Here is a 72,089-nt window from a genome sequence, read left to right on the forward strand (position 1 = left end):
CAGCCAAACTAGTGAGGAAGGTGCAGGAGCCCAGGAAGAAGTGGAGGACGAACTGATGGAAGACTCATCAGATGAGGGAGACCTTGATCACATTTCTGTTGTGCGAGGTTGGGGGGAGAGGACAGAGGAAGGAAGCATGATTGTTACCTCGCCACCAACACAACAGGGACTTGGTGCTCCTGGATGCGCAACACACATGAGTGCCTTCTTGCTGCACTACCTGCAACATGACCCTCGAATTGTGAGAATTAGAAATAATCCTGACTACTGGGTTGCCACACTGTTAGATCCCCGGTACAAAAGTAAATTTGCAGAAATTATTCCTGCCATAGAAAGGGATGCACGCATGCAGGAGTATCAGCAGAGACTGTTGCAGAATCTTACATGTGCTTTTCCACAAAATACCAGTGGTGCACGTAGTGAATCTCACAGTTCCAACTTGCCAACCGTGGGACCGTCAAGTGTTCAGCACTCAAACCGTAACAGAACCACAGTATCTGCTGGTAACATCAATTTTGCGGAATCATTTCACCACTTTTTTAGCCCATCCTTTGCAAGGCCACAGGAGACAAGAAGTCTGACACATAGTCAACGCCTAGAGACGATGGTACAGGAGTATCTCCAAGTAAACATTGAAGCCACGACTGTGTCACTGGACCCTTGCTCTTTTTGGGCTTCCAATCTGGATAAATGGCCGGAGCTAGCCACTTACGCCTTGGAGATCTTGTCATGCCCCGCAGCCAGCGTTCTGTCTGAACGTGTGTTCAGCGCTGCTGGTGGTGTGCTGACAGATAAGCGCACGCGGCTCTCCACTGATAATGTAGACAGACTCACGTTCATAAAGATGAACAAATCATGGATCCAAAACGACTTTTCTACCCCTGTGTCATCCTGGGGAGAGTAAAAGCTTGATGATTGGTTAAAATCACCCTACCAACCGTTTTAAGCTTTCAAATTACTAATCATGTTTATCTGTATCTTGACTGGAAAATAATTTGGGCTTTGTAGCAGTGTGCAGCACTGATCCTATTAGGCCATCTATAATAAGCTTCACCAGATTTAAAATTAAAAATAATTTTTAGCTGCATCTAGCCCGGAAAATAATTTTGGGGCTCCGAGATGCACAAGACACATAAGTGCCTTCTTGCTGCACTACCTGCAGCATGACCCTCATATTGTCAGAATTCGAAGTAATCATGACTACTGGGTTGCCACACTCTTAGATCCCCCAAACTTTTCGATCAACCTTTTCATTTTAATAAAGACCAAAAAAATGGTCATTTTTGAAATTATAAGCATTAGCAGGTTGTTAGAAACTGAAATCAAACAGTTTTCAACTCAAAACTTTATTCTAGGTGATGTTACATTTTCACATAGGACCCCTTGTTCGAAAGGAGCTTCTGAACTCTCTCGTCCATTGAATTTGTCAGGTTTTGGATGGTTTCTGCTTCAATTGTTTTGCATGAGGACAGAATACCCTCCCAGAGCTGTTGCTTAGATGTGAACTGCCTCCCGCCATCATAGACACTCCTTTTAATGATGATCCAAAGGTTCTGAATGGGGTAGAGGTCAGGGGAGCATGGGGGTCACACCATAAGTTTGTCCCCTTTTATGCCCATATCAGCCAGAGATGCAGATGTTTTATGTGCAGCATGAGATGGTGCATTATCATGCAGAAAAATGATCTTGCTGTGAAATACACGGTTCTTCTTCTTGAACCATGGCAGGAAGTGCTGTTTGAGAAAATCCACATACATTATGGAGTTCATCTTTAGCGCCTTCAGGGATCCTAAAGGGGCCGACAATCTCTCTCCCCATGATTCCAGCCCAAAACATTACTCCACCTCCTCCTTGTTGGCGCTGTAGCCGTGTTTGCGTGGGGTGTCCATCAACCAGCCATCCTCCACTCCATTCATCTGGACCATCGAGCGCTGCACGGCACTCATCCGTGAACAAAACAGTTTTGAAATCAGTCTTCATGTAATGTTTGGCCCACTGGAGCCGTTTCTGCTTGTGTGAAGTGGATAGAGGAGGTCGACAGGATGGCGTATGCACAGCTGCAAACCTCTGAAGGACCCTGCATCTTGTTGTTCGGGGGACGTTGGAGGCACAAGCAGCTTCAAAAACTTGTCTGCTGCTATGACAAGGCTTTTTTGCCGCTGCTCTTTCAACCTGACGTAATTGCCTGTAGGAAAGAGTCCTCAATTTGCCCTTATCAGCACGCACACGTGTGTACTGTGAATCAGCTACATACTTCTTGATTGCCAAGACACTTCATCCTGATCATCGCACAATGTTGATTGTAGTCATGCCTTGACCTAAACACTCCACAATTTGTTGCTTCTCAGCAGCCGACACATCCTTTTTCTTTCCCATTTTGGCAGAAAATGTAGGCTGCTTAATAATGTGAGAGAGCCTTCTTAAGTAGTCTTGCCTTTCATTGGACACACCTGCCAAACTAATTAGCACAGGTGTCTGCAATTGCTTACAGTGATATAAAGAGCCCTGACACACATCACCATCAATGAGTTTAACTGACAAACAAACAAATTCTTCCCTTATCACTCCTAAACACTTTTTGCATAATAATTTGGAACGCGGTGTACATGTGCTTTTCCACAAAACACCAGTGGTTCACGTAGTGAATCTTACAGTTCTAACTTGCCAACCGTGGTCTGTATGGAATTGTTCAATAAAGGGCCCAAAATTAAGATAACATAGATGGGAGAGGTCTCTATGAATAGGAATTCCTAAGTATTTGATACCCTGTGAGGGCCAGGCAAAGGGAAAGTTGGACTGGATGGAATCCTATATGGATTTAGGGAGGGAGACATCGAGGGCCTCAGACTTCGCTGCATTGATTTTAAAATTTTACCATGTAACAAAGTGATCTATTTCAGCCATAACAGCAGGGATGGATATATGTGATTGAGTGATATATACTAGGACATCATCAGCAAATAGAGAGCACTTGTACTCGGTGCCTCCCACCTCAATCCACCTAATATTGGGGTTATGGCGAATTGATGAGAGCAGGTGCTCCGTCACTAGGATGTATAAGAGAGGGGACAGAGGACATCCCTGCCTTGTCCCATTGGTGATTGTGAAAGGTGATGAAAATGTTCTGACGCACCCCCTGGGCCTTGGGACACCCGGAGCCGGACTCTTTTTGGTGGATGCTGGTGGTTGTAGTCTTCGTGGCGGCGATCCGGTTCCGTGGCTCAGGGCGGTCAAACCAGTGGCGGAACTATTTATGTGGTTTTGATGTTTAAATGTCCGACTACGCCACCCGTGGATTGCGGTCAGAGTGAACCGCCGCTACAGGGCAGACCGCTAAGGCTGGTGTTGTGGGTGCAGCAGAGCGTAGCATAACTCCCCACGGGAGGAGTATAGCCTCAGGGCAGTGTATGCGGAGGATGGGGGTGATGGTGCAGGGCAGCAGCAGTAACGACACGGAGTCAGTGATGCAGTTCAGGGCCTTTACTCACAGTTCTTATTATCCAGACCACGTCTGCAGGTAACGGCTGCCCACGTCGTACTGTGCTCACCAGGTGAGGGGCTCAGACAACTCCCAGATAACTTTGGAGCGCTTCACAGGACCCCCTTTGTGTGTCCTTTGTCTGGCCTTTCTTACCAACACTTCTGTCCGGCTGCCTCGGGCCTCCTCTTGGTAAACTTGGCGCCAGTTTCCCTGACCCTATGTGGTGCCTTCCTAGCGGGTGGAGCAAGGGGCTGCGCCACATAAAATGTCAGAGCCTCCGGTTTCTAGCTGAGGGTCGTTTCCTGCCTCCACTAGTTCGGGGACCGGTCTCCCCCTTTGGCCTGACCCCTCCACGCAGGTGGATTCGGGCGTGCGGTGGCGACTCGCCCGTCCGCACCCCTGGGATCCCTTCATTCCTCGTTCCTGGAGCCTTCTCCGCTCCTCTTCCTTCCTTCTCCCTCTTGCAGGCCTGGGCCTCTGTTACTAGGCCCGCCTCCGGAGCAGAGCTCATGCAGAGCCCCTGCTCCCTGCCACTTCTGCTCAGACTTCTCTGCACTGAACTAAGATGGTGCCCACCTTTTATACTCCCTTCTCAATGCACCCAGGAACTGCTTCCTCCCTGCTCCTGCACTGCAGGGTTCCCCTTCCTCAGTGTTCCCTCCCCCCACTCCAGCCAGGGACAGGGACTGTCGTGCCCATCTCAGGGGCATATTGGTCGCCCTGCCCCACGGCAATGTGGTGTAATGCATGCAGGTGTCGGGTCCTGATCCACACTCCATCCTTATCTGAGAGTGAGATATCACACCTCTGGGTGAGGTGCAATACGTCTGTAGCAACCGAGCCCTCGGTGCTACAGTTCCATTTATCTTCAGCCTAGGTGACGTATTGTGATACAGGGCCGTGATTTTGGCTATAAAAGGGTCCCCTAGACCCCTACCCCAAGCTTTTTAAGAGAATCATATATGGCGTGCCAGGAGACTCTATGGAATGCTTTCTCAGCATCCAACGAGAGTATCTACTTACAAATTTTTAACTGCATCTAGCCCAGGAAATACTTTGTGCCTAGTAGCAGTGTCTGCTAGTCAGCGGATTATCCCGGCTGTTAAGCAAGCTACACCACCTGTAGTTTGGACACTTAATTTTTTCAAAGGAAATGCTTCGGGACCACGGGATACTTAGTGAAGAGCATCAGGAGGCACCCCAAGGCATAGGGGCTGGGACTGGCACTAGGATGCCTTGCGGTGGACAGCCGAGCTCGATCCTTATAAAAGCTTTTTAACTGCAGCAGCTTTAGTGGACGCTACTGGAGCTGGAATTACGCGGCTGCTGGCATGAGACTTGCCCTCCAATAGATCCTTGTAAATGGATTTAAAGTGTATTCATTCAAATTAGAGGGACAATTTAAATTAAAAAGCTTAGAGCTGCCTCCACCACAGGGGGGCTCTCTCGACCCACCAGCGGACAGGCACCAGTATTGGGAGAGGGGGGCTGGCCGTCAGGGTTCACCGCGGCTCTGGCACAAACCCGGCGACACGGAGGTGGCACGGGCAGGAGCGGACTGGCCGTGTCGGCTTCTCACTTTTTGGATTTTAGAAGGGCATGACATGCCTATATCTGTGTCTCCCCCTCCTTTTACTCCTCCACCTCTTTTCTTTTCGCATGACTATATGTACTTGTCACTTTTCCATGTGTTAGTTGTGTCTTCTGAGCAGTTTGTCAGCTTTTGGACACCTTTGAAGGTGTTTTCTATGTGTTTCTATGTGTTTTTGTTTGCCTGCCATTAGTTTTAACGGTGTTCGAAGGTGTTCGACGAACAGTTCGACGAACAGTTCGGCGAACACACGGGTGTTCGACGAACCGAACCGAACTCGAACACTACGGGGGTGGCTCAACACTAATTGTGACATCACTTTGTTTATTTTCTCTGTAATGTGACATAGCTGTGTATATTATCGCTGTACTGTGACATCACTGTGTTTATTATCTCTGTACTGTGACATCACTGTGTATTATCCCTGTACTTTGACATCACTGTGTTTATTATCTCTGTACTGTCACATCACTGTGTTTTTTATCCCTGTACTATGACATCACTGTGTTTATTATCCCTGTACTGTGAAATCACTGTGTTTATTATCCATGTACTGTGACATCACTGTGTTTATTATCCCAGTACTGTGACATCATGGTGTTTATTATCCCTATACTCTGACATCACTGTGTTTATTATCCCTGTACTGTGACACCATTGAGTTTATTATCTATGTACTGTGACATCACTGTGTATATTATCCCAGTACTGTAACATCACTGTGTTTATTATTCATGTACTGTGACATCACTGTGTTTATTATCCCAGTGCTGTGACATCATTGTGTTTATTATCCCTGTACTGTGACATCACTGTGTTCATTATCCCTGTACTGTCACATCATTTTTTTTATTATTCCTGTACTTTGACATCACTGTGTATATATTCCCTGTACTGTGACTTCACTGTGTTTATTATCTCTGTTCTGTGACATCACTGTTTTAATTATCCCTGTACTATGACATCACTGTATTTATTATCCCAGTACTGTGACATTAGTGTGTTTATAATCCCTGTACTGTGACATCACTGTGTTTAATATCTCTGTAGTGTGACATCACTGTGTGTATTATACCTGTACTGTGACATTACTGTGTTTATCATCTCTGTACTGTGACATCACTGTGTTTATTATCCCTGTACTGTGACATCACTGTGGTTATTATACCAGTACTGTGACATTACTGTGTTTATTATCTCTGTACTGTGACATCACTGTTTTTATTGTCTCTGTACTGTGACATCACTGTGTTTATTATCTCTGTACTGTGATATTACTGTGTTTATTATCCCTGTACTGTGACAACATTGTGTATATTATTCCTGTACTATGACATCACTGTGTTTATTATCTCTGTACTGTGACATCACTGTGTTTATTATACCTGTACTGTGCCATCACTGTGTATATTTTCCCAGTACTGTATCATCACTGTGTTTATTATCCATGTACTGTGACATCACTGTGTTTATTATCCCAGTGCTGTGACATCATTGTGTTTATTATCCCTGTACCGTGACATCACTGTGTTTATTATCCCTGTAATCTCACATCATTTTGTTTATTATCCCTGTACTTTGACATCACTGTGTATATATTCCCTGTACTGTGACTTCACTGTGTTTATTATCTCTGTTCTGTGACATCACTGTTTTAATTATCCCTGTACTATGACATCACTGTATTTATTATTCCAGTACTGTGACATTAGTGTGTTTATAATCCCTGTACTGTGACATCACTGTGTTTACTATCTCTGTACTGTGACATCACTGTGTGTATTATACCTGTACTGCGACATCACTGTGTTTATCATCTCTGTACTGTGACATCACTATGTTTATTATCCCTGTACTGTGACATCACTGTGGTTATTATACCAGTACTGTGACATTACTGTGTTTATTATCCCTGTACTGTGACATCACTGTTTTTATTGTCTCTGTACTGTGACATCACTGTGTTTATTATCTCTGTACTGTGATATTACTGTGTTTATTATCCCTGTACTGTGACAACATTGTGTTTATTATCCCTGTACTATGACATCACTGTGTTTATTATCTCTGTACTGTGACATCACTGTGTTTAATATACCTGTACTGTGACATCACTGTGTATATTATCCCAGTACTGTAACATCACTGTGTTTATTATCTCTGTACTTTGACATCACTGTGTGTATATTCCCTGTACTGTGACTTCACTGTGTTTATTATCTCTGTTCTGTGACATCACTGTTTTAATTATCCCTGTACTATGACATCACTGTATTTATTATCCCAGTACTGTGACAGTAGTGTGTTTATAATCCCTGTACTGTGACATCACTGTGTTTATTATCTCTGTACTGTGACATCACTGTGTGTATTATACCTGTACTGTGACCTCACTGTGTTTATCATCTCTGTACTGTGACATCACTGTGTTTATTATCCCTGTACTGTGACATCACTGTTTTTATTGTCTCTGTACTGTGACATCACTGTGTTTATTATCGCTGTACTGTGATATTACTGTGTTTATTATCCCTGTACTGTGACAACATTGTGTTTATTATTCCTGTACTATGACATCACTGTGTTTATTATCTCTGTACTGTGACATCACTGTGTTTATTATAACTGTACTGTGACATCGCTGTGTTTATTATCTCTGTACTGTGACATCACTGTGTTTAATGCCCTGTACTGTGACAACATTATGTTTATTATCCCTGTACTATGACATCACTGTGTTTATTGTCCCTGTACTCTGACAACATTGCGTTTATTATCCCTGTACTATGACATCACTGTTAATTATCTTTATACTGTGACATCACTGTGTTTATTATCACTGTAATGTGACATCACTGTGTATACTATCGCTGTACTGTGACATCACTGTGTTTATTATCTCTGCACTGTGACATCACTGTGATTATTATCTCTGTACTGTGACATCACTGTGATTATTATCTCTGTACTGTGACATCACTGTGTATATTATCCCAGTACTGTGACATTACTGGGTTTATTATCCCTGTACTGTGACATCATTGTGTTTACTATTCCTGTATTGTGACATCACTGTGTTTATTATCCCTGTACTGTGACATCACTGTGTTTATTTTCCATGTGCTGTGACATCACTGTGTTTATTATCCCTGTACTGTGACATCACTGTGTTCATTACACCTGTACTGTGACATCACTGTGTTTTTTAATCTCTGTACTGTGACATCACTGTGTTTATTATCCCTGTACTGTGACATCACTGTGTTTATAATCACTGTACTGTGTCATCACTGTATTTATTATCCCAGTATTGTGATATCACTGTGTTTATTATACCAGTACTGTGACATCACTGTGTTTATTATCCCTGTACTGTGACATCACTGTGTTTATTATCTCTGTACTGTGTCATCTCTGTGTTTATTATCTCTGTACTGTGATATCACTTTGTTTTTTTCCCTGTACTGTGACAATATTGTGTTTATTATCCCTGCACTATGGCATCACTGTGTTAATTATCTCTGTATTGTGACATCACTTTGTTTATTATCTCTGTAATGTGACATAACTGTGTATATTATCGCTGTACTGTGAAATCACTATGTTTATTATCTCTATACTGTGACATCACTGTGTATTATCCCTGTACTGTGACATCACTGTTTATTATCTCTGTACTGTCACATCACTGTGTTTATTATCCCTGTACTGTGACATCACTGTGTTTATTATCCCTGTACTGTGAAATCACTGTGTTTATTATCCATGTACTGTGACATCATTTTGTTTATTATCCCAGTACTGTGACATCATTGTGTTTATTATCCCTAAGTGTGACATCACTGTGTTTATTATCCCTGCACTCTGGCACCATTGTGTTTATTATCCATGTACTGTGACATCACTGTGTATATTATCCCAGTACTGTAACATCGCTGTGTTTATTATCCATGTACTGTGACATCACTTTGTTTATTATCCCAGTACTGTGACATCATTGTGTTTATTATCCCTGTACTGTGACATCACTGTGTTTATTATTCCTGTACTGTCACATCATTTTGTTTATTATCCCTGTACTTTGATATCACTGTGTATATATTCCCTGAACTGTGACTTCACTGTGTTTATTATCTCTGTTCTGTGACATCACTGTTTTAATTATCCCTGTACTATGACATCACTGTATTTATTATCCCAGTACTGTGACATTACTCTGTTTATAATCCCTGCACTGTGACATCACTGTGTTTATTATCTCTGTACTGTGACATCACTGTGTGTATTATACCTGTACTGTGACATCACTGTGTTTATTATCTCTGTACTGTGACATCACTGCGTTTATTATCCCTGTACTGTGACATCACTGTCGTTATTATACCAGTACTGTGACATCACTGTGTTTATTATCCCTGTTCTGTGACATCACTGTTTTTAATGTCTCTGTACTGTGACATCACTGAGTTTATTATCCCTGTACTGTGACATCACTGTGTTTATTATCTCTGTACTGTGACATCACTGTGTTTATTATCCCAGTACTGTGACATCATTGTGTTTTTTATCCCTGTACTGTGACATCACTGTGTGTATTATCCCTGTACTGTGACATCACTGTGTTTATTATCCCTGTACTGTGACATCACTGTGTTTATTATCTCTGTTGTGTGACACCACTGTGTTAATTATCTCTGTACTGAGACATCACTGTGTTTATTATCCCTGTACTGTGACATCATTGTGTTTAATATCCCTCTACTGTGACATCACTGTGTTTATTGTTACTGTACTGTGATATCACTGTATATTCTCCCTGTACTGTGACATCACTGTGTTTATTATCTCTGTACTGTGATACCATTGTGTTTATTATCTCTACTGTGACATCACTGTGAATATTATCCAAGCACTGTGACATCATAGTGTTTATTATCCCTGTACTATGACATCACTGTGTTAAATATCCCTGTACTGTGACATCACTGTGTTTATTATCTCTGTACTGTGACATCACTGTCTTTATTATCTCTGCACTGTGACATCACTGTGTATATTATCCAAGTACTGTGACATCATTGTGTTTATTGTCTCTGTAGTGTGATATCAATGTGTTTATTATCCCTGTACAGAGACATCATTGTGTTTATTATCTCTGTACTGTGACACCACTGTGTTTATTATCTCTGTACTGTGACATCACTGTGTATTATCCCTGTACTGTGACATAACTGTCTTTATTATCTCTGTACTGTGACACCACTGTGTTTATTATCCCTGTACTGTGACATCACTGTGTTTATCATCCCTCTTTTGTGACATCACTAGTTTATTATCCCTTTACTGTGACATCACTGTGTTTATTATCCCTGTACTGTGAGATCACTGAGTTTATTATCCCTGTACTGCAAAATCGCTGTCTTTATTATCCCTGCACTGTGACATCACTGTGTTTATTATTCCAGTAATCTGCTCAATTGTGTTTATTATCTCTGTACAGTGACATCACTGTGTTTATTATCCCGGTACTCTAATTTCATTGTGTTTATTATCCCCGTACTGTGACATCACTGTGTGTATTATCCCTGTACTGTGACATCACTGTGTATTTAATCCCTATACTGTGGCATCATTGTGTTTATTATCCATGTAACATGACATCACTTTGTTTATCATCTCTGTACTGTGACAACAATGTGTTTATTATCCCTGTACTATGACATCACTGTGTTTATTATCTCTGTACTGTGACATCACTGTGTTTATTATCCCTGTACTGTGACGTCACTGTGTATATTATCGCTGTACTGTGACATCATTGTTTTTATTATCCCTGTACTGTGACATCACTGTGTTTATTATCCCTCTATTGTGACATCATTGTGTTTATTATCCCTGTACTGTGACATCACTGTGTTTAATATTACTTTACTGAGACATCATTGTGTTTATTTTCCCTGTACTGTGAGATCACTGGGGTTATTATCCCTGTACTGTGAGATCACTGTCATTATTATCCCAGTACTGTGACATCATTGTGTATATTATCCCTGTACTGTGACATCACTGTGTTTAAATATCCCTGTACTGTGATATCACTGTGTTTATGATCCCTGTACTGTGACAAAACTGAGTTTATTATCCCTGCATTGTGACATCACTGTGTTTATTATCCCAGTGCTTTGATATCATTGTGTTTATTATCCCTGAACACTGACATCAATGTGTTTATTATCCCTGTACAGTGACATCACTGTGTTTCTTATCCCGGTACTGTGACATCATTGTGTGTATTATCCCTGTACTATGACATCACTATGTGTATTATCCCTGTACTGTGACATCATTGTGTATGTAATCCCTGTACTGTGACATCACTGTCTTTATTATCTCTGTACTGTGATATCACTGTGTATATAATCCTTGTACTGTGACATCACTATGTTTATTATCCCTACACTGTGACTTCACTGTGTTTATTATCCCTGTACTGTGACATCATTGTGGTTATTATCCCTGCACTGTGATATCATCTTGTATATTATCCCTGTACTGTGACAACATTGTGTTTATTATCCCTGTACGGTGACATCACTTTGTTTATTATCTCTGTACTATGACATCACTGTGTTTATTATCCCTGCACTGTGACATCACTGTGTTTATTTTCCCTGTGCTGTGACATCACTGTGTTTCTTATCCCTGTACTGTGACATCACTGTGCTTATTATCCCTGTACTGTGAAAACACTGTATGTATTATCCCTGTACTGTGACATCACTGTGTATATAATCCCTGTACTGTGACATCACTGTCTTTATTATCTCTGTACTGTGACATCACTGTGTATGTTATCCCTGTGCTGTGATAGCATTGTGTTTATTATCCCTGTATTGTGACATCACTGTGTTTATTATCCCTGTACTGTGACATCACTGTGTAAATTATCCATGTACTGTGACATCACTGTGTTTATTATCCCTGTACTGTGACATCACTGTATTTATTATCTCTGTACTGTGATCTCACTGTGTACATAATCCCAGCAATGTGACATCACTGTGTTTATTATCACAGTACTGAGACCTCATTGTGTTTATTTTCACTCCACTGTGACATCACTGTGTTTATTATCCCTGTACTGTGACATCGCTATTTTTATTTTCCCTGTACTGTGACATCACTGTGTTTATTATCCTAGTACTGTGACATCACTGTGATTATTTTCCCTGTACTGTGAGATCACTGTGTTTATTATCCCTGTACTGTGACCTCACTGTATTTATTATCTCTGTACCATGAAATCACTGTGTATATAATCCCTGCACTGTGACATCACTGTGTTTATTATCCCGGTACTGTGACTTCATTGAGATAATTATCGCTGTACTGTGACAATCCCGGGGTGTTTATTATCCCAGTACTGTGACATCACAGTATTTATTATCTCTGTACTATGATGTCACTGTTTATATATTCCCTGCACTGTGACATCACTGTGTTTATTATCCCGGTACTGTGACATCATTGTGTTAATTATCTCTGTACTGTGACATCACTGTGTTTATTATCCCTGCAATGTGACATCACTGTGTTTATTATCCCAGTACTGTGACATCACTGTGTTTATTTTCCCTGTGCTGTGACAACAATGTGTTTATTATCCCTGGACTGTGACATCTCTGTGTTTACTATCCCTGTACAATGACATCACTGTGTTTATTATCATTGTACTGTGACATCACTGTGTATATAATCCTTGTACTGTGACATCACTGTGTTTATTATCTCTGCACTGTGATATCACTGTGAATATTATCCCTGTTCTGTGATATCTCTGTGTTTATTATCCCTGCACTGTGATGTCATTCTGTTTATTATACCTGTACTGTGACATCATTATGTTTACTATCATTGTACTGTGACATCACTATGTTTATTAATTCTGTACTGTGACATCTCTGTGTTTATTATCCCTTTACTGTGACATCACTGTGTTTAGTTTCCCTGTACTGTGACATCACTGTCTTTTTTATCCCAGTACTGTGACATCATTGTGTTTATTATCCCTGTATGGTGACATCACTCTGTTTATTATCCCTGTACTGTGATATCATATTTTTTATTATCCCTGTACTGTGACATCACTGTGGTAATTATCCCTGTACTGTGACATCACTCTGTTTATTATCCCTGTACTGTGACATCACTGTGTTTATTATCTCTGTACTGTGACATCACAGTGTTTATTATCCCAGTACTATGATATCATTGTGTTTATTATCCCTGTACTGTGACATCACTGTGCTTATTATAAGTGTTGAGTCACCCCCGTAGTGTTCGAGTTCGGTTCGGTTCGTCGAACACCATCGAATACCGTTAAAACCAATGGCAGGCAAATAAAAACACATAGAAAAGACCTTCAAAGGTGTGCAAAAGCTGACAAACTGCTCAGAAGACATAACTAACACATGGAAAAGTGACAAGTACATATAGTCATGCGAAAAGAAATGAGGTGGAGCAGTAAAAGGAGGGGGAGACACAGATATAGGCATGTCATGCCCTTCTAAAATCCAAAAAGTGAGAAGCCGACACGGCCAGTCCGTTCCGTCCCGTGCCACCTCCGTTTGTGCCAGAGCCACGATGGACCCTCACGGCCAGCCCCCCTCTCCCAATACTGGTGCCTGTCCGCTGGTGGGTCGAGCGAACCCCCCTGTGGTGGAGGCAGCTCTAAGCTTTTTAATCTAAATTGTCTCTCTAATTTGAATGAATACACTTTAAATCCTTTTACAAGGATCTATTGAAGGGCAAGTCTCATGCCAGCAGCCGCGTAATTCCAGCTCCAGTAGCGTCCACTAAAGCTGCTGCAGTTAAAAAGCTTTTATAAGGATCGAGCTCGGCTGTCCACCGCAAGGCGTCCTACTGCCAGTCCCAGCCCCTATGCCTTGGGGTGCCTCCTGATGCTCTTCACTGAGTATCCCGTGGTCCCGAAGCATTTCTTTTGAAAAAATTAAGTGTCCAAACTACAGGTGGTGTAGCTTGCTTAACAGCCGGGATAATCCGCTGACTAGCAGACACTGCTACTAGGCACAAAGTATTTCCTGGGCTAGATGCAGTTAAAAATTTGTAATTAGATACTCTCGTTGGATGCTGAGAAAGCATTCCATAGAGTCTCCTGGCACGCCATATATTATTCTCTTAAAAAGCTTGGGGTAGGGGTCTAGGGGACCCTTTTATAGCCCAAATCACGGCCCTGTATCGCAATGCGTCACCTAGGCTGAAGATAAATGGAACTGTAGCACCCCGAGGGCTCGGTTGCTGCAGAGGCATTGCACCTCACCCAGAGGTGTGATATCTCACTCTCAGGTAAGGATGGAGTGTGGATCAGGACCCCGGCACCTGCATGCATTACACCACATTGCCGTGGGTCAGTGCGACCAATATGCCCCTGAGATGGGCACGACAGTGTATAAGGTGGGCAACATCTTAGTTCAGTGCAGAGAAGTCTGAGCATAAGTGACAGGGAGCAGGGGCTCTGCATGAGCTCTGCTCCAGAGGCGGGCCTAGTAACAGAGGCCCAGGCTTGGAAGAGGGAGACGGAAGGAAGAGGAGCGGAGAAGGCTCCAGGAACGAGGAACGAAGGGATCCCAGGGGTGTGGACGGGCGAGTCGCCACCGCACGCCCGAATCCACCTGCGTGGAGGGGTCAGGCCAAGGGGGGAGACCGATCCCCGAAACTAGTGGAGGCAGGAAATGACCCTCAGCTAGAAACCGGAGGCTGTGACATTTTATGTGGCGCAGCCCCTTGCTACACCCGCTAGGAGGGCAGCACAAAGGGTCAGGGAAACTGGTGCCAAGTTTACAAAGAGGAGGCCCGAGGCTGCCGGACAGAAGGGTTGGTAAGAAAGGCCAGACAAAGGACACACAAAGGGGGTCCTGAGAAGCGCTCCAAAGTTATCTGGGAGTTGTCTGAGCCACTCACCTGGTGAGCACAGTACGACGTGGGCAGCCGTTACCTGCAGAAGTGGTCTGGATAATAAGAACTGTGAGTAAAGGCCCTGGACTGCATCACTGACTCCGTGTCATTACTGCTGCTGCCCTGCACCATCACCCCCATCCTCCGCATACACTGCCCTGAGGCTAAACCCCTCCCGTCGGGAGTTATGCTATGCTCTGCTGCACCCACAACACCAGCCTCAGCGGTCTGCCCTGCAGCGGTGGTTCACTCTGACCGCAATCCACGGGTGGCATAGTCGGACATTTAAACATCAAAACCACAGAAATAGATCCGCCACTGGTTTGACCGCCCTGAGCCACGGAACCGGGTCGCCGCCACAGAGACTACAACCACCAGCATCCACCAAAAAGGGTCCGGCTCCGGATGTCCCAAGGCCCAGGGGGCGCGTCAGAACATTTTCATCACCTTTCATAATCACCAATGGGACAGGGCAGGGATGTCCTCTGTCCCCTCTCTTATACATCCTAGTGACGGAGCACCTGCTCTCATCAATTCGCCATAACCCCAATATTAGGTGGATTGAGGTGGGAGGCACCGAGTACAAGTGCTCTGCATTTGCTGATGATGTCAATCACATATATCCATCAGCAGACTGTTATGGCTGAAATAGATCACTTTGTTACATGGTCAAATTTTAAAATCAATACAGCGAAATCTGAGGCCCTCGATGTCTCCCTCCCCAAATCCATACAGGATTCCATCCAGTCCAACTTTCCCTTTTCCTGGCCCTCACAGGGTATCAAATTCTTAGGAATTCCTATTCATAGAGACCTCTCCCGTCTATGTTATCTTAATTTTGGGCCCTTTATTGAACAACTCCATACAGACCACGGTTGGCAAGTTAGAACTGTAAGATTCACTACGTGAACCACTGGTGTTTTGTGGAAAAGCACATGTACACTGTGTTCCAAATTATTATGCAAAAAGTGTTTAGGAGTGATAAGGGAAGAATTTGTTTGTTTGTCAGTTAAACTCATTGATGGTGATGTGTGTCAGGGCTCTTTATATCACTGTAAGCAATTGCAGACACCTGTGCTAATTAGTTTGGCAGGTGTGTCCAATGAGCGGCAAGACTACTTAAGAAGGCTGTCCCACATTATTAAGCAGCCTACATTTTCTGCCAAAATGGGAAAGAAAAAGGATGTGTCGGCTGCTGAGAAGCAACAAATTGTGGAGTGTTTAGGTCAAGGCATGACTACAATCAACATTGTGCGATGATCAGGATGAAGTGTCTTGGCAATCAAGAAGTATGTAGCTGGTTCACAGTACACACGTGTGCGTGCTGATAAGGGCAAATTGAGGACTCTTTACTACAGGCAATTACGTCAGGTTAAAAGAGCAGCGGCAAAAAAGCCTTGTCATAGCAGCAAACAAGTTTTTGAAGCTGCTGGTGCCTCCAACGTCCCCCGAACAACAAGATGCAGGGTCCTTCAGAGGTTTGCAGCTGTGCGTACGCCATCCTGTCGACCTCCTCTATCCACTGCACACAAGCAGAAACGGCTCCAGTGGGCCAAACATTACATGAAGACTGATTTCAAAACTGTTTTGTTCACGGATGAGTGTCGTGCAACGCTCGATGGTCCAGATGGATGGAGTGGAGGATGGCTGGTTGATGGACACCCCACGCAAACACGGCTACAGCGCCAACAAGGAGGAGGTGGAGCAATGTTTTGGGCTGGAATCATGGGGAGAGAGATTGTCAGCCCCTTTAGGATCCCTGAAGGGGTAAAGATGAACTCCATAATGAATGTGCAGTTTCTCAAACAGCACTTCCTGCCCTGGTTCAAGAAGAAGAACCGTGTATTCCACAGCAAGATCATTTTCATGTATGATAATGCACCGTCTCATGCTGCACATAACACATCTGCATCTCTGGCTGATATGGGCATAAAAGAGGACAAACTTATGGTGTAACCCCCATGCTCCCCTGACCTCTACCCCATTTAGAACCTCTGGAGCATCACCAAAAGGAGTGTCTATGATGGCGGGAGGCAGTTCACATCTAAGCAACAGCTCTGGGAGGGTATTCTGTCCTCATGCAAAACAATTGAAGCAGAAACCATCCAAAACCTGACAAATTCAATGGACGAGAGAGTTCAGAAGCTCCTTTCGAACAAGGGGTCCTATGTGAAAATGTAACATCACCTAGAATAAAGTTTTGAGTTGAAAACTGTTTGATTTCAGTTTCTAATAACCTGCTAATGCTTATAATTTCAAAAATGACCATTTTTTTGGTCTTTATTAAAATGAAAAGGTTGATTGAAGAGTGTGGGGGATCTAAGAGTGTGGCAACCCAGTAGTCAGGATTACTTCGAATTCTGACAATCTGAGGGTCATGTTGCAGGTAGTGCAGCAAGAAGGCACTTATGTGTCTTGCGCATCTCGGAGCCCCAAAATTATTTTCCGGGCTAGATGCAGCTAAACATTATTATTAATTTTAAATCTGGTGGAGCTTAGTATTGATGGCCTAATAGAATCAGTACTGCACACTGCTACAAAGCCCAAATTATTTTCCAGCCAAGATACAGATAAACATGATTAGTAATTTTAAATCTGATGGAGCTTAGTATAGATGGCCTAATAGAATCATTACTGCACACTGCTACAAAGCCCAAATAATTTTCCAGCCAAGAAACAGATAAACATGATTAGTAATTTTAAATCTGGTGGAGCTTAGTATAGATGGCCTAATAGAATCAGTACTGCACACTGCTACAAAGCCCAAATTATTTTCCAGCCAAGATACAGATAAACATGATTAGTAATTTGAAAGCTTAAAACTGTTGGTGAGGTGATTTTAACCAGTCATCAAGCTTTTACTCTCCCCAGGATGACACAGGGGTAGAAAAGTCATTTCGGATCCATGATTTGTTCATCTTTATGAACGTGAGTCTGTCTACATTATCAGTGGAGAGCCGCGTGCTCTTATCTGTTAGCACACCACCAGAAGCGCTGAACACACGTTCAGACAGAACGCTGGCTGCGGGTCATGACAAGATCTCCAAGGCGTAAGTGGCGAGCTCCGGCCATTTATCCAGATTGGAAGCCCAAAAAGAGCAAGGGTCCAGTGACACAGTCATGGCTTCAATGTTTACTTGGAGATACTCCTGTACCATCGTCTCTAGGCGTTGACTATGTGTCAGACTTCTTGTCTCCTGTGGCCTTGCAAAGGATGAGCTAAAAAAGTGGTGAAATGATTCCTCAAAATTGATGTTACCTGCAGATACTGTGTTTCTGTTACGGTTTGAGTGCTGAACACTCGATGGTCCCAGGGTTGGCAAGTTGGAACTATGAGATTCACTACGTGCACCACTGGTGTTTTGTGGAAAAGCACATGTAAGATTCTGCAACAGTCTCTGTTGATACTCCTGCATGCGTGCATCCTTTTCTATGGCAGGAATTATTTCTGCAAATTTACTTTTGTACCGGGGATCTAACAGTGTGGCAACCCAGTAGTCAGGATTATTTCTAATTCTCCCAATTCGAGGGTCATGTTGCAGGTAGTGCAGCAAGAAGGCACTCATGTGTCTTGCGCATCCAGGAGCACCAAGTCCCTGTTGTGTTGGTGGCGAGGTAACAATGATGCTTCCTTCCTCTGTCCTCTCCCCCCAACCTCGCACAACAGAAATGTGATCAAGTTCTCCCTCATCTGATGAGTCTTCCATCAGTTCGTCCTCCACGTCTTCCTGGGCTCCTGCACCTTCCTCACTAGTTTGGCTGCTATCATGCGCCCTGGTAAAACCATCTCCCCCACCCTCACATGCCTGCCGCCTTGGTGCTGCCGACCGTCTGGACCTTGCAAATGTTAGCCCTTCTGCATACAACTCCTCCTCCTCTACTTCCTCCACCTCCTCTTGTGCCACCACCTGACTCCGAATTCTGTTTAACATGTGCTCCAGCATGTAATTCACCGGAATAGTCATGCTGATAATGGCATCGTCAGCACTAAACATCTTCGTCGCCATTTCAAAACTGTGCAAAACTGTGATCTGAGACCACCGTTGGCCCAGGCTATACGTCAGAACGTATTGCACCAGGGCTTGTCGGTGCTGCCACAGTCGCTGCAACATGTGCAGAGTTGAATTCCACCGGGTAGGCACATCGCATTTTAGCCGGTGAAGAGGCAGGCCCAACGACTTCTGTAGAGATGTAAGTCGCTGAGCTGCGGGATGCGAATGGCGGAAATGAGCACACAGCGACCGTGCCCTTTGCAGAAGGCCATCTAGTCCGGGATAGTGGGCTAAAAATTGCTGGACAACCAGGTTCAACACGTGAGCCATACAAGGCACGTGTGTGACATTGCCCCGGCGAAGGGCCGCACCCAGGTTTGCAGCATTGTCGCACACGGCCTTCCCTGGTTTCAGGTCCAGTGGAGACAACCATTTATGAAATTGGTTCTCCAGAGCTGACCAAAACTCCTCAGCTGTGTGACTCACATTTCCCAGGCATTTCAAAGTAAAAACCACCTAATGACGTTGAGCCCTACTGCCAGCATAGTAAGGAGATGTGCAGGATCCCTTCTGCGCAGTTAGAAAGCTTGTGGCATGACCAGACAGGCTTTGGGTGCAGGTGGAGGACCGAGAGGAGGTTGAGGAGGCAGAAGCAGTGGAGGAACTTTGACATAAAGAGGATTGACGCACAACTCGTGGGGACGGCAAGACTTGGACAGCAGCCCCTTGTCCTGCTGTCACCATAGTTACCCAGTGCCCAGTCAGCGACATGTAACGTCCCTGTCCATGCCTACTCGTCCAAGTGTCTGTGGTGAAATGCACCCTGTCACACACAGAGTTTCTCAAAGAAGCGGTGATGTTGTGTGCGACATGCTGGTGGAGCGCAGGCACACCTTTCTTTGAGAAGTAGTGCCGACTGGGCATCTGGTACTGGGGCACTGCGACGGACATAAGGTCTCGAAAATCCTCTGTGTCCACCAGGCGGAAAGGCAGCATTTCTGTAGCCAAGAGCTTGCAGATAGTGAAATTCAACCTCTTAGCTTTCTCATGGCTAGGAGGAAATGGTTTTTTACTTGTCCACATCTGAGGGACTGAGGGCTGGCTGTTGTGCTTAGACGGGGTTGATAAGGGTGTCCCCGGCAAACTACCGGTCTGTGAGATGGATGCAGGCGGACATGTTAGGTTGCCTTGATCCAAAGGTGGTGCCTGGCCGGCTAGGCCGCATTGTAGCACAGTGAGCTTCCCACTGCAACTTATGCTTCATGTCCATGTGCCGGTTTATGCATGAAGTACTCAAACTATGTATTTTTTGGCCTCTACTTAGCTTTTATTGACAAACACGAGTTGGGTCATCTTTACCGATCTGAAAAAATGCCCAGGCTATGCAAGGCTTAGCACCCATGCGACCTGAAGAGCCAACACGACTTGTGGTCAGAGGCAGAGTTGTGTTTGAGGATGCAGTTGTTGACGTGCTTCCAATACTACGTCTCTGTCCAGGAAGGCGCAACCTGACCTCGTCATCACAAGCATCCTCCTCCACCTCCTCTGCTGATCTCATCTCTTGGCTGACTGTGGGTTGACAGTAAGTGGGATCTCTAACCTCATCATCATCACCCTGTGTGTTATCACACCCGTCGTCCTCAGAGCCAACCTGTTCCTGCCCTGACAAAAAACTAAAATTGTCGCTCCAATCAGGTATTTGAGTCTCATCATCATCTTCCTCATTGTCTCCACCAACAGGAGTTACAGTTTGGGAATGCGGGTCTACATTATGGTCAGAACCTTCTGCGTCTGGTCCTGGATCCGACTCATAAAGATTCTGGGCATCAGTGGAGATCATTTCCTCGTCTGGATTCACAGAAGGGCTGGAGCCGACCTCTGATTCCCAGGCTATAGTATGAGTAAACAGCTCTGCAGACTCAACCATCTGTTCTACCTCATACTCAGACGGGCAGCTGGAGATTTGAGAGCTGTGAGGAAGCAAGTGCGATTGGGGTGACACCTCTGAGGACTGGAGTATTTGTGATGCTAAAGTTGATGTGGAGGAGAGCCCACTTAAAGGAGCACTTGATATCCGTTGAAGCACCTGCTGTTTTTGTGCCTCATCTGGAATTTGTAGTGATAGGCGTGGCCGTAAGAAAGGGATCGTATCACATTGACCGCTAAAAGAAGTAGACATTTTAGATTTGCTGGAAGATGGTCTTTCTTCTGCAGATGTTACTGTTGCTTTAACACCTACTCCATGGACACAACCTTTTTTCCCCTTCCCAACATGCGTATTCCCCTTTCCACCAGCAGCAGGCCTTTTTCCACTCATTTTGGTGGTTAACTAATTCTCAACTCTGGAGTTGTTTGCACGAAAAAACAATGGATGGGAACCGAGCAGAGCTGAGTGGCCAAACTGTGGTATTAGGCCAAAACTATTGTCTGGGTTAGATGTAGAATAAAATTATATTCAGTTTGCAACCTGATGGAGGTCAGTATAGATGGACTAATAGACCAAGTCCCACACACAACTAGAAGGCCAAATATTTTTTCAGAGCTACATGCAGAAAAAAATTATATTCATTTTGCGACCTGATGGAGGTCAGTATAGATGGACTAATAGAACAAGTCCCACACACTGCTAGAAGGCCAAATATTTTTTCAGAGCTAGATGCAGAAAAAGATTATATTCAATTTGCAAGCTGATGGAGGTCAGTATAGATGGACTAATAGAACAAGTCCCACACACTGCTAGAAGGCCAAATATTTTTTCAGAGCTAGATGCAGAAAAAAATTATATTCAATTTGCAACCTGACGGAGGTCAGTATAGATGGACTAATAGAACAAGTCCCACACACTGCTAGAAGCCCAAATATTTTTTCAGAGGTAGATGCAGAAAAAAATTATATTCAGTTTGCAACCTGATGGAGGTCAGTATAGATGGACTATTAGAACAAGTCTCACACACAGCTAGAAGCCCAAATATTTTTTCAGAGCTAGATGCAGAAAAAAATTATATTCAGTTTGCAACCTGATGGAGGTCAGTATAGATGAACTAATAGAACAAGTCCCACACACTGCTAGAAGGCCAAATATTTTTTCAGAGCTAGATGCAGAAAAAAATTATATTCAATTTGCAACCTGATGGAGGTCAGTATAGATGGACTAATAGAACAAGTCCCACACACTGCTAGAAGCCCAAATATTTTTTCAGAGGTAGATGCAGAAAAACATTATATTCAGTTTGCAACCTTATGGAGGTCAGTATAGATGGACTAATAGAACAAGTCCCACACACACTGCTAGAAGCCCAAATATTTTTTCAGAGGTAGATGCAGAAAAAAATTATATTCAGTTTGCAACCTGGTGGAGGTCAGTATAGATGGACTAATAGACCAAGTCCCACACACAACTAGAAGGCCAAATATTTTTTCAGAGCTACATGCAGAAAAAAATTATATTCAATTTGCGACCTGATGGAGGTCAGTATAGATGGACTAATAGAACAAGTCCCACACACTGCTAGAAGGCCAAATATTTTTTCAGAGCTAGATGCAGAAAAAGATTATATTCAATTTGCAAGCTGATGGAGGTCAGTATAGATGGACTAATAGAACAAGTCCCACACACTGCTAGAAGGACAAATATTTTTTCAGAGCTAGATGCAGAAAAAAATTATATTCAATTTGCAACCTGACGGAGGTCAGTATAGATGGACTAATAGAACAAGTCCCACACACTGCTAGAAGCCCAAATATTTTTTCAGAGGTAGATGCAGAAAAAAATTATATTCAGTTTGCAACCTGATGGAGGTCAGTATAGATGGACTATTAGAACAAGTCCCACACACAGCTAGAAGCCCAAATATTTTTTCAGAGCTAGATGCAGAAAAAAATTATATTCAGTTTGCAACCTGATGGAGGTCAGTATAGATGAACTAATAGAACAAGTCCCACACACTGCTAGAAGGCCAAATATTTTTTCAGAGCTAGATGCAGAAAAAAATTATATTCAATTTGCAACCTGATGGAGGTCAGTGTAGATGGACTAATAGAACAAGTCCCACACACTGCTAGAAGCCCAAATATTTTTTCAGAGGTAGATGCAGAAAAAAATTATATTCAGTTTGCAACCTGATGGAGGTCAGTATAGATGGACTAATAGAACGAGTCCCACACACTGCTTGAAGGCCAAATATTTTTTCAGAGCTAGTTGCAGAAAAATATTATATTCAATTTGCAACCTGATGGAGGTCAGTATAGATGGACTAATAGAACAAGTCCCACACACAGCTAGAAGCCCAAATATTTTTTCAGAGGTAGATGCAGAAAAACATTATATTCAGTTTGCAACCTGATGGAGGTCAGTATAGATGGACTAATAGAACAAGTCCCACACACACTGCTAGAAGCCCAAATATTTTTTCAGAGGTAGATGCAGAAAAAAATTATATTCAGTTTGCAACCTGATGGAGGTCAGTATAGATGGACTAATAGAACAAGTCCCACACACACTGCTAGAAGGCCACATATTTTTTCAGAGCTAGATGCAGAAAAAAATTATTTTCAATTTGCAACCTGATGGAGGTCAGTATAGATGGACTAGTAGAACAAGTCCCACACACTGCTAGAAGGCCAAATATATTTTCAGAGCTAGATGCAGAAAAAAATGATATTCAGTTTGCAACCTGATGGACGTCAGTATAGATGGACTAATAGAACAAGTCCCACACACTGCTAGAAGCCCAAATATTTTTACAGAGGTAGATGCAGAAAAAAAATTATATTCAGTTTGCAACCTGATGGAGGTCAGTATAGATGGACAAATAGAACAAGTTCCACACACTGCTAGAAGGCCAAATATTTTTTCAGAGCTAGATGCAGAAAAATATTATATTCAGTTTGCAACCTGATGGAGGTGAGTATAGATGGACTAATAGAACAAGTCCCACACACAGCTAGAAGCCCAAATATTTTTTCAGAGGTAGATGCAGAAAAAAATTATATTCAATTTGCAACCTGATGGAGGTCAGTATAGATGGACTAATAGAACAAGTCCCACACACTGCTAGAAGTCCAAATATTTTTTAAGAGCTAGATGCAGAAAAAAATTATATTCAATTTGCAACCTGATGGAGGTCAGTATAGATGGACTAATAGACCAAGTCCCACACACTGCTAGAAGGCCAAATATTTTTTCAGAACTAGATGGAGAAAAAAATTATATTCAATTTGCAACGTAATGGAGGTCAGTATAGATGGACTAAAAGAACAAGTCCCACACACAGCTAGAAGCCCAAATATTTTTTCAGAGGTAGATGCAGAAAAAAATGATATTCAGATTGCAGCCTGATGGAGGTCAGTATAGATGGACTAATAGAACAAGTCCCACACACAGCTAGAAGCCCAAATATTTTTTCAGAGCTAGATGCAGAAAAAAATTAGATTCAATTTGCAACCTTATGGAGGTCAGTATAGATGGACTAATAGAATGATGCTATGCCCAAAAGGTTTTACTTCACTAGGTGCAGTAAAAAAATTGATATTCTATACACAGGTGGTGTAGCTTGCAACACAGATAGGCTACTCCACTGACTAACACACTCTGCAATAGGCCAAAAAGGATTAGCTTTGCTAGATTTAGCCAAATGCTGTGAAAAAAACTTGCACAGCACTGGCACAGACCTGCCTGGCAAAAACTGATAGGAACTGATGTAACTTAGTCCTGAAAAGGACTGCAATTACAATTAGTCTTTACTCCCACAATCTATCTATTTAAGAGCACAGATCTCCCTGATAAAAGTCGTAGGAAATGCTGTAACCTAGTCCTTAAAAGGACTGCGATCACAACTATTCCCTACTCCCAAGCTATCTGTAGATTTGTGCTAAAATTGGCTTGAAATTAACAAGGTATAGCGCACACAGCAACAGCGGTACCGTCTAACACGCAGCTGCAGCAGTGAGAAAATGGTGGCGATGGGGAAAATGGCTGGGTCTTATAGGGCAAGGACATGTGACATACACTGCCAATGACACATGCCCTTGCATGTGTGAAAAAAAGCACTTCGCTCAGTGTGTGCGCTGCTGATAGGCTGACAGATTGCACCTCCCCACTGTAAATGCGGTAAAGAGAAAAAAAAATGGTGATCTTCATTATTCCTGCAGAGATCCATCCCCTGCCCCTCCCCCCGCCCCGCTGTACACTCAAACTGCGTATTAACATTAATTTTCATCATTACTGAGAAAAAATCCAGTTATGATTTTGGTGCACGAAGAGTTATCGAACATAACCTCGAACAGCCGAATTTTTTTCAAATCATTCGTGTTCGCAGAACGGCTCGAACACCGCCCAAAACAGCTCAAATTTGAGATTGGCGAACAGTTCGAGTCGAACAACGCTCATCTCTACTTTTTATCCCTGTACTGTGACATCATTGTGCTTATTATCCCTATACTGTGACATCACTGTGTTTATTATCTCTGTACTGTGACATCACGGTGTTTATTATCCCTGTACTGTGACATCACTGTGTTTATTATCCCTGTACTGTGACATCAATGTGTTTATTATCCCTGTACTGTGACATCACTGTGTTTATTATCCCTGTACTGTGACATCACTGTGTATTATCCCTGTACTGTGACATCACTGTGTTTATTATCTCTGTACTGTGATATCACTGTGTATATAATCCCTGTACTGTGACATCACTGTGTTTATTATCCCTACACTATGACTTCACTGTGTTTATTATCCCACCACTGTGACGTCATTGTGGTTATTATCCCTGTACTGTGACATCACTGAGTATATTATCCCTGTACTGTGACATCATTGTGTTTATTATCTCTGTGCGGTGACATCACTGTGTTGATTATCTCTGTACTGTGACATCACTGTGCTTTTTATCCCTGTACGGTGACATCACTGTGTTTATTTTCCCTGTGCTGTGACATCACTGTGTTTCTTATACCTGTACTCTGACATCACTGTGTTTATTATCCCTGTACTGTGACAACACTGTATGTACTATCCCTGTACTGTGACATCACTGTGTACATAATCCCTGTACTGTGACATCACTGTGTTTATTATCTCTGTACTGTGACATCACTGTGTATGTTATCCCTGTACTGTGATAGCATTGTGTTTATTAACTCTGTACTGTGACATCAGTGTTTATTATCCCTGTACTGTGACATCTCTGTGTTTACTATCCCTGTACAATGACATCACTGTGTTTATTATCATTGTACTGTGACATCACTGTGTATATAATCCCTGTACTGTGACATCACTGTGTTTATTATCTCTGTACTGTGATATCACTGTGAATATAATCCCTGTACTGTGATATCACTGTCTTTATTATCCCTGCACTGTGATGTCATTGTGTTTATTATACCTGTACTGTAACATCATTATGTTTATTATCACTGTACTGTGACATCACTATGTTTATTTATTCTGTACTGTGACATCTCTGTGTTTATTATCCCTTTACTGTGACATCACTGTGTTTATTTTCCCTGTACTGTGACATCACTGTCTTTTTTATCCCAGTTCTGTGACGACATTGTGTTTATTATCCTTGTACGGTGACAACACTCTGTTTATTATCCCTGTACTGTGATATCATATTTTTTATTATACCTGCACTGTGACATCACTGTGCTTATTATCTCTGTACTGTGACATCACAGTGTTTATTATCCCAATACTGTGATATCATTGTTTTTATTATCCCTGTAATGTGACATCACTGTGCTTATTATCCATGCACTGTGACATCACTGTGTTTATTATCCCTGTACTGTGACATCAATGTGTTTATTATCCCTGTACTGTGACATCACTGTGTTTATTATCCCTGTGCTGTGACATCACTGTGTATTATCGCTGTACTGTGACATCACTGTGTTTATTATCTCTGTACTGTGATATCACTGTGTATATAATCCCTGTACTGTGACATCACTGTGTTTATTATCCCTACACTATGACTTCACTATGTTTATTATCCCACCACTGTGACGTCATTGTGGTTATTATCCCTGTACTGTGACATCACTGTGTATATTATCCCTGTACTGTGACATCATTGTGTTTATTATCTCTATACGGTGACATCACTGTGTTTATTATCTCTGCACTGTGACATCACTGTGCTTATTATCCCTGTACGGTGATATCACTGTGTTTATTTTCCCTGTGCTGTGACATCACTGTGTTTCTTATACCAGTACTCTGACATCACTGTGTTTATTATCCCTGTACTGTGACAACACTGTATGTATTATCCCTGTACTGTGACATCACTGTGTATATAATCCCTGTACTGTGACATCACTGTGTTTATTATCTCTGTACTGTGACATCACTGTGTATGTTATCCCTGTACTGTGATAGCATTGTGTTTATTAACTCTGTACTGTGACATCAGTGTTTATTATCCCTGTACTGTGACATTTCTGTGTTTACTATCCCTGTACAATGACATCACTGTGTTTATTATCATTGTACTGTGACATCACTGTGTACGTAATCCCTGTACTGTGACATCACTGTGTTTATTATCTCTGTACTGTGATATCACTGTGAATATAATCCCTGTACTGTGTTATCACTGTGTTTATTATCCCTGCACTGTGATGTCATTGTGTTTATTATACCTGTACTGTGACATCATTATGTTTATTATCACTGTATTGTGACATCACTATGTTTATTAATTCTGTAATGTGACACCTCTGTGTTTAGTATTCCTTTACTGTGACATCACTGTGTTTATTTTCCCTGTACTGTGACATCACTGTCTTTTTTATACCAGTACTGTGACATCATTGTGTTTATTATCCCTGTACGGTGACATCACTCTGTTTATTATCCCTGTACTGTGATATCATATTTTTTATTATTCCTGTACTGTGACATCACTGTGGTAATTATCCCTGAACTGTGACATCACTCTGTTTATTATCCCTGTACTGTGACATCACAGTGTTTATTATCCCAGTACTGTGATATCATTGTGTTTATTATCCCTGTACTGTGACATCACTGTGCTTATTATCCCTGTACTGTGAAATCATTGTGTTTATTATCCCTATACCGTGATATCTCTGTGTTTATTATCTCTGTACTGTGACATCACGGTGTTTATTATCCCTGTACTGTGACATCACTGTGTTTATTAGCCCTGTACTGTGACATCAATGTGTTTATTATCCCTGTACTGTGACATCACTGTGTACATAATCCCTGTACTGTGACATCACTGTGTTTATTATCTCTGTACTGTGACATCACTGTGTATGTTATCCCTGTACTGTGATAGCATTGTGTTTATTAACACTGTACTGTGACATCAGTGTTTATTATCCCTGTACTGTGACATCTCTGTGTTTACTATTCCTGTACAATGACATCACTGTGTTTATTATCATTGTACTGTGACATCACTGTGTATATAATCCCTGTACTGTGACATCACTGTGTTTATTATCTCTGTACTGTGATATCACTGTGAATATAATCCCTGTACTGTGATATCACTGTCTTTATTATCCCTGCACTGTGATGTCATTGTGTTTATTATACCTGTACTGTAACATCATTATGTTTATTATCACTGTACTGTGACATCACTATGTTTATTTATTCTGTACTGTGACATCTCTGTGTTTATTATCCCTTTACTGTGACATCACTGTGTTTATTTTCCCTGTACTGTGACATCACTGTCTTTTTTATCCCAGTTCTGTGACGACATTGTGTTTATTATCCTTGTACGGTGACATCACTCTGTTTATTATCCCTGTACTGTGATATCATATTTTTTATTATACCTGCACTGTGACATCACTGTGCTTATTATCTCTGTACTGTGACATCACAGTGTTTATTATCCCAATACTGTGATATCATTGTTTTTATTATCCCTGTAATGTGACATCACTGTGCTTATTATCCGTGCACTGTGACATCACTGTGTTTATTATCCCTGTACTGTGACATCAATGTGTTTATTATCCCTGTACTGTGACATCACTGTGTTTATTATCCCTGTGCTGTGACATCACTGTGTATTATCGCTGTACTGTGACATCACTGTGTTTATTATCTCTGTACTGTGATATCACTGTGTATATAATCCCTGTACTGTGACATCACTGTGTTTATTATCCCTACACTATGACTTCACTATGTTTATTATCCCACCACTGTGACGTCATTGTGGTTATTATCCCTGTACTGTGACATCACTGTGTATATTATCCCTGTACTGTGACATCATTGTGTTTATTATCTCTATACGGTGACATCACTGTGTTTATTATCTCTGCACTGTGACATCACTGTGCTTATTATCCCTGTACGGTGACATCACTGTGTTTATTTTCCCTGTGCTGTGACATCACTGTGTTTCTTATACCAGTACTCTGACATCACTGTGTTTATTATCCCTGTACTGTGACAACACTGTATGTATTATCCCTGTACTGTGACATCACTGTGTATATAATCCCTGTACTGTGACATCACTGTGTTTATTATCTCTGTACTGTGACATCACTGTGTATGTTATCCCTGTACTGTGATAGCATTGTGTTTATTACCTCTGTACTGTGACATCAGTGTTTATTATCCCTGTACTGTGACATTTCTGTGTTTACTATCCCTGTACAATGACATCACTGTGTTTATTATCATTGTACTGTGACATCACTGTGTACGTAATCCCTGTACTGTGACATCACTGTGTTTATTATCTCTGTACTGTGATATCACTGTGAATATAATCCCTGTACTGTGTTATCACTGTGTTTGTTATCCCTGCACTGTGATGTCATTGTGTTTATTATACCTGTACTGTGACATCATTATGTTTATTATCACTGTATTGTGACATCACTATGTTTATTAATTCTGTAATGTGACACCTCTGTGTTTAGTATTCCTTTACTGTGACATCACTGTGTTTATTTTCCCTGTACTGTGACATCACTGTCTTTTTTATACCAGTACTGTGACATCATTGTGTTTATTATCCCTGTACGGTGACATCACTCTGTTTATTATCCCTGTACTGTGATATCATATTTTTTATTATTCCTGTACTGTGACATCACTGTGGTAATTATCCCTGAACTGTGACATCACTCTGTTTATTATCCCTGTACTGTGACATCACAGTGTTTATTATCCCAGTACTGTGATATCATTGTGTTTATTATCCCTGTACTGTGACATCACTGTGCTTATTATCCCTGTACTGTGAAATCATTGTGTTTATTATCCCTATACCGTGACATCTCTGTGTTTATTATCTCTGTACTGTGACATCACGGTGTTTATTATCCCTGTACTGTGACATCACTGTGTTTATTAGCCCTGTACTGTGACATCAATGTGTTTATTATCCCTGTACTGTGACATCACTGTGTTTATTATCCCTGTGCTGTGACATCACTGTGTATTATCCCTGTACTGTGACATCACTGTGTTTATTATCTCTGTACTGTGAAATCACTGTGTATATAATCCCTGTACTGTGACATCACTGTGTTTATTATCCCACCACTGTGACATCATTGTGGTTGTTATCCCACCACTGTGACGTCATTGTGGTTATTATCCCTGTACTGTGACATCACTGTGTATATTATCCCTGTACTGTGACATCATTGTGTTTATTATCTCTATACGGTGACATCACTGTGTTTATTATCTCTGTACTGTGACATCACTGTGCTTATTATCCCTGTACGGTGACATCACTGTGTATATTTTCCCTGTGCTGTGACATCACTGTGTTTCTTATACCAGTACTCTGACATCACTGTGTTTATTATCCCTGTACTGTGACCACACTGTATGTATTATCCCTGTACTGTGACATCACTGTGTATATAATCCCTGTACTGTGACATCACTGTGTTTATTATCTCTGTACTGTGACATCACTGTGTATGTTATCCCTGTACTGTGATAGCATTGTGTTTATTAACTCTGTACTGTGACATCAATGTTTATTATCCCTGTACTGTGACATCTCTGTGTTTACTATCCCTGTACAATGACATCACTGTGTTTATTATCATTGTACTGTGACATCACTGTGTACGTAATCCCTGTACTGTGACATCACTGTGTTTATTATCTCTGTACTGTGATATCACTGTGAATATAATCCCTGTACTGTGTTATCACTGTGTTTATTATCCCTGCACTGTGATGTCATTGTGTTTATTATACCTGTACTGTGACATCATTATGTTTATTATCACTGTACTGTGACATCACTATGTTTATTAATTCTGTAATGTGACACCTCTGTGTTTAGTATTCCTTTACTGTGACATCACTGTGTTTATTTTCCCTGTACTATGACATCTCTGTGTTTATTATCCCTTTACTGTGACATCACTGTGTTTATTTTCCCTGTACTGTGTCATCACTGTGTTTATTAATCCTGTACTGTGACAACACTGTATGTATTATCCCTGTACTGTGACATCACTGTGTATATAATCCCTGTACTGTGACATCACTGTGTTTATTATCTCTGTACTGTGACATCACTGTGTATATTATCCCTGTACTGTAATATCATTGTGTTTATTAACTCTGTACTGTGACATCAGTGCTTATTATCCCTGTTCTGTGATATCTCTGTGTTTACTATCCCTGTACAATGACATCACTGTGTTTATTATCATTGTACTGTGACATCACTGTGTATATAATCCCTGTACTGTGACATCACTGTGTTTATGATCTCTGTACTAAGATATCACTGTGAATATAATCCCTGTACTGTGATATCACTGTGTTTATTATCCCTGCACTGTGATGTCATTGTGTTTATTATACCTGTACTGTGACATTATTATGTTTATTATCACTGTATTGTGACTAGAGATGAGCGTTGTTCTACTCGAACTGTTCGCCAATCTCAAATTCGAGCTGTTTTGGGCGGTGTTCGAGCCGGTCGGCGAACACGAACAATTTGAGAAAAATTCGGCTGTTCGAGGTTATGTTCGATAACTGTTCGTGCACCAAAATCATAACTGGATTTTTTCTCAGTAATGATGAAAATTAATGTTAATACGCAGTTTGAGTGTACAGCGGGGCGGGGGGAGGGGCAGGGGATGGATCTCTGCAGGAACAATGAAGATCTCCATTTTTTTTTCTCTTTCCCGCATTTGCAGTGGGGAGGTGCAATCTGTCAGCCTATCAGCAGCGCACACACGGAGCGAAGTGCTTTTTTTCACACAAGCAAGGGCATGTGTGATTGGCAGTGTATGTCACATGTCCTTGCCCTATAAGACCAAGCCATTTTCCCCGTCGCCACCATTTTCTCACTGCTGCAGCTGCGTGTTAGACGGCACCGCTGTTGCTGTGTGCGCTATACCTTGTTAATTTCAAGCCAATTTTCGCACAAATATACAGATAGCTTGGGAGTAGGGAATAGTTGTGATTGCAGTCCTTTTAAGGACTAGGTTACAGCATTTCCTACGACTTTTATCAAGCAGGTCTGTGCTCTTAAATAGATAGATTGTGGGAGTAAAGACTAATTGTAATTGGAGTCCTTTTCAGGACTAGGTTACATCAGTTCCTATCAGTTTTTGCCAGGCAGGTCTGTGCCAGTGCTGTGCAAGTTTTTTTCACAGCATTTGGCTGAATCTAGCAAAGCTAATCCTTTTTGGCCTATTGCAGAGTGTGTTAGTCAGTGGAGTAGCCTATCTGTGTTGCAAGATATACCACCTGTGTATAGAATACCAATTTTTTTACTGCACCTAGTGAAGTAAAATCTTTTGGGCATAGCATCATTCTATTAGTCCATCTATACTGACCTCCATCAGGTTGCAAACTGAATATAATTTTTTTCTGCATCTAGCTCTGAAAAAATATTTGGGCTTCTAGCAGTGTGTGGGACTTGGTCTATTAGTCCATCTATACTGACCTCCATCAGGTTGCAAATTAAAAATATTTTTTTTTTTCATTTAGCTCTGAAAAAATATTTGGGCTTCTAGCAGTGTGTGGGACTTGTTCTATTAGTCCTTCTATACTGACCTCCAGCAGGTTGCAAATTGAATATAATTTTTTTCTGCATCTAGCTCTGAAAAAATATTTGGGCTTCTAGCGGTGTGTGGGACTTGGTCTATTAGTCCATCTATACTGACCTCCATCAGGTTGCAAATTAAAAATAATTTTTTTCTGCATCTAGCTCTGAAAAAATATTTGGGCTTCTAGCAGTGTGTGGGACTTGGTCTATTAGTCCATCTAAACTGACCTCCATCAGGTTGCAAATTAAAAATAATTTTTTTCTTCATTTATCTCTGAAAAAATATTTGGGCTTCTAGCAGCGTGTGGGACTTGTTCTATTAGTCCATCTATACTGACCTCCATCAGGTTGCAAATTAAAAATAATTTTTTTCTGCATCTAGCTCTGAAAAGATATTTGGGCTTCTAGCAGTGTGTGGGACTTGGTCTATTAGTCCATCTATACTGACCTCCATCAGGTTGCAAATTAAAAATAATTTTTTTCTTCATTTGGCTCTGAAAAAATATTTGGGCTTCTAGCAGTGTGTGGGACTTGTTCTATTAGTCCTTCTATACTGACCTCCAGCAGGTTGCAAATTGAATATAATTTTTTTCTGCATCTAGCTCTGAAAAAATATTTGGGCTTCTAGCGGTGTGTGGGACTTGGTCTATTAGTCCATCTATACTGACCTCCATCAGGTTGCAAATTAAAAATAATTTTTTTCTGCATCTAGCTCTGAAAAAATATTTGGGCTTCTAGCAGTGTGTGGGACTTGGTCTATTAGTCCATCTATACTGACCTCCATCAGGTTGCAAATTAAAAATAATTTTTTTCTGCATCTAGCTCTGAAAAAATATTTGGGCTTCTAGCAGTGTGTGGGACTTGGTCTATTAGTCCATCTATACTGACCTCCATCAGGTTGCAAATTGAATAAAAAAATTTTCTGCATTTAGCTCTGAAAAAATATTTGGGCTTCTAGCGGTGTGTGGGACTTGGTCTATTAGTCCATCTATACTGACCTCCATCAGGTTGCAAATTAAAAATAATTTTTTTCTGCATCTAGCTCTGAAAAAATATTTGGGCTTCTAGCAGTGTGTGGGACTTGGTCTATTAGTCCATCTATACTGACCTCCATCAGGTTGCAAATTGAATAAAAAAATTTTCTGCATCTAGCTCTGAAAAAATATTTGGGCTTCTAGCGGTGTGTGAGACTTGGTCTATTAGTCCATCTATACTGACCTCCATCAGGTTGCAAATTAAAAATAATTTTTTTCTGCATCTAACCCAGCCAATAGTTTTGGCCTAATACCACAGTTTGGCCACTCAGCTCTGCTCGGTTACCATCCATTGTTTTTTTGTGCAAACAACTCCAGAGTTGTGAATTAGTTAACCACCAAAATGAGTGGAAAAAGGCCTGCTGCTGGTGGAAAGGGGAATAGGCGTGTTGGGAAGGGAAAAAAAGGTTGTGTCCGTGGGGTAGGTGCAGAAGAAAGACCATCTTCCAGCCAAACTAAAATGTCTACTTCTTTTAGCGGACAATGTGATAAGATCCCTTTCTTACGGCCACGCCAATCGCTACAAATTCCAGATGAGGCACAAAAACAGCAGGTGCTTCAACGGATATCAAGTGCTCCTTTAAGTGGGCTCTCCTCCACATCAACTTCAACATCACAAATACTCCAGTCCTCAAAGGTGTCACCCAAATCGCACTTGCTTCCTCACAGCTCCCAAATCTCCAGCTGCCCGTCTGAGTATGAGGTAGAACAGATGGTTGAGTCTGCAGAGCTGTTTACTCATACTATAGCCTGGGAATCAGAGGTCGACTCCAGCGCTTCTGTGAATCCAGACGAGGAAATGATCTGCACTGATGCCCAGAATCTTTATGAGTCGGATCCAGGACCAGATGCAGAAGGTTCTGACCATAATGTAGACCCTCATTCCCAAACTGTAACTCCTGTTGGTGGAGACAATGAGGAAGACGATGATAAGACTCAAATACCTGATTGGAGCGACAACTTTAGTTTTTTGTCAGGGCAGGAACAGGTTGGCTCTGAGGACGACGGGTGTGATAACGCACAGGGTGATGATGATGAGGTCGGAGATCCCACTTACTGTCAACCCACAGTCAGCCAAGAGATGAGGTCAGCAGAGGAGGTGGAGGAAGATGCTAGTGACGACGAGGTCAGGTTGCGCCTTCCTGGACAGAGACGTAGTACTGGAAGCACATCAACAACTGCATCCTCAAACACAACTCTGCCTCTCACCACAAGTCGTGGTGGCTCTTCAGGTCGCATGGGTGCTAAGTAGTGTTGAGCCACCCCCGTAGTGTTCGAGTTCGGTTCGGTTCGTCGAACACCCGTGTGTTCGCCGAACTGTTCGTCGAACTGTTCGTCGAACACCTTCGAACACCGTTAAAACCAATGGCAGGCAAACAAAAACACATAGAAACACATAGAAAACACCTTCAAAGGTGTCCAAAAGCTGACAAACTGCTCAGAAGACACAACTAACACATGGAAAAGTGACAAGTACATATAGTCATGCGAAAAGAAAAGAGGTGGAGGAGTAAAAGGAGGGGGAGACACAGATATAGGCATGTCATGCCCTTCTAAAATCCAAAAAGTGAGAAGCCGAGACGGCCTGTCCGCTCCTGCCCGTGCCACCTCCGTGTCGCCGGGTTTGTGCCAGAGCCGCGGTGAACCCTGACGGCCAGCCCCCCTCTCCCAATACTGGTGCCTGTCCGCTGGTGGGTCGAGAGAGCCCCCCTGTGGTGGAGGCAGCTCTAAGCTTTTTAATTTAAATTGTCCCTCTAATTTGAATGAATACACTTTAAATCCATTTACAAGGATCTATTGGAGGGCAAGTCTCATGCCAGCAGCCGCGTAATTCCAGCTCCAGTAGCGTCCACTAAAGCTGCTGCAGTTAAAAAGCTTTTATAAGGATCGAGCTCGGCTGTCCACCGCAAGGCATCCTAGTGCCAGTCCCAGCCCCTATGCCTTGGGGTGCCTCCTGATGCTCTTCACTGAGTATCCCGTGGTCCCGAAGCATTTCCTTTGAAAAAATTAAGTGTCCAAACTACAGGTGGTGTAGCTTGCTTAACAGCCGGGATAATCCGCTGACTAGCAGACACTGCTACTAGGCACAAAGTATTTCCTGGGCTAGATGCAGTTAAAAATTTGTAAGTAGATACTCTCGTTGGATGCTGAGAAAGCATTCCATAGAGTCTCCTGGCACGCCATATATGATTCTCTTAAAAAGCTTGGGGTAGGGGTCTAGGGGACCCTTTTATAGCCAAAATCACGGCCCTGTATCACAATACGTCACCTAGGCTGAAGATAAATGGAACTGTAGCACCGAGGGCTCGGTTGCTACAGACGTATTGCACCTCACCCAGAGGTGTGATATCTCACTCTCAGATAAGGATGGAGTGTGGATCAGGACCCGACACCTGCATGCATTACACCACATTGCCGTGGGGCAGGGCGACCAATATGCCCCTGAGATGGGCACGACAGTCCCTGTCCCTGGCTGGAGTGGGGGGAGGGAACACTGAGGAAGGGGAACCCTGCAGTGCAGGAGCAGGGAGGAAGCAGTTCCTGGGTGCATTGAGAAGGGAGTATAAAAGGTGGGCACCATCTTAGTTCAGTGCAGAGAAATCTGAGCAGAAGTGGCAGGGAGCAGGGGCTCTGCATGAGCTCTGCTCTGGAGGCGGGCCTAGTAACAGAGGCCCAGGCCTGCAAGAGGGAGAAGGAAGGAAGAGGAGCGGAGAAGGCTCCAGGAACGAGGAATGAAGGGATCCCAGGGGTGCGGACGGGCGAGTCGCCACCGCACGCCCGAATCCACCTGCGTGGAGGGGTCAGGCCAAAGGGGGAGACCGGTCCCCGAACTAGTGGAGGCAGGAAACGACCCTCAGCTAGAAACCGGAGGCTCTGACATTTTATGTGGCGCAGCCCCTTGCTCCACCCGCTAGGAAGGCACCACATAGGGTCAGGGAAACTGGCGCCAAGTTTACCAAGAGGAGGCCCGAGGCAGCCGGACAGAAGTGTTGGTAAGAAAGGCCAGACAAAGGACACACAAAGGGGGTCCTGTGAAGCGCTCCAAAGTTATCTGGGAGTTGTCTGAGCCCCTCACCTGGTGAGCACAGTACGACGTGGGCAGCCGTTACCTGCAGACGTGGTCTGGATAATAAGAACTGTGAGTAAAGGCCCTGAACTGCATCACTGACTCCGTGTCGTTACTGCTGCTGCCCTGCACCATCACCCCCATCCTCCGCATACACTGCCCTGAGGCTATACTCCTCCCGTGGGGAGTTATGCTACGCTCTGCTGCACCCACAACACCAGCCTTAGCGGTCTGCCCTGTAGCGGCGGTTCACTCTGACCGCAATCCACGGGTGGCGTAGTCGGACATTTAAACATCAAAACCACAGAAATAGTTCCGCCACTGGTTTGACTGCCCTGAGCCACGGAACCGGATCGCCGCCACGAAGACTACAACCACCAGCATCCACCAAAAAGGGTCCGGCTCCGGGTGTCCCAAGGCCCAGGGGGTGCGTCAGAACATTTTCATCACCTTTCACAATCACCAATGGGACAAGGCAGGGATGTCCTCTGTCCCCTCTCTTATACATCCTAGTGACGGAGCACCTGCTCTCATCAATTCGCCATAACACCAATATTAGGTGGATTGAGGTGGGAGGCACCGAGTACAAGTGCTCTCTATTTGCTGATGATGTCCTAGTATATATCACTCAATCACATATATCCATCCCTGCTGTTATGGCTGAAATAGATCACTTTGTTACATGGTAAAATTTTAAAATCAATGCAGCGAAGTCTGAGGCCCTCGATGTCTCCCTCCCTAAATCCATATAGGATTCCATCCAGTCCAACTTTCCCTTTGCCTGGCCCTCACAGGGTATCAAATACTTAGGAATTCCTATTCATAGAGACCTCTCCCATCTATGTTATCTTAATTTTGGGCCCTTTATTGAACAATTCCATACAGACCACGGTTGGCAAGTTAGAACTGTAAGATTCACTACGTGAACCACTGGTGTTTTGTGGAAAAGCACATGTACACCGCGTTCCAAATTATTATGCAAAAAGTGTTTAGGAGTGATAAGGGAAGAATTTGTTTGTTTGTCAGTTAAACTCATTGATGGTGATGTGTGTCAGGGCTCTTTATATCACTGTAAGCAATTGCAGACACCTGTGCTAATTAGTTTGGCAGGTGTGTCCAATGAAAGGCAAGACTACTTAAGAAGGCTCTCTCACATTATTAAGCAGCCTACATTTTCTGCCAAAATGGGAAAGAAAAAGGATGTGTCGGCTGCTGAGAAGCAACAAATTGTGGAGTGTTTAGGTCAAGGCATGACTACAATCAACATTGTGCGATGATCAGGATGAAGTGTCTTGGCAATCAAGAAGTATGTAGCTGATTCACAGTACACACGTGTGCGTGCTGATAAGGGCAAATTGAGGACTCTTTCCTACAGGCAATTACGTCAGGTTGAAAGAGCAGCGGCAAAAAAGCCTTGTCATAGCAGCAGACAAGTTTTTGAAGCTGCTTGTGCCTCCAACGTCCCCCGAACAACAAGATGCAGGGTCCTTCAGAGGTTTGCAGCTGTGCATACGCCATCCTGTCGACCTCCTCTATCCACTTTACACAAGCAGAAACGGCTCCAGTGGGCCAAACATTACATGAAGACTGATTTCAAAACTGTTTTGTTCACGGATGAGTGCCGTGCAGCGCTCGATGGTCCAGATGAATGGAGTGGAGGATGGCTGGTTGATGGACACCCCACGCAAACACGGCTACAGCGCCAACAAGGAGGAGGTGAAGTAATGTTTTGGGCTGGAATCATGGGGAGAGAGATTGTCGGCCCCTTTAGGATCCCTGAAGGCGCTAAAGATGAACTCCATAATGTATGTGGATTTTCTCAAACAGCACTTCCTGCCATGGTTCAAGAAGAAGAACCGTGTATTTCACAGCAAGATCATTTTTCTGCATGATAATGCACCATCTCATGCTGCACATAAAACATCTGCATCTCTGGCTGATATGGGCATAAAAGGGGACAAACTTATGGTGTGACCCCCATGCTCCCCTGACCTCTACCCCATTCAGAACCTTTGGAGCATCATTAAAAGGAGGGTCTATGATGGCGGGAGGCAGTTCACATCTAAGCAACAGCTCTGGGAGGGTATTCTGTCCTCATGCAAAACAATTGAAGCAGAAACCATCCAAAACCTGACAAATTCAATGGACGAGAGAGTTCAGAAGCTCCTTTCGAACAAGGGGTCCTATGTGAAAATGTAACATCACCTAGAATAAAGTTTTGAGTTGAAAACTGTTTGATTTCAGTTTCTAACAACCTGCTAATGCTTATAATTTCAAAAATGACCATTTTTTGGTCTTTATTAAAATGAAAAGGTTGATCGAAAAGTTTGGGGGATCTAAGAGTGTGGCAACCCAGTAGTCATGATTACTTCGAATTCTGACAATATGAGGGTCATGCTGCAGGTAGTGCAGCAAGAAGGCACTTATGTGTCTTGCGCATCTCGGAGCCCCAAAATTATTTTCCGGGCTAGATGCAGCTAAAAATTATTTTTAATTTTAAATCTGGTGAAGCTTATTATAGATGGCCTAATAGGATCAGTGCTGCACACTGCTACAAAGCCCAAATTATTTTCCAGTCAAGATACAGATAAACATGATTAGTAATTTGAAAGCTTAAAACGGTTGGTAGGGTGATTTTAACCAATCATCAAGCTTTTACTCTCCCCAGGATGACACAGGGGTAGAAAAGTCGTTTCGGATCCATGATTTGTTCATCTTTATGAACGTGAGTCTGTCTACATTATCAGTGGAGAGCCGCGTGCGCTTATCTGTCAGCACACCACCAGCAGCGCTGAACACACGTTCAGACAGAACGCTGGCTGCGGGGCATGACAAGATCTCCAAGGCGTAAGTGGCTAGCTCCGGCCATTTATCCAGATTGGAAGCCCAAAAAGAGCAAGGGTCCAGTGACACAGTCGTGGCTTCAATGTTTACTTGGAGATACTCCTGTACCATCGTCTCTAGGCGTTGACTATGTGTCAGACTTCTTGTCTCCTGTGGCCTTGCAAAGGATGGGCTAAAAAAGTGGTGAAATGATTCCGCAAAATTGATGCTACCAGCAGATACTGTGGTTCTGTTACGGTTTGAGTGCTGAACACTTGACGGTCCCACGGTTGGCAAGTTGGAACTGTGAGATTCACTACGTGCACCACTGGTATTTTGTGGAAAAGCACATGTAAGATTCTGCAACAGTCTCTGCTGATACTCCTGCATGCGTGCATCCCTTTCTATGGCAGGAATAATTTCTGCAAATTTACTTTTGTACCGGGGATCTAACAGTGTGGCAACCCAGTAGTCAGGATTATTTCTAATTCTCACAATTCGAGGGTCATGTTGCAGGTAGTGCAGCAAGAAGGCACTCATGTGTGTTGCGCATCCAGGAGCACCAAGTCCCTGTTGTGTTGGTGGCGAGGTAACAATCATGCTTCCTTCCTCTGTCCTCTCCCCCCAACCTCGCACAACAGAAATGTGATCAAGGTCTCCCTCATCTGATGAGTCTTCCATCAGTTCGTCCTCCACTTCTTCCTGGGCTCCTGCACCTTCCTCACTAGTTTGGCTGCTACCATGCGCCCTGGTAAAATCATCTCCCCCACCCTCACATGCCTGCCGCCTTGGTGCTGCCGACCGTCTGGACCTTGCAGATGTTAGCCCTTCCGCATACAACTCCTCCTCCTCTACTTCCTCCACCTCCTCTTGTGCCACCACCTGACTCCGAATTCTGTTTAACATGTGCTCCAGCATGTAAATCACCGGAATAGTCATGCTGATAATGGCATCGTCAGCACTAAACATCTTCGTCGCCATTTCAAAACTGTGCAGAAGGGTGCATAGGTCCCTGATCTGAGACCACTCCTCCAGCGTGATTTGCCCCACCTCTGAATCTCGTTGGCCCAGGCTATACGTCAGAACGTATTGCACCAGGGCTTGTCGGTGCTGCCACAGTCGCTGCAACATGTGCAGAGTTGAATTCCACCGGGTAGGCACATCGCATTTTAGCCGGTGAAGTGGCAGGCCCAACGACTTCTGTAGAGATGTAAGTCGCTGAGCTGCGGGATGCGAACGGCGGAAGTGAGCACACAGCGACCGTGCCCTCTGCAGAAGGCCATCTAGTCTGGGATAGTGGGCTAAAAATTGCTGGACAACCAGGTTCAACACGTGAGCCATACAAGGCACGTGTGTGACATTGCCCCGGCGAAGGGCCACACCCAGGTTTGCAGCATTGTCGCACACGGCCTTCCCTGGTTTCAGGTCCAGTGGAGACAACCATTCATGAAATTGGTTCTCCAGAGCTGACCACAGCTCCTCAGCTGTGTGACTCACATTTCCCAGACATTTCAATGTAAAAACCGCCTGATGACGTTGAGCCCTACTGCCAGCATAGTAAGGAGGTGTGCAGGATCCCTTCTGCACAGTTAGAAAGCTTGTGGCATGACCAGACAGGCTTTGGGTGCAGGTGGAAGACCGAGAGGAGGTTGAGGAGGCAGAAGCAGTGGAGGAACTTTGACATAAAGAGGATTGACGCACAACTCAGAGGGGACGGCAAGACTTGGACAGCAGCCCCTTGTCCTGCTGTCACCATAGTTACCCAGTGCCCAGTCAGCGACATGTAACGCCCCTGTCCATGCCTACTCGTCCAAGTGTCTGTGGTGAAATGCACCCTGTCACACACAGAGTTTCTCAAAGAAGCGGTGATGTTGTGTGCGACATGCTGGTGGAGCGCAGGCACACCTTTCTTTGAGAAGTAGTGCCGACTGGGCATCTGGTACTGGGGCACTGCGACGGACATAAGGTCTCGAAAATCCTCTGTGTCCACCAGGCGGAAAGGCAGCATTTCTGTAGCCAAGATCTTGCAGATGGTGAAATTCAACCTCTTAGCTTTCTCATGGCTAGGAGGAAATGGTCTTTTACTTGTCCACATCTGAGGGACCGAGGGCTGGCTATTGTGCTTAGACGGGGTTGATAAGGGTGTCCCTGGCAAACTGCCGGTCTGTGAGGAAGATGCAGGCGGACATGTTAGGTTGCCTTGATCCAAAGGTGGTGCTATCGATGTCGGACAGCGCTCAAGACCAGCTGGTGTTACCACCTCCAAAGAAAATGATGACCTGCCAATCACGCTGGCTGTTGCGGGTAAAGAGGTGGCAGGTCTGCGCCCCAAAACAGGTGTGACTGCTGTCCCCCCAGTCACAGAGGATGAAGAGGCCGCGGATGCACAAGATATGGCAGACGGTGGTTGGCCCGGCCGGCTAGGCCGCATTGTAGCACACTGAGCTTCCCACTGCAACTTATGCTTCATGTCCATGTGCCGGTTCATGCATGAAGTACTCAAACTATGTATTTTTTGGCCTCTACTTAGCTTTTGCTGACAAATGTTACAGATAACACGAGTTGGGTCATCTTTATCGATCTGAAAAAATGCCCAGGCTATGCAAGGCTTAGCACCCATGCGACCTGAAGAGCCACCACGACTTGTGGTGAGAGGCAGAGTTGTGTTTGAGGATGCAGTTGTTGACGTGCTTCCAGTACTACGTCTCTGTCCAGGAAGGCGCAACCTGACCTCGTCGTCACTAGCATCTTCCTCCACCTCCTCTGCTGACCTCATCTCTTGGCTGACTGTGGGTTGACAGTAAGTGGGATCTCCGACCTCATCATCATCACCCTGTGCGTTATCACACCCATCGTCCTCAGAGCCAACCTGTTCCTGCCCTGACAAAAAACTAAAGTTGTCGCTCCAATCAGGTATTTGAGTCTTATCATCGTCTTCCTCATTGTCTCCACCAACAGGAGTTACAGTTTGGGAATGAGGGTCTACATTATGGTCAGAACCTTCTGCGTCTGGTCCTGGATCCGACTCATAAAGATTCTGGGCATCAGTGCAGATCATTTCCTCGTCTGGATTCACAGAAGCGCTGGAGTCGACCTCTGATTCCCAGGCTATAGTATGAGTAAACAGCTCTGCAGGCTCAACCATCTGTTCTACCTCATACTCAGACGGGCAGCTGGAGATTTGGGAGCTGTGAGGAAGCAAGTGCGATTTGGGTGACACCTTTGAGGACTGGAGTATTTGTGATGTTGAAGTTGATGTGGAGGAGAGCCCACTTAAAGGAGCACTTGATATCCGTTGAAGCACCTGCTGTTTTTGTGCCTCATCTGGAATTTGTAGCGATTGGCGTGGCCGTAAGAAAGGGATCTTATCACATTGTCCGCTAAAAGAAGTAGACATTTTAGTTTGGCTGGAAGATGGTCTTTCTCCTGCACCTACCCCACGGACACAACCTTTTTTCCCCTTCCCAACACGCCTATTCCCCTTTCCACCAGCAGCAGGCCTTTTTCCACTCATTTTGGTGGTTAACTAATTCACAACTCTGGAGTTGTTTGCACAAAAAAACAATGGATGGTAACCGAGCAGAGCTGAGTAGCCAAACTGTGGTATTAGGCCAAAACTATTGGCTGGGTTAGATGCAGAAAAAAATTATTTTTAATTTGCAACCTGATGGAGGTCAGTATAGATGGACTAATAGACCAAGGCCCACACACCGCTAGAAGCCCAAATATTTTTTCAGAGCTAGATGCAGAAAATTTTTTTATTCAATTTGCAACCTGATGGAGGTCAGTATAGATGGACTAATAGACCAAGTCCCACACACTGCTAGAAGCCCAAATGTTTTTTCAGAGCTAGATGCAGAAAAAAATTATTTTTAATTTGCAACCTGCTGGAGGTCAGTATAGAAGGACTAATAGAACAAGTCCCACACACTGCTAGAAGCCCAAATATTTTTTCAGAGCTAAATGAAGAAAAAAATTATTTTTAATTTGCAACCTGATGGAGGTCAGTATAGATGGACTAATAGACCAAGTCCCACACACCGCTAGAAGCCCAAATATTTTTTCAGAGCTAGATGCAGAAAAAAATTATTTTTAATTTGCAACCTGATGGAGGTCAGTATAGATGGACTAATAGAACAAGTCCCACACGCTGCTAGAAGCCCAAATATTTTTTCAGAGATAAATGAAGAAAAAAATTATTTTTAATTTGCAACCTGATGGAGGTCAGTATAGATGGACTAATAGACCAAGTCCCACACACTGCTAGAAGCCCAAATATTTTTTCAGAGCTAGATGCAGAAAAAAATTATTTTTAATTTGCAACCTGATGGAGGTCAGTATAGATGGACTAATAGACCAAGTCCCACACACCGCTAGAAGCCCAAATATTTTTTCAGAGCTAGATGCAGAAAAAAATTATATTCAATTTGCAACCTGCTGGAGGTCAGTATAGAAGGACTAATAGAACAAGTCCCACACACTGCTAGAAGCCCAAATATTTTTTCAGAGCTAAATGAAGAAAAAAATTATTTTTAATTTGCAACCTGATGGAGGTCAGTATAGATGGACTAATAGACCAAGTCCCACACACTGCTAGAAGCCCAAATATTTTTTCAGAGCTAGATGCAGAAAAAAATTATATTCAGTTTGCAACCTGATGGAGGTCAGTATAGATGGACTAATAGAATGATGCTATGCCCAAAAGATTTTACTTCACTAGGTGCAGTAAAAAAATTGGTATTCTATACACAGGTGGTATACCTTGCAACACAGATAGGCTACTCCACTGACTAACACACTCTGCAATAGGCCAAAAAGGATTAGCTTTGCTAGATTCAGCCAAATGCTGTGAAAAAAACTTGCACAGCACTGGCACAGACCTGCCTGGCAAAAACTGATAGGAACTGATGTAACCTAGTCCTGAAAAGGACTCCAATTACAATTAGTCTTTACTCCCACAATCTATCTATTTAAGAGCACAGACCTGCTTGATAAAAGTCGTAGGAAATGCTGTAACCTAGTCCTTAAAAGGACTGCAATCACAACTATTCCCTACTCCCAAGCTATCTGTATATTTGTGCGAAAATTGGCTTGAAATTAACAAGGTATAGCGCACACAGCAACAGCGGTGCCGTCTAACACGCAGCTGCAGCAGTGAGAAAATGGTGGCGACGGGGAAAATGGCTTGGTCTTATAGGGCAAGGACATGTGACATACACTGCCAATCACACATGCCCTTGCTTGTGTGAAAAAAAGCACTTCGCTCCGTGTGAGCGCTGCTGATAGGCTGACAGATTGCACCTCCCCACTGTAAATGCGGGAAAGAGAAAAAAAAAATGGAGATCTTCATTGTTCCTGCAGAGATCCATCCCCTGCCCCTCCCCCCACCCCGCTGTACACTCAAACTGCGTATTAACATTAATTTTCATCATTACTGAGAAAAAATCCAGTTATGATTTTGGTGCATGAACAGTTATCGAACATAACCTCGAACAGCCGAATTTTTCTCAAATCGTTCGTGTTCGCCGAACGGCTCGAACACCGCCCAAAACAGCTCGAATTTGAGATTGGCGAACAGTTCGAGTAGAACAACGCTCATCTCTAATGTTTAGCTGCATCTAGCCCGGAAAATAATTTTGGGCCTCCGGAATGCGCAAGACACATAAGTGCCTTCTTGCTGCACTACCTGCAACATGACCCTCAGATTGTCAGAATTCGAAGTAATCCTGACTACTGGGTTGCCACACTCTTAGATCCCCCACACTCTTCGATCAACCTTTTCATTTTAATAAAGACCAAAAAAATGGTCATTTTTGAAATTATAAGCATTAGCAGGTTATTAGAAACTGAAATCAAACAGTTTTCAACTCAAAACTTTATTCTAGGTGATGTTACATTTGCACATAGGACCCCTTGTTCGAAAGGAGCTTCTGAACTCTCTAGTCCATTGAATTTGTCAGGTTTAGGATGGTTTCTGCTTCAATTGTTTTGCATGAGAACAGAATACCCTCCCAGAGCTGTTGCTTAGATGTGAACTGCCTCCCGCCATCATAGACACTCCTTTTGATGATGCTCCAGAGGTTCTGAATGGGGTAGAGGTCAGGTGAGCATGGGGGTCACACCATAAGTTTGTCCCCTTTTATGCCCATATCAGCCAGAGATGCAGATGTGTTATGTGCAGCATGAGATGGTGCATTGTCATGCATGAAAATGATCTTGCTGTGGAATACACAGTTCTTCTTCTTGAACCATGGCAGGAAGTGCTGTTTGAGAAACTCCACATACATTATGGAGTTCATCTTTACCCCTTCAGGGATCCTAAAGGGGCAGACAATCTCTCTCCCCATGATTCCAGCCCAAAACATTACTCCACCTCCTCCTTGTTGGCGCTGTAGCCGTGTTTGCGTGGGGTGTCCATTAACCAGCCATCCTCCACTCCATCCATCTGGACCACCGAGCGTTGCACGGCACTCATCCGTGAACAAAATAGTTTTGAAATCAGTCTTCATGTATTGTTTGGCCCACTGGAGCCATTTCTGCTTGTGTGCAGTGGATAGAGGAGGTCGACAGGATGGCGAACGCACAGCTGCAAACCTCTGAAGGACCCTGCATCTTGTTGTTCGGGGGACGTTGGAGGCACCAGCAGCTTCAAAAACCGATGCTCTTTTGACCTGATGAAATTGCCTGTAAGAAAGAGTCATCAATTTGCCCTTATCAGCACGTACACATGTGTACTGTGAATCAGCTACATACTTCTTGATTGCCAAGACACTTCATCCTGACCATCGCACAATGTTGATTATAGTCATGCCTTGACCTAAACACTCCACAACTTGTTGCTTCTCAGCAGCTGACACATCCTTTTTCTTTCCCATTTTGGCAGAAAATGTAGGCTGCTTAATAATGTGGGACAGCCTTCTTAAGTAGTCTTGCCTTTCATTTTACACACCTGCCAAACTAATTAGCACAGGTGTCTGCAATTGCTTACAGTGATATAAAGAGCCCTGACACACATCACCATCAATGAGTTTAACTGACAAACAAACAAATTCTTCCCTTATCACTCCTAAACACTTTTTGCACAATAATTTGGAACACAGTGTACATGTGCTTTTCCACAAAACACCAGTGGTTCACTTAGTGAATCTTACAGTTCTAACTTGCCAACCGTGGTCTGTATGGAGTTGTTCAATAAAGGGCCCAAAATTAAGATAACATAGACAGGAGAGGTCTCTATGAATAGGAATTCCTAAGTATTTGATACCCTGTGAGGGCCAGGCAAAGGGAAAGTTGGACTGGATGGAATCCTGTATGGATTTGGGGAAGAAGACATCGAGGGCCTCAGACTTCGCTGCATTGATTTTAAAATTTGACCATGTAACAAAGTGATCTATTTCAGCCATAACAGCAGGGATGGATATTAGAGATGAGCGTTGTTCTACTCGAACTGTTCGCCAATCTCAAATTCGAGCTGTTTTGGGCGGTGTTCGAGCCGGTCGGCGAACACGAACAATTTGAGAAAAATTCGGCTGTTCGAGGTTATGTTCGATAACTGTTCGTGCACCAAAATCATAACTGGATTTTTTCTCAGTAATGATGAAAATTAATGTTAATACGCAGTTTGAGTGTACAGCGGGGCGGGGGGAGGGGCAGGGGATGGATCTCTGCAGGAACAATGAAGATCTCCATTTTTTTTTCTCTTTCCCGCAATTGCAGTGGGGAGGTGCAATCTGTCAGCCTATCAGCAGCGCACACACGGAGCGAAGTGCTTTTTTTCACACAAGCAAGGGCATGTGTGATTGGCAGTGTATTTCACATGTCCTTGCCCTATAAGACCAAGCCATTTTCCCCGTCGCCACCATTTTCTCACTGCTGCAGCTGCGTGTTAGACGGCACCGCTGTTGCTGTGTGCGCTATACCTTGTTAATTTCAAGCCAATTTTCGCACAAATATACAGATAGCTTGGGAGTAGGGAATAGTTGTGATTGCAGTCCTTTTAAGGACTAGGTTACAGCATTTCCTACGACTTTTATCAGGCAGGTCTGTGCTCTTAAATAGATAGATTGTGGGAGTAAAGACTAATTGTAATTGGAGTCCTTTTCAGGACTAGGTTACATCAGTTCCTATCAGTTTTTGCCAGGCAGGTCTGTGCCAGTGCTGTGCAAGTTTTTTTCACAGCATTTGGCTGAATCTAGCAAAGCTAATCCTTTTTGGCCTATTGCAGAGTGTGTTAGTCAGTGGAGTAGCCTATCTGTGTTGCAAGATATACCACCTGTGTATAGAATACCAATTTTTTTACTGCACCTAGTGAAGTAAAATCTTTTGGGCATAGCATCATTCTATTAGTCCATCTATACTGACCTCCATCAGGTTGCAAACTGAATATAATTTTTTTCTGCATCTAGCTCTGAAAAAATATTTGGGCTTCTAGCAGTGTGTGGGACTTGGTCTATTAGTCCATCTATACTGACCTCCATCAGGTTGCAAATTAAAAATAATTTTTTTCTTCATTTATCTCTGAAAAAATATTTGGGCTTCTAGCAGCGTGTGGGACTTGTTCTATTAGTCCATCTATACTGACCTCCATCAGGTTGCAAATTAAAAATAATTTTTTTCTGCATCTAGCTCTGAAAAAATATTTGGGCTTCTAGCAGTGTGTGGGACTTGGTCTATTAGTCCATCTATACTGACCTCCATCAGGTTGCAAATTAAAAATAATTTTTTTCTGCATCTAGCTCTGAAAAAATATTTGGGCTTCTAGCAGTGTGTGGGACTTGGTCTATTAGTCCATCTATACTGACCTCCATCAGGTTGCAAATTGAATAAAAAAAATTTCTGCATCTAGCTCTGAAAAAATATTTGGGCTTCTAGCGGTGTGTGGGACTTGGTCTATTAGTCCATCTATACTGACCTCCATCAGGTTGCAAATTAAAAATAATTTTTTTCTGCATCTAGCTCTGAAAAAATATTTGGGCTTCTAGCAGTGTGTGGGACTTGGTCTATTAGTCCATCTATACTGACCTCCATCAGGTTGCAAATTAAAAATAATTTTTTTCTTCATTTAGCTCTGAAGAAATATTTGGGCTTCTAGCGGTGTGTGGGACTTGGTCTATTAGTCCTTCTATACTGACGTCCAGCAGGTTGCAAATTGAATATAATTTTTTTCTGCATCTAGCTCTGAAAAAATATTTGGGCTTCTAGCGGTGTGTGGGACTTGGTCTATTAGTCCATCTATACTGACCTCCATCAGGTTGCAAATTAAAAATAATTTTTTTCTGCATCTAACCCAGCCAATAGTTTTGGCCTAATACCACAGTTTGGCCACTCAGCTCTGCTCGGTTACCATCCATTGTTTTTTTGTGCAAACAACTCCAGAGTTGTGAATTAGTTAACCACCAAAATGAGTGGAAAAAGGCCTGCTGCTGGTGGAAAGGGGAATAGGCGTGTTGGGAAGGGGAAAAAAGGTTGTGTCCGTGAGGTAGGTGCAGAAGAAAGACCATCTTCCAGCCAAACTAAAATGTCTACTTCTTTTAGCGGACAATGTGATAAGATCCCTTTCTTACGGCCACGCCAATCGCTACAAATTCCAGATGAGGCACAAAAACAGCAGGTGCTTCAACGGATATCAAGTGCTCCTTTAAGTGGGCTCTCCTCCACATCAACTTCAACATCACAAATACTCCAGTCCTCAAAGGTGTCACCCAAATCGCACTTGCTTCCTCACAGCTCCCAAATCTCCAGCTGCCCGTCTGAGTATGAGGTAGAACAGATGGTTGAGTCTGCAGAGCTGTTTACTCATACTATAGCCTGGGAATCAGAGGTCGACTCCAGCGCTTCTGTGAATCCAGACGAGGAAATGATCTGCACTGATGCCCAGAATCTTTATGAGTCGGATCCAGGACCAGACGCAGAAGGTTCTGACCATAATGTAGACCCTCATTCCCAAACTGTAACTCCTGTTGGTGGAGACAATGAGGAAGACGATGATAAGACTCAAATACCTGATTGGAGCGACAACTTTAGTTTTTTGTCAGGGCAGGAACAGGTTGGCTCTGAGGACGACGGGTGTGATAACGCACAGGGTGATGATGATGAGGTCGGAGATCCCACTTACTGTCAACCCACAGTCAGCCAAGAGATGAGGTCAGCAGAGGAGGTGGAGGAAGATGCTAGTGACGACGAGGTCAGGTTGCGCCTTCCTGGACAGAGACGTAGTACTGGAAGCACGTCAACAACTGCATCCTCAAACACAACTCTGCCTCTCACCACAAGTCGTGGTGGCTCTTCAGGTCGCATGGGTGCTAAGCCTTGCATAGCCTGGGCATTTTTTCAGATCGATAAAGATGACCCAACTCGTGTTATCTGTAACATTTGTCAGCAAAAGCTAAGTAGAGGCCAAAAAATACATAGTTTGAGTACTTCATGCATGAACCGGCACATGGACATGAAGCATAAGTTGCAGTGGGAAGCTCAGTGTGCTACAATGTGGTCTAGCCGGCCGGGCCAACCACCGTCTGCCATATCTTGTGCATCCGCGGCCTCTTCATCCTCTGTGACTGGGGGGACAGCAGTCACACCTGTTTTGGGGCGCAGACCTGCCACCTCTTTACCCGCAACAGCCAGCGTGATTGGCAGGTCATCATTTTCTTTGGAGGTGGTAACACCAGCTGGTCTTGAGCGCTGTCCGACATCGATAGCACCACCTTTGGATCAAGGCAACCTAACATGTCCGCCTGCATCTTCCTCACAGACCGGCAGTTTGCCGGGGACACCCTTATCAACCCCGTCTAAGCACAATAGCCAGCCCTCGGTCCCTCAGATGTGGACAAGTAAAAGACCATTTCCTCCTAGCCATGAGAAAGCTAAGAGGTTGAATTTCACCATCTGCAAGCTCTTGGCTACAGAAATGCTGCCTTTCCGCCTGGTGGACACAGAGGATTTTCGAGACCTTATGTCCGTCGCAGTGCCCCAGTACCAGATGCCCAGTCGGCACTACTTCTCAAAGAAAGGTGTGCCTGCGCTCCACCAGCATGTCGCACACAACATCACCGCTTCTTTGAGAAACTCTGTGTGTGACAGGGTGCATTTCACCACAGACACTTGGACGAGTAGGCATGGACAGGGGCGTTACATGTCGCTGACTGGGCACTGGGTAACTATGGTGACAGCAGGACAAGGGGCTGCTGTCCAAGTCTTGCCGTCCCCACGAGTTGTGCGTCAATCCTCTTTATGTCATTTTTCCTCCACTGCTTCTGCCTCCTCAACCTCCTCTCGGTCTTCCACCTGCACCCAAAGCCTGTCTGGTCATGCCACAAGCTTTCTAACTGCGCAGAAGGGATCCTGCACATCTCCTTACTATGCTGGCAGTAGGGCTCAACGTCATCAGGCGGTTTTTACATTGAAATGTCTGGGAAATGTGAGTCACACAGCTGAGGAGTTGTGGTCAGCTCTGGAGAACCAATTTCATGAATGGTTGTCTCCACTGGACCTGAAACCAGGGAAGGCCGTGTGCGACAATGCTGCAAACCTGGGTGCGGCCCTTCGCCGGGGCAATGTCACACACGTGCCTTGTATGGCTCACGTGTTGAACCTGGTTGTCCAGCAATTTTTAGCCCACTATCCCAGACTAGATGGCCTTCTGCAGAGGGCACGGTCGCTGTGTGCTCACTTCCGCCGTTCGCATCCCGCAGCTCAGCGACTTACATCTCTACAGAAGTCGTTGGGCCTGCCACTTCACCGGCTAAAATGCGATGTGCCTACCCGGTGGAATTCAACTCTGCACATGTTGCAGCGACTGTGGCAGCACCGACAAGCCCTGGTGCAATACGTTCTGACGTATAGCCTGGGCCAACGAGATTCAGAGGTGGGGCAAATCACGCTGGAGGAGTGGTCTCAGATCAGGGACCTATGCACCCTTCTGCACAGTTTTGAAATGGCGACGAAGATGTTTAGTGCTGACGATGCCATTATCAGCATGACTATTCCGGTGATTTACATGCTGGAGCACATGTTAAACAGAATTCGGAGTCAGGTGGTGGCACAAGAGGAGGTGGAGGAAGTAGAGGAGGAGGAGTTGTATGCGGAAGGGCTAACATCTGCAAGGTCCAGACGGTCGGCAGCACCAGGGCGGCAGGCATGTGCGGGTGGGGGAGATGATTTTACCAGGGCGCATGGTAGCAGCCAAACTAGTGAGGAAGGTGCAGGAGCCCAGGAAGAAGTGGAGGACGAAATGATGGAAGACTCATCAGATGAGGGAGACCTTGATCACATTTCTGTTGTGCGAGGTTGGGGGGAGAGGACAGAGGAAGGAAGCATGATTGTTACCTCGCCACCAACACAACAGGGACTTGGTGCTCCTGGATGCGCAACACACATGAGTGCCTTCTTGCTGCACTACCTGCAACATGACCCTCGAATTGTGAGAATTAGAAATAATCCTGACTACTGGGTTGCCACACTGTTAGATCCCCGGTACAAAAGTAAATTTGCAGAAATTATTCCTGCCATAGAAAGGGATGCACGCATGCAGGAGTATCAGCAGAGACTGTTGCAGAATCTTACATGTGCTTTTCCACAAAATACCAGTGGTGCACGTAGTGAATCTCACAGTTCCAACTTGCCAACCGTGGGACCGTCAAGTGTTCAGCACTCAAACCGTAACAGAACCACAGTATCTGCTGGTAACATCAATTTTGCGGAATCATTTCACCACTTTTTTAGCCCATCCTTTGCAAGGCCACAGGAGACAAGAAGTCTGACACATAGTCAACGCCTAGAGACGATGGTACAGGAGTATCTCCAAGTAAACATTGAAGCCACGACTGTGTCACTGGACCCTTGCTCTTTTTGGGCTTCCAATCTGGATAAATGGCCGGAGCTAGCCACTTACGCCTTGGAGATCTTGTCATGCCCCGCAGCCAGCATTCTGTCTGAACGTGTGTTCAGCGCTGCTGGTGGTGTGCTGACAGATAAGCGCACGCGGCTCTCCACTGATAATGTAGACAGACTCACGTTCATAAAGATGAACAAATCATGGATCCGAAACGACTTTTCTACCCCTGTGTCATCCTGGGGAGAGTAAAAGCTTGATGATTGGTTAAAATCACCCTACCAACCGTTTTAAGCTTTCAAATTACTAATCATGTTTATCTGTATCTTGACTGGAAAATAATTTGGGCTTTGTAGCAGTGTGCAGCACTGATCCTATTAGGCCATCTATAATAAGCTTCACCAGATTTAAAATTAAAAATAATTTTTAGCTGCATCTAGCCCGGAAAAATAATTTTGGGGCTCCGAGATGCGCAAGACACATAAGTGCCTTCTTGCTGCAGCATGACCCTCATATTGTCAGAATTCGAAGTAATCATGACTACTGGGTTGCCACACTCTTAGATCCCCCAAACTTTTCGATCAACCTTTTCATTTTAATAAAGACCAAAAAAATGGTCATTTTTGAAATTATAAGCATTAGCAGGTTGTTAGAAACTGAAATCAAACAGTTTTCAACTCAAAACTTTATTCTAGGTGATGTTACATTTTCACATAGGACCCCTTGTTCGAAAGGAGCTTCTGAACTCTCTCGTCCATTGAATTTGTCAGGTTTTGGATGGTTTCTGCTTCAATTGTTTTGCATGAGGACAGAATACCCTCCCAGAGCTGTTGCTTAGATGTGAACTGCCTCCCGCCATCATAGACACTCCTTTTAATGATGCTCCAAAGGTTCTGAATGGGGTAGAGGTCAGGGGAGCATGGGGGTCACACCATAAGTTTGTCCCCTTTTATGCCCATATCAGCCAGAGATGCAGATGTTTTATGTGCAGCATGAGATGGTGCATTATCATGCAGAAAAATGATCTTGCTGTGAAATACACGGTTCTTCTTCTTGAACCATGGCAGGAAGTGCTGTTTGAGAAAATCCACATACATTATGGAGTTCATCTTTAGCGCCTTCAGGGATCCTAAAGGGGCCGACAATCTCTCTCCCCATGATTCCAGCCCAAAACATTACTCCACCTCCTCCTTGTTGGCGCTGTAGCCGTGTTTGCGTGGGGTGTCCATCAACCAGCCATCCTCCACTCCATTCATCTGGACCATCGAGCGCTGCACGGCACTCATCCGTGAACAAAACAGTTTTGAAATCAGTCTTCATGTAATGTTTGGCCCACTGGAGCCGTTTCTGCTTGTGTGAAGTGGATAGAGGAGGTCGACAGGATGGCGTATGCACAGCTGCAAACCTCTGAAGGACCCTGCATCTTGTTGTTCGGGGGACGTTGGAGGCACAAGCAGCTTCAAAAACTTGTCTGCTGCTATGACAAGGCTTTTTTGCCGCTGCTCTTTCAACCTGACGTAATTGCCTGTAGGAACGTGTCCTCAATTTGCCCTTATCAGCACGCACACGTGTGTACTGTGAATCAGCTACATACTTCTTGATTGCCAAGACACTTCATCCTGATCATCGCACAATGTTGATTGTAGTCATGCCTTGACCTAAACACTCCACAATTTGTTGCTTCTCAGCAGCCGACACATCCTTTTTCTTTCCCATTTTGGCAGAAAATGTAGGCTGCTTAATAATGTGAGAGAGCCTTCTTAAGTAGTCTTGCCTTTCATTGGACACACCTGCCAAACTAATTAGCACAGGTGTCTGCAATTGCTTACAGTGATATAAAGAGCCCTGACACACATCACCATCAATGAGTTTAACTGACAAACAAACAAATTCTTCCCTTATCACTCCTAAACACTTTTTGCATAATAATTTGGAACGCGGTGTACATGTGCTTTTCCACAAAACACCAGTGGTTCACGTAGTGAATCTTACAGTTCTAACTTGCCAACCGTGGTCTGTATGGAAGATAACATAGATGGGAGAGGTCTCTATGAATAGGAATTCCTAAGTATTTGATACCCTGTGAGGGCCAGGCAAAGGGAAAGTTGGACTGGATGGAATCCTATATGGATTTAGGGAGGGAGACATCGAGGGCCTCAGACTTCGCTGCATTGATTTTAAAATTTTACCATGTAACAAAGTGATCTATTTCAGCCATAACAGCAGGGATGGATATATGTGATTGAGTGATATATACTAGGACATCATCAGCAAATAGAGAGCACTTGTACTCGGTGCCTCCCACCTCAATCCACCTAATATTGGGGTTATGGCGAATTGATGAGAGCAGGTGCTCCGTCACTAGGATGTATAAGAGAGGGGACAGAGGACATCCCTGCCTTGTCCCATTGGTGATTGTGAAAGGTGATGAAAATGTTCTGACGCACCCCCTGGGCCTTGGGACACCCGGAGCCGGACCCTTTTTGGTGGATGCTGGTGGTTGTAGCCTTCGTGGCGGCGATCCGGTTCCGTGGCTCAGGGCGGTCAAACCAGTGGCGGAACTATTTCTGTGGTTTTGATGTTTAAATGTCCGACTACGCCACCCGTGGATTGCGGTCAGAGTGAACTGCCGCTACAGGGCAGACCGCTAAGGCTGGTGTTGTGGGTGCAGCAGAGCGTAGCATAACTCCCCACGGGAGGAGTATAGCCTCAGGGCAGTGTATGCGGAGGATGGGGGTGATGGTGCAGGGCAGCAGCAGTAACGACACGGAGTCAGTGATGCAGTTCAGGGCCTTTACTCACAGTTCTTATTATCCAGACCACGTCTGCAGGTAACGGCTGCCCACGTCGTACTGTGCTCACCAGGTGAGGGGCTCAGACAACTCCCAGATAACTTTGGAGCGCTTCACAGGACCCCCTTTGTGTGTCCTTTGTCTGGCCTTTCTTACCAACACTTCTGTCCGGCTGCCTCGGGCCTCCTCTTGGTAAACTTGGCGCCAGTTTCCCTGACCCTATGTGGTGCCTTCCTAGCGGGTGGAGCAAGGGGCTGCGCCACATAAAATGTCAGAGCCTCCGGTTTCTAGCTGAGGGTCGTTTCCTGCCTCCACTAGTTCGGGGACCGGTCTCCCCCTTTGGCCTGACCCCTCCACGCAGGTGGATTCGGGCGTGCGGTGGCGACTCGCCCGTCCGCACCCCTGGGATCCCTTCATTCCTCGTTCCTGGAGCCTTCTCCGCTCCTCTTCCTTCCTTCTTCCTCTTGCAGGCCTGGGCCTCTGTTACTAGGCCCGCCTCCGGAGCAGAGCTCATGCAGAGCCCCTGCTCCCTGCCACTTCTGCTCAGACTTCTCTGCACTGAACTAAGATGGTGCCCACCTTTTATACTCCCTTCTCAATGCACCCAGGAACTGCTTCCTCCCTGCTCCTGCACTGCAGGGTTCCCCTTCCTCAGTGTTCCCTCCCCCCACTCCAGCCAGGGACAGGGACTGTCGTGCCCATCTCAGGGGCATATGGGTCGCCCTGCCCCACGGCAATGTGGTGTAATGCATGCAGGTGTCGGGTCCTGATCCACACTCCATCCTTATCTGAGAGTGAGATATCACACCTCTGGGTGAGGTGCAATACGTCTGTAGCAACCGATCCCTCGGTGCTACAGTTCCATTTATCTTCAGCCTAGGTGACGTATTGTGATACAGGGCCGTGATTTTGGCTATAAAAGGGTCCCCTAGACCCCTACCCCAAGCTTTTTAAGAGAATCATATATGGCGTGCCAGGAGACTCTATGGAATGCTTTCTCAGCATCCAACGAGAGTATCTACTTACAAATTTTTAACTGCATCTAGCTCAGGAAATACTTTGTGCCTAGTAGCAGTGTCTGCTAGTCAGCGGATTATCCCGGCTGTTAAGCAAGCTACACCACCTGTAGTTTGGACACTTAATTTTTTCAAAGGAAAAGCTTCGGGACCACGGGATACTTAGTGAAGAGCATCAGGAGGCACCCCAAGGCATAGGGGCTGGGACTGGCACTAGGATGCCTTGCGGTGGACAGCCGAGCTCGATCCTTATAAAAGCTTTTTAACTGCAGCAGCTTTAGTGGACGCTACTGGAGCTGGAATTACGCGGCTGCTGGCATGAGACTTGCCCTCCAATAGATCCTTGTAAATGGATTTAAAGTGTATTCATTCAAATTAGAGGGACAATTTAAATTAAAAAGCTTAGAGCTGCCTCCACCACAGGGGGGCTCTCTCGACCCACCAGCGGACAGGCACCAGTATTGGGAGAGGGGGGCTGGCCGTCAGGGTTCACCGCGGCTCTGGCACAAACCCGGCGACACGGAGGTGGCACGGGCAGGAGCGGACTGGCCGTGTCGGCTTCTCACTTTTTGGATTTTAGAAGGGCATGACATGCCTATATCTGTGTCTCCCCCTCCTTTTACTCCTCCACCTCTTTTCTTTTCGCATGACTATATGTACTTGTCACTTTTCCATGTGTTAGTTGTGTCTTCTGAGCAGTTTGTCAGCTTTTGGACACCTTTGAAGGTGTTTTCTATGTGTTTCTATGTGTTTTTGTTTGCCTGCCATTGGTTTTAACGGTGTTCGAAGGTGTTCGACGAACAGTTCGACGAACAGTTCGGCGAACACACGGGTGTTCGACGAACCGAACCGAACTCGAACACTACGGGGGTGGCTCAACACTAATGGATATATGTGATTGAGTGATAAATACTAGGACATCATCAGCAAATAGAGAGCACTTGTACTCGGTGCCTCCCACCTCAATCCACATAATATTGAGGTTATGGCGAATTGATGAGAGCAGGTGCTCCGTCACTAGGATGTATAAGAGAGGGGACAGAGGACATCCCTGCCTTGTCCCATTGGTGATTATGAAAGGTGATGAAAATGTTCTGACGCGCCCCCTGGGCCTTGGGACACCCGGAGCCGGACCCTTTTTGGTGAATGCTGGTGGCTGTAGTCTCGGTGGCGGCGACCCGGTTCCGTGGCTCAGGGCGGTCAAACCAGTGGCGGAACTATTTATGTGGTTTTGATGTTTAAACGTCCGACTACGCCACCCGTGGATTGCGGTCAGAGTGATCCGCCGCTGCAGGGCAGACCTCTGAGGCTGGTGTTGTGGGTGCAGCAGAGCGTAGCATAACTCCCCATGGGAGGAGTTTAGCCTCAGGGCAGTGTATGCGGAGGATGGGGGTGATGGTGCAGGGCAGCAGCAGTAACGACACGGAGTCAGTGATGCAGTCCAGGGCCTTTGCTCACAATTCTTATTATCCAGACCACTTCTGCAGGTAACGGCTGCCCACGTCGTACTGTGCTCACCAGGTGAGGGGCTCAGACAACTCCAAGATAACTTTGGAGCGCTTCACAGGACCCCCTTTGTGTGTCCTTTGTCTGGCCTTTCTTACCAACGCTTCTGTCCGGCTGCCTCTGGCCTCCTCTTGGTAAACTTGGCGCCAGTTTCCCTGACCCTATGCGCTGCCCTCCTAGCGGGTGTAGCGAGGGGCTGCGCCACATAAAATGTCACAGCCTCCGGTTTCTAGCTGAGGGTCGTTTCACGCCTCCACTAGTTTCGGGGACCAGTTTACCCCTTTGGCCTGACCCCTCCACGCAGGTGGATTCGGGCGTGCGGTGGCGACTCGCCCGTCCGCACCCCTGGGATCCCTTCGTTCCTCGTTCCTGGAGCCTTCTGCGCTCCTCTTCATTCCTTCTCCCTCTTCCAGGCCTGGGCCTCTGTTACTAGGCCCGCCTCCGGAGCAGAGCTCATGCAGAGCCCCTGCTCCCTGTCACTTCTGCTCAGACTTCTCTGCACTGAACTAAGATGGTGCCCACCTTTTATACTCCCTTCTCAATGCACCCAGGAACTGCTTCCTCCCTGCTCCTGCACTACTGGGTTCCCCTTCCTCAGTGTTCCCTCTCCCCACTCCAGCCAGGGACAGGGACTGTCGAGCCCATCTCAGAGGCATATTGGTCGCCCTGCCCCACGGCAATGTGGTGTCATGCATGCAGGTGTCGGGTCCTGATCCACACTCCATCCTTACCTGAGAGTGAGATATCACACCTCTGGGTGAGGTGCAATACCTCTGTATCAACCGAGCCCTCAGGGTGCTACAGTTCCATTTATCTTCAGCCTAGGTGACGTATTGCGATACAGAGATGTGATTTTGGCTATAAAAGGGTCCCCTAGACCCCTACCCCAAGCTTTTTAAGAGAATAATATATGGCGTGCCAGGAGACTCTATGGAATGCTTTCTCAGCATCCAACGAGAGTATCTAATTACAAATTTTTAACTGCATCTAGCCCAGGAAATACTTTGTGCCTAGTAGCAGTGTCTGCTAGTCAGCGGATTATCCCGGTTGTTAAGCAAGCTACACCACCTGTAGTTTGGACACTTAATTTTTTCAAAGGAAATGCTTCGGGACCACGGGATACTCAGTGAAGAGCATCAGGAGGCACCCCAAGGCATAGGGGCTGGGACTGGCGGTAGGATGCCTTGCGGTGGACAGCCGAGCTCGATCCTTATAAAAGCTTTTTAACTGCAGCAGCTTTAGTGGACGCTACTGGAGCTGGAATTACGCGGCTGCTGGCATGAGACTTGCCCTCCAATAGATCCTTGTAAAAGGATTTAAAGAATATTTTTTCAAATTAGAGAGACAATTTAAATTAAAAAGCTTAGAGCTGCCTCCACCACAGGGGGGCTCGCTCGACCCACCAGCGGACAGGCACCAGTATTGGGAGAGGGGGCTGGCCATCAGGGTCCACCGCGGCTCTCGCACAAACCCGGCGACACGGAGGTGGCACGGGCAGGAACAGACTGGCCGTGTAGGCTTCTCACTTTTTGAATTTTAGAAGGGCATGACATGCCTATATCTGTGTCTCCCCCTCCTTTTATTCCTCCACCTCTTTTCTTTTCGCATGACTATATGTACTTGTCACTTTTCCATGTGTTAATTATGTCTTCTGAGCAGTTTGTCAGCTTTTGGACACCTTTGAAGGTGTTTTCTATGTGTTTTTATGTGTTTTTGTTTGCCTGCCATTGGTTTTAACGGTGTTCGAAGGTGTTCGACGAACAGTTCGACGAACAGTTCGGCGAACACACGGGTGTTCGACGAACCGAACTCGAACACCACGGGGGTGGCTCAACACTATTTATTTTCTCTCTACTGTGATATCAATGTGTTTATTATCCATGTAATGTGACATCACTGTGTCTATTATCTCTGTACTGTGACATCATTGTGTTTATCATCCTTGTACTGTGACATCACTATGTTTATTATTTCTGCACTATGACATCACTGTGTTTATTATTTCTGTACTGTGACTTCACTGTGTTTATTATCAAGGTACTGTGACATCATTGTGTTTATTATTGAAAAACACAGTGATGTCACAAAACAGGGATAATAAACACAGTGATTTCACAGTACAGAGATAATAAAAACAGTGATGTAGCAGTACAGAGATAATAAACACAGTGATGTCACAATACAGGAAAATAAACACACTGATGTCACAGTACAGGAATAATAAATTCCGTGATGTCACAGTACAAGGATAATAAACACAGTGATGTCACAGTATAGGAATAATAAACACAAAGATGTCACAATACAGGGATAAAAAACACAGTGATGTAACATTACAGAGACAATAAACACAGTGATGTCACAGTGCAGGGATAATACACAGTGATGTCACATTACAGAGATAATAAACAGAGTCATGTCAAATTACAGTCATAATAAACACATTGATGTCACAGCACAGGGAAAATAAACACAGTGATTTCACAGTACAGGGATAATAAACACAGTGATGTCACAGTACAGGGATAATATAAACAGGGATGTCACAGTACAGAGATAATAAACACAGTGATGTCACAGTATAGAGATAGAAAACACAGTGATGTCAGAGTACAGAGATAATAAACAGAGTGATGTCAGAGTAGAGGGATAATACACAGTGATGTCACAGTATAGCAATAATATACACAGTGATGTTACAGTACAGAGATAATAAGCACAGTGATGTCATAGTAAAGGGCTAATAAATGCAGTGATGTCAAAGTACAGGGATAATAAACACAGTGATGTCACTGAACAGGGATAATAAGAACAGAGATGTCACAGTACTGGGATAATATACAGTGGTGTTTCAGTACAGTGATAGTAAACACAGTGATGTCACAGTACAGAGATAAAAAACCCAGTGATGTCACAGTACAGGGATAATACACAGTGATGTCACAGTACATAGATAATAAACACAGTGATGTCACAGTACAGAGATAATGAACACAGTGATTTCATAGTACAGGGATAATTAAAACAGTGTTGTCAAAGTACAGGGATAATAAGCACAGTGATATCACAGTGCAGAAATAATAAACACAGTGATGTCTCAGTGCAGGGATAATAAACACAGTGATGTCACAGTACAGTGATAATAAACCCATTGATGTAATTGTAAGGGGATAATAAACACAGTGATGTCACAGTGCAGGGACAATAAACACAGGGATGCCACAGTTCAGGGAGAATGAACACAGTGATGTCACAGTACAGGGATAATAAACACATTGATGTAATTGTACAGGGATAATAAACAAAGTGATGTCACAGTGCAGGGACAATAAACACAGTTATGTCAAAGTTCAGGGATAATAAACACAATGATGTCACAGTACAGAAAAAATAAACACAGTGATCTCACAGCACTGGAATAATAAATCCAATGATATTACAGTACAGAGGTAATAAACACTGTGATGTCACAGGACAGGAAAAGTAAACACAGTGATGTCACAGTACAGGGATAATAAACACAGTGATGTCTCAGTACAGGGATAATAAACACAGTGATGTCACAGCACAGGGAAAATAAACAGTGATGTCACAGTACAGGGATTATAAACACAGTGATGTCACAGTACAAAAATAATAAACATAGTGATGTCACAGTACAGGGATAATAAACACAATGATGTCACAGTACAGGGATAATACACACAGTGATGTCACATTACAGGGATTATATACACAGTGATGTCACAGTACAGGGATAGTACACACAGTGATGTCACAGTACAGGGATAATAAACACAGTGATGTCAAAGTACAGGGATAATAAACACAGTGATGTCACAGCACAGGGAAAATAAACACAGTGATGTCACAGTACAGGGATAATAAACACAGTGATGTCACAGTTCAGAAATAATAAACATATTGATGTCACAGTACAGGGATAATAAATACAATGATGTCACAGTACCGAAATAATAAACACAATGATGTCACAGTACGGGGATAATAAACACAATGATGTCACCGTACTGGGATAATAAACACCGTGATGTCACAGTGCAGTGATAATAAACACAGTGATGTCACAGCACAGGGATTATATACACAGTGATATCACAGGACAGAGATAATAAACACAGTGATGTCACAGTACAGGGATTACATACACAGTGATGTCACAGTACAACTATAATAAACACAGCAATGTCATTGTACAGGGAATAAAAAACACAGTGATGTCACAGCACAGGGAAAAAACACAGTGATGTCACAGTACAGGGATAATAAACACAGTGATGTCACAATACAGAAATAATAAACATAATTATGTCACAGTATAGGGATACTAAACACAATGATGTCACAGTACTGGGATAATAAACACAGTGATGTCACATTGCAGGGATTATATACACAGTGATATCACAGTACAGAGATAATAAATACAGTGATGTCACAGTAAAGGGATAATAAACACAGTGATGTCACAGTACAGGGATAGTAAGCAGAGTGATGTCACAGTACAGGGATAATAAACACAGTGATGTCACAGTACAGGGATAATAAGCACAATGCTATCACAGTACAGGGATAACATACACATTGATGTCACAGTACAGAGATAATAAACACAGTGATGTCACCCTACAGGTATTATATACAAAGTGATGTCACAGTAGAGGGAAAAGAAACACAGTGATGTCACAGAACAGGGAAAATAAACACAGTGATGTCACAGTACAGGGATAATAAAAACAGTGATGTCACAGTACAGAGATAATAAACACAGTCATGTCACAGTACAGAGATAATTAACACAATGATGTCACAGTACTGGGAAAATAAACACAGTGATGTCACTTTGCAGGGATTATATACACAGTGATATCACAGTACAGAGATAATAAATACAGTGATGTCACAGTACAGGGATAATAAGCACAGTGATGTCACAGTACAGGGATAATAAACACAGTGATGTCACAGTACAGGCATAATAAGCACAATGCTATCACAATACAGGGATAACATACACATTGATGTCACAGTACAGAGATAATAAACACAGTGATGTCACCCTACAGGTATTATATACACAGTGATGTCACAGTAGAGAGAAAAGAAACACAGTTATGTCAGAGAACAGGGAAAATAAACACAGTGATGTCACAGTACAGGGATAATAAAAACAGTGATGTCACAGTACAGAGATAATAAACACAGTGATGTCACCGTAAGGGATAATAAACACAATGATGTCACAGTACATGGATAATAAACACAATGATGTCACAGTACATGGATAATATACACTGTGATGTCACAGTACAGGGATAATAACCACAATGATGTCACAGTGCTGGGATAATAAACACAGTGAAGTCACAGTGTAGGCAAAATAAACACAGTGATGTCACAGTACAGGGATTATATACACAGTGATATCACAGTACAGAGTTAATAAACACAGTGATGTCACAGTACAGGGATTATATACACAGTGATGTCTCAGTACAGGGATAATACACACAGTGATGTCACAGTACAAGGATAATGCACTGTGACATCACTGTGTTTATTATTTCTGTACTGTGACATCACTGTGTTTATTTTCCCTGTGTTGTGACATCACTGTCTTTATTATCCCAGGACTGTGACATGACTGTGTTTATTATACCTGTACTGTGACATCACTGTGTTTATTATCCCTGTACTGTGACATCATTGTGTTTATTATCCCTGTACTGTGACATCACTATGTTTATTATTTCTCTATTGTGACATCACTGTCTTTATTATTCCTGTACTCTGACAACACTGTGTACTATCCCTGTTCTGTGATATCACTGTGTATATAATCCCTGTACTGTGACATCACTGTGTTTATTATCTCTATAATGTGACATCACTCTGTATACTTTCCCTGTACTGTGATATCATTGTGTTTATTATCCCTGTACTGTTACATCACTGTGTTTGTTATCTCTGTACTATGATATCAATGTATTTATTATCCCAGTGCTGTGACATCATTGTATTTATTATCTCTGTACTGTGACATCACTGTGTTTATTATCCCTGTACTGTGACATCACTGTGTTTATTATCCCTGTACTGTGACATTACTATGTTTATTATTTCTGTACTGTGACATCACTGTGTTTATTATTTCTGTAGTGTGACATCACTGTGTTTATTTTCCCTGTACTGTGACATCACTGTGTATATAATCTCTGTACTGTGACATCACTGTGTTTATTATCTCTGTACTGTGACAGCAATGCATTTATTATCCCAGTGCTGTGACATCACTGTGTTTATTATCTCTGTACTGTGACATCACTGTGTATGTTATCCCTGTGCTGTGATAGCATTGTGTTTATTATCCCTGCACTGTGAATTCACTGTGTTTAATATTTCTGTACTGTGACATCACTGTGTTCATTTTCCCTGTGCTGTGACATCACTGTCTTTATTATCCCTGTACTGTGACATGACTGCATTATTATCCCTGTACTGTGACATCACTTTGTTTATTATTTCTCTACTGTGGCAACACTGTGTTTATTATTTCTGTGCTGTGACATCACTATATTTATTATCCCTGTATTGGGACATCACTATGTACTATCCCTGTACTGTGACATCATTGTGTTTATTATCCCTGTACTGTGACATCACTGTATTTATTATCCCTGCACTGTGACATCACTGTATTAATAATCCCTGTACTGTGACATCACTGTGTTTATCTTCCTGTATTGTGACATCAATGTGTTTATTATCTTTGTAATGTGTCATCACTGTGTTTATTATCCCTGTACTGTGATATCATTGTGTTCATTATCCCTGTACTGTTACATCACTGTGTTTATTATCTCTGTACTGTGATATCACTGTGTTTATTATCCCTCTATTGTGACTTCACTGTGCTTATTATCTCTGCACTGTGTCAACACTGTGTTTATTATCTCTGTACTGTGACATGACTGTGTTTATCATCCTTGTACTGTGACATCACTGTGTTTGTTTTCCCTGTACTGTGACATCACTGTGTATGATCTCTGTACTGTGACATCACTGTGTTTATTATCCCTGTACTGTGACATCACCATGTTTATTATCACTGTACTGTTACATCATTGTTTTTATCATCCCTGTACTGTGACATCACTATATTTATTATTTCTGCACTGTGACATCACTGTGTTTAATATTTCTGTACTGTGTAATCACTGTGTTTATTTTCCCTGTGCTGTAACATCACTGTCTTTATTATCCCTGTACTGTGACATGACTGTGTTTATTATCCCTGTATTGTTACATCACTGTGTTTATTATCCCTGTACTGTGAATTCACTGTGTATGATCCCTGTAATGTGACATCACTGTGTTTATTATTCCTGTACTGTGACTTCACTGTGTCTATTATCCCTGTACTGTGACATCATTGTGTTTATTATCCCTGTACTGTGACATCACTATGTTTATTATTTCTGTACTGTGACATCACTGTGTTTGTTATCTCTGTACTATGATATCAATGTATTTATTATCCCAGTGCTGTGACATCATTGTATTTATTATCTCTGCACTGTGACATCACTGTGTTTATTATCCCTGTACTGTGACATCACTGTGTTTATTATCCCTGTACTGTGACATCATTGTGTTTATTATCCCGGTACTGTGACATCTCTATGTTTATTATTTCTCTATTGTGACATCACTGTGTTTATTATTTCTGTACTGTGACATCACTGTGTTTATTTTGACTGTGCTGTGACATCACTGTCTTTATTATTCCTGTACTCTGACAACACTGTTTACTATCCCTGTTCTGTGATATCACTGTGTATATAATCCCTGTACTGTGACATCACTGTGTATGTTATCTCTGTACTATGATATCAATGTATTTATTATCCCAGTGCTGTGACATCATTGTATTTGTTATCTCTGTACTGTTACATCATTGTATTTATTATCCCTGTGCTGTGACATCACTGTGTTTATTATCCCTGCACTGTGACTTCACTGTGTTAATTATCCCTGTACTGTGACATCACTGTGTTTATTATCTCTATAATGTGAAATTACTCTGTATATTATCCCTGTACTGTGATATCATTGTGTTTATTAGCCCTGTACTGTTACATCACTGTGTTTGATATCTCGATACTCTGGTATCAATGTGTTCATTATCCCTGTATTGTGACATCACTGTGTTTATTATCTCTGTACTGTGACATCACTGTTTTTATTATCTCTGTACTGTGACATCACTGTGTGTGATCCCTGTACTGTGACATCACTGTGTTTATTATCCCTGTTCTGTGACATCACTGTGTTTATTATCCCTGTACTGTGACATCATTGTGTTTATTATCCCTGTACTGTGACATTACTATGTTTATTATTTCTGTACTGTGACATCACTGTGTTTATTATTTCTGTAGTGTGACATCACTGTGTTTATTTTCCCTGTCCTGTGACATCACTGTCTTTATTATCCCTGTACTGTGACATCACTGTGTACTATCCCTGTACTGTGACATCACTGGGTATATAATCTCTGTACTGTGACATCACTGTGTTTATTATCTCTGTACTGTGACAGCAATGTATTTATTATCCCAGTGCTGTGACATCACAGTGTTTATTATCTCTGTACTGTGACATCCTAGTGTTCATTATCCCTGTACTAGGATATCACTGTATTTATTATCCCTGGTCTGTGACATAACTGTGGTTATTATCCCTGTACAATGACAACAATGTGTTTATTATCACTGTACTGTGACAACACTGTGTTTATTATCCAGGTACTGTGACATCACTGTGTTTATTATCCCTGTACTGTGGCATCACTGTGTTTATTATCCCTGTACTGTGACATCATTGTGTTTATTATCCCTGTACTCTGACATCACTATGTTTATTATTTCTCTATTGTGACATTACTGTGTTTATTATTTCTGTACTGTGACATCACTGTGTTTATTTTCCCTGTCCTGTGACATCACTGTATTTATTATCCCTGTACTGTGACAACACTGTGTACTATCCCTGTACTGTGACATCACTGTGTATATAATCCCTGTCCTGTGTCATTACTGTGTTTATTATCTCTGTACTGTGACATCAATTTATTTATTATCCCAGTGCTTTGACATCACTGTATTTATTATCTCTGTACTGTGACATCATTGTGTTTATTATCCCTGTGCTGTGACAGCACTGTGTTTATTATCCCTGCACTGTGACATCACTGTGTTAATTATCTCTGTACTGTGACATCACTGTGTTTATTTTCCAGTATTGTGACATCACTGTGTTTTTTATCTCTCTAATGTGACATCACTGTGTTTATTATCCCTGTGCTGTGATATCATTGTGTTTATTATCCCTGTACTGTTACATCAGTGTGTTTATTATCTCTGTACTGCAAAATCAATGTTTTTATTATCCCTGTATTGTGAAATCACTGTGTTTATTATCTCTGTACTGTGACATCACTGTGTTTATTTTCTCTGTACTGTGACATCACTGTGTATTTTCCCTGTACTGTGACATCACTGTGATTTTTATCTCTGTACTGTGACATCACTGTGTTTTTTTTATCACTGTACTCAAACAGCACTGTGCGTATTATCCCTGTACTCTGTCAGCACTGTTTTTATTATCCCAGTACTGTGACATCACTGTTTATTATCCCAGTACTGTGAAATCACTGTTTTTATTATCCCTTTACTGTGACATCACTGCATTTATTATCTCTGTACTGTGACATCATTGTGTTTAATATCTCTGTATTGTGACATCACTATGTATGTTATCCCTTTACTGTGATATCACTGTGTTTATCATCTCTCTTCTGTGCCATCACTGTGTTTATTATCCCTGTACTTTGACATCACTATGTTTATTATCCCTGTACTGTGACATCATTGTGTTTATGACGTGCCCCCTGGGCCATGTTTGGGGAATACCCGGAGCCGGATCTGTTGGGGGTGGTAGTCCTCGTGGCGGTGACCCAGTCCGTGCCCAGGGTGTCAAACTAAGTGGCGATGTTTTTAGTGGCAGATGTGATATTATTCGACTACGCCACCCGTTGAATGCGGTTACGAAACCGCCGCTGCAGGGCAGACCGCTGAGCCGGTGGTACAGTTGTGCAGCGTGGGTAGTATAACCCCCAACGGGAGGGGTATGGCCTCAGGGCAGCGGACGTGGATGATGGGGATGGTAGAATTGCACGCAGGCACCAGGAACCACTCAGAGACGGTGCGGTGTAGTTCAGGGTCTTTACTGGTGACAAAGATAGACCCTCCCGGGAGTACTGGCTAGCGATCGTGGTCTGGTCAGTCCGTGAGCAGACAGGATCTCCCCTGGCCAGGCGGAGTTGTAGGCCTCCCCAACTAACTGTACTCTTCTTGGCTACCTTGCTAGAAGCGGGTAAAAGTAGCCCACGTCCCTGAGTGTACCGTGTGGTGCTCACCCGTATGGCCGGTGACTCGGGGCCTTCTGGTAGCCTCCGCTCCACGACGGCGGTGCTGGTCCCTTGCGTGTGACCGTGCCTTCGGGTTTCTTGGCCAGAGGACCTGAAATCCCCTGCCGGTCGGTTTCTGCTGCTGGGTATGGAACAGTCCCCACAGCCTCGGACTCCGTGTCCGGTGAGATCTCTTCAGTCCGGACGAGCTCTACAGCTTCCAGTCCCGGACTCCTTTTATCACTGCTCCCACAGAGCTCCTGTTCTTATTTTCCCTGTAACTGATCCACACCAGACCAGACTGTGTCTCTGTCTCTGTCTGTGTTCTCTTCTAACCCCACCTCAGCCCCAGTTTATATAGGGGAAGTTCTTCCCCTCCCAGGACTGGGCAGGAGGTGTGGCATGCTTAGGATTCCTGACCAGGAGACCTCCCACCTGCTCACAGACGTAATATTGCTATTACTGTGGTAACCAGACCCCTGGGGTTCCACATTCCCCCCTAGTAAAATTTAGTACTCCGGAACTAAACATATTTTTGAAAACATAACAGGGTATAAACAGGAACAATACAATAAGGAAAAACACGTTAGGGTGGTTACGGAGTGTCCGCAACCGGGTGCAATTTTTGAAGCAAAAGCGTGTCCATTTCACCAAAGAACAGGGAGCCGTAACCAGGTAGGGGTCTGTCCTGCCCCGAGTCTTTAACAGTCTTTAGTCCGTTCCTGGGTTACGCTCCAAACATATATACAACAGAGTTCTAGTAAATCCACGAAAGATACCTATAAAATAACTGGAAAAACATAATTATTTACAAGCAACAGTAAACAGGTAAATATTAATAAAACAGTCTAAACACTTTAGATCCTCCAACGTATGGGCAACTGGCCTCTAGTGGCCCTAGTAGACCTACGGAGCTTACTGACCGGTCCTGAGCTACAGGGTGTAGGAGCTGTCAAAGGTAAGCTGGGCAGCTGTCTACGGACTCTTTGGCTCACTAGGGGCACGGCAGGCTCACTATAAGCAGAGGGTTGATTCTCCTGGTCTGCTTGTGTGGGGTCTTCTGCCTCCTGGACCGGCTGCTCTTCCAGCTCTACCTGTTTTTCCGTAGGCACTTGGGATGCTGGCTGGAGGAAGGTGAGGACGGGTACCACAACAGCGCCATTTACTTGTGTCCAAGACCGAGGGAAGTCTCCGAGTACAGTACTGACCATCTCTTCCCTTTTCTCTGCAGGTCGAGGGTTTTCTTGATCTTCTTCAGGGTTTCGTAGCTGCTCGGGACACTTCTTCAGGTGATCTCGGGAGACAATGGCTGTGGTTTCTCCTCCATCCTTACTGATTGTGCAGACTTTCGGGTTTTCATGGCTTGAGGGCAGTACGTTGTACGGGTCCTTCTCCCACTGGTCGTCCAACTTGTGGAGCCGTCTTTTCCTCTTCAAGACCTGCTCACCAGGTACCAGGGGAACAGCGGGAGCATACTGGTTGTAAGTCTTCTCCTGTCTTTCTCTTGCTTGACGGAGACTTCGCTCAACGCTCTCCTGTACTTTCCGGTACTGCTGCTGCCTCTCTGTGTCCCAGTCTATTTCTGGTGAAGTGTCGTCGGGTGTCAGGACTCCCATATCCAGATCAACAGGCAGCTTACCAGGTCTTGCTCTCATTAGGTAAGCCGGGGTACAGTTGGTAGAACCTACAGGGATGTGGTTGTATAGGTCCACCAGATCAGGCAGTTTCTCAGGCCACAGACTGCGTTCTTCCAGGGGCAATGTTTTCAGAAGGTCTATCACCACCTGGTTCATCTTCTCGCAGAGTCCATTGGTTTGCGGATGATAGGGTGTTGTTCTTATCTTCCGGCAGCCATACAGAGTGCAGAACTCCTGGAAGACTTCCGCTTCAAAGGCAGGTCCTTGGTCCGTCAGCACCTGCTCTGGGTATCCGTGTGGATGGCAGAAGTGCTGCTGGAAGGCTCTAGCTGCTGTTTGAGCCGTTAAGTCCTTGACGGGGACTACAACCAAGAACCGGGAGTAGTGATCCACGATGGTTAACGCATAGACGTAGCCACTTCTGCTGGGGGTCAGTTTTACATGGTCCAAGGCTACCAGTTCCAATGGCTGCCGGGTGACGATGGACTGCAGGGGAGTCTTCTGGCTGGCACGGTCCTTCCTTCTTAGGTTGCATGGGCCACAGTCTCTGCACAACCTCTCGATGGTTCCTCTCATGCCTACCCAGTGGAATCGCCCACGCAGCAGGAACTCCAGCTTCTTCCATTCGAAGTGCCCAACTCCGTCGTGGTATGCCTCCAGTACCATAGCCGCGTCTCTTCTTGGCACCACTACTTGCCAGATCAGTTCATGCGTCCGGGAGTTAACCATTCTGCGGCACAACTTCCCCTTGTAAAGGAACAGTCGACTCTTCTCAGCCCACAGTTGCTTGGTCTCCTCCGGAGCGTCTGGGTCAAGGCGGGCATCTGGCTGAGTCAGCATCTCCTTCACTAGTCGGACGGCGGGGTCACTGTCTTGCGTTTCCGCCCAGTTGTAATGAGGTAAGGGGTTGAACGTAGTGGATTGCTTACCCCTTACACGGTGGGAATACTGGGTGGTCCCATGATGGTGGAACGCGGGGAGTTCAACTTCTTCCAGTTCCTCTGGATCTTCCCCTACGTCCGGTAGGTTTGGCATTCTGGACAAGGCATCCGCGTTGGTATTGGAGCGTCCTGCCCGGTATTTGATCATGAACTCATAGTTGGTCAGGCGGGCCATCCATCTCTGCTCCAGGGCACCGAGTCTTGCAGTGTCCAGGTGTGTCAACGGGTTGTTATCCGTGTACACGGTGAACCGGGAAGAGGCGAGGTAGTGCTTAAAGCGTTCGGTGACTGCCCACACCACTGCCAGGAACTCTAGCTTGAGTGAGCTGTAATTCTCAGGGTTTCTTTCGGTGGGTCGCAGTTTTCGGCTGGCGTAAGCAATTACCCGTTCTCTCCCCTGCTGGATCTGGGACAGTACGGCTCCTAGCCCGATGTTACTTGCGTCGGTGTAGAAGATAAAGGGCTGGCTGTAATCAGGGTACGCCAGGATTTCATCCCCCGTGAGGGCCATCTTCAGCTGGCGGGAGGACTCTTCTTCCAGCTTCTCCCATCTGAAGGGCGGCTTCTGGTTCTTGGCCTTCCTGGACTGGCCTATCAGGAGGTCCTGCATAGGAGCTGCCTTTTTGGTGAAACCGGGAATGAACCTTCGGTAGTAGCCTACCAACCCGAGGAACTGCCGCACTTCCTTTACGCTGGAGGGTCTTGGCCATTCCTTAATCGCGGTGATCTTATCAGGGTCGGGAGCCACTCCGTCAGCACTCACCACGTGTCCCAGGTACTGCACTTTTGGTTTTAGCATGTGACACTTCGACGGTTTCACCTTCAGACCGTAGTTTGCCAGGGCTTCAAACACTTC

The sequence above is a fragment of the Phyllobates terribilis genome, unplaced genomic scaffold, assembly GCF_046119375.1.
Source record: "Phyllobates terribilis strain yellow unplaced genomic scaffold, ASM4611937v1 Scaffold_3__8_contigs__length_932513732, whole genome shotgun sequence".
Classification (NCBI taxonomy): domain Eukaryota; kingdom Metazoa; phylum Chordata; class Amphibia; order Anura; family Dendrobatidae; genus Phyllobates; species Phyllobates terribilis.